The following is a 60,948-nucleotide window of genomic DNA, read 5'->3' as shown; positions in this document are numbered from 1 at the left end:
CAGGGGCCTCCAGAGGTGTCTACACTCTTGCCACCACCGCCCACAGGATGACCCTTCGCGCGGCCCCCAACGCTCCTCTCTGGGGGGCGCGGCGGCGGCGCCGGCTTCTCTCCCCGCCCCTGGGTTTGGTCAACCCCAGCGGGGGAGACATCCGCTCGGCTCGGGCCCCCACCCCCAAGCTGCGCTGCGTCGCTCTCTAGCGACCAAGATGCCCAAGTCCCTCGGGCGGCGGGCAGCGGCGATCGCCTCTCAAACCTCCAGCCGCGCCCGCCCCGCCGGCCGCACGTTGCGGCGGGCGCGCCTCCTGCCCGGCTCCCAGCCTGCGGGCTCCGGGAGCGCCCCGCGTCCGCCGCCCGACCAGCACGAACTCGAGCAGGGGCCACCCCGGGCCCGCCCCGCGCTCGGCACCGCCCCGCGCCGTGCGCACTGGGCGTGCGCAGAGCCAGGGGCCGCGCCAGCGCGCCGCCATGGAGCGCGTCGAGGGGGCGGCCGTGAGCCGCTGCGCAGCCTCGCCGTACCTGCTGCCGCTCACGCTGCACTACCGCCAGGTGAGCGCACCTTCCGCGCCCTCCGCTCCCCGCGCGGCCGGACACCGCCCCGGGACCCCTCCCGCCTTCGGCCCGGAGCCCCGCCCACCCTCGAGCCCGGAGCCCCGCCCCCAGTCTGCGGCCCCGCAGCCCCGCCCCCTCCCGGAGCCGGGCTCCGGGCCCAGGAGCCAAGCCCCGAGTCTCGTGGTCCCGCCCCGCAGGCCTCGCCTCCCGGCGGAGCGCTTTGCCCGAGTCCAGGTTCACACGCCGGTTGAACGTCGGGGTCGGGGAGGGTCTGGGCAGGGACACCTCGAGGGACCACTCATTCCTCCGAAAAGACTTTGCTGAGCCCCGGCTCTTTTTGTGCTGGGACATTTTGGGCGCCCCGAGGGTCGGGGCAAGCTTCCTGGAGGTGGTGTTCTCCATTCTGGGTAGAAGAAGGCGAATTGAGTGAGGACGGGGGTGTGCACTGGAGAGCCTCTCCAGGTGGGCTCCCCAGGCTGCCTCCTCCGTGTCTCCACCTGCCGTCCTTGCAGGCTCTGCCCCAGGGCATCACCTCCTCCTGCCGTTCCCCAGGAGGCAGTGCGGTACCACGGCTGCCTCCCTTGGTGCCGTGCATGGAGTAGGTTCACAGGAAACACATGTTTGTCCAGTTTGGGCCCCCACCCTTTGCGTGCAGCTCCCCTGGAGTCCACTGTGCCATCCAGGTGAGGACCGCACCCCATAGCGAGGTCTGTGGGCCCCTCGCTGCCCCTCAGTCAGGACAGGTGGTGCAGGTCTTTGGTGACCCTCTCTCTGCCTGACCACCCTTGGCCTGCAGCAGCCTGTTCCCCCTGGCCCAGGCCCCTTCCTCTCTCCAAACTATGACGCCCTCTTGACCCCCAGCCTGACAGAGGCTTCACCCCCCTCCACCCTCGTTGCTGTTGTCCCGTTGGCCCTAGGGGACAGGGAGTCCTGTCCCCAGGCTGGACCCAGGCTGGCAGCACTGGCCTGGGGCAGAAGCCGGGGCGGTGTGAGGGCAGAGTACAGGGACGTGGAGGTTGCCGCCCTGTCCCTGGTGCTGGCCTGGGGCCAGGATGCCTGATTGTGGCCACACAGTTCCCAGGGGCCAGGGCTCTGGGGGCAGCAGGTGGGCACAGGGTGGTCCAGGTACCTGACCGCTGTGGCCTCTGGCTGTGGCACCCTCCTCCACTTCCTGTGAAAGGTGGATGGGTGCTGGTAACCAAAGCTGAGCCCATGTGGGTGGCGGGCTGCAGTGGGCACAGGCAGGGGGCCGTGGGACACGGCTGGGTGGTGAATGTCAGCAAGGGGCTTCTGCAACTTTGCTCAGTAGCCGCTATGCCAGGGGAGATCTGATGGATGGATAGATTGGTCATTGAGGCAGGGCACCCCCATGGCTCTGAAGGGGAGGGGGCTGTGTTTATACTCCAGTCCTGTTCTCCCTCCCAGTGCCATGAAGATGAGCCAGGCCTGGGTCCGGACCACCTGGGTGGGGGTCCTGCAGGAGGGGCTACCTGGGCCTCAGTGGACCTCTCTGGACCCTCCCCTCCACCTTGCCTGGACCTCAGGTTTGACTGATGTTGTGATCTTGATCCCAGAGGGTACCTGAAACCAATGCAGGGTGACACGTACCCTGAGGGAGGCAGGGGACAGCCCGGCACTTAGCAGACTTGGGGACAGGCCTTCCCTGGAACCCCTCCTGGTGGGAGGCCGGCCCTGGGGTGGCCAGGCTGCAGGCAGGCCCAGGCCTGCCTCTCGGGGGTGGTGCCTCACAACGGCCTCCCGGGCAGTCCGTCCGGCACAGCACAGGACGTCAGCTCTCCTTCCCCCCGGAAACCAAAGCTGCTGCCCCCCCAGGACGCTCCTGCCTCCAGGCCAAGCTCAGCCCAGTTTCCCCATCTCCCCTGAGACCAGCGTGTGGGCCTCTGCCTGTCAGGTTCCCCTGCCGGGAAGGCCCTTTCTGCTCTGAGTCCTGGTGCAGTGTCACCTCCTCCAGGAAGTCCTCACAGAGGCTGTTGCTCACTGTCTTCTCTTCTGCAGCCCCGGCTGCACTTTCTGTCTCTGGTGCTCAGGTTCATGTCCACTTGGTGGCTTGGACAGGGCACCATGTGTCGGGCCAGCAGCTCACCAGGGCAGAGGGTTGGACCAGAGGCTGAAGGGCACTGGGCTAAGCAAGCTGGTGATTCGTATCCATGGGGTTGAGCTCTCGGGCTCCAGGGCCAGCCTCATCCTCAGAGACCTCTTTGAGGAGGGCTCAGGGCCAGGGAGAACGGCCCAGCTGGCAGGGTCCTAGCCCCTCACGCCTCCTGCCGCCTGGAACCGCGTTAGCTTCGGTTCTGGCTGCCCCCGGCGGCCTGGGCCCCCACTCCGCGCTGCCTTCTGTTCACCGGATGCTGCCCGGAGCCCTGGGAGGCACTGGGGCAGGGTGCCCAGGGCAGGGGAGCAGGGTGGTGGAAGGAAGGGACAGAGCAACAGGACCATGGGCCGCGGGAGAGACAACCCAGGGCCGGAACCGGGCTGGGGAGAGGGTGGTCCCCGTCCAGTCACGCCCCTGACGTCCGATGCGCGGGGCGAGCTCCTGCGGGGCGCTGGCACAACCCCAACTACTCCTGTGACCCACCCCCCCCACCAGCCCTCCCGTAGCCCTTTGTCCAGGCGCCCAAGGGAGCTTCAGCCGTGAAGACCTGATCTCTGCTCTACTCACTCGGGACACCCCCTGCCTGGGGCCCTCCACACCCCGTGGTCCTTCCCAGCCTGGGTGACAGCGAGCGTCTCCGCAGCTCCCCACCACTTGCTCCAGTTTTCTCGTCACTCCTGGGGAGCACCCGGCTGTCCTGGACGCCCCCTGCCCACCCGCTGCACCTCTTGGGTCCCAGGGGCCCTGGGCCACGGCTGGTTTCCCTGGGAGGAGACACTGCAGTGGGTCCCCGGGGCCTTCTCACTCCCTAGAGCACTCCCCAGCCGCTGCCCTGTCTCTTCTAGAATGGCGCCCAGAAGTCGTGGGACTTCATGAAGACTCACGATAGGTGAGGGCCTGGCCTGGCTGGCACCAGGGAAGCCCCAGGCTGGCAGGGACACGGGACCCAAGGGCATGGAGCGCAGCCCCCTCTGCGTTTCTGAGCAGCCCCGCTCTCCCTGCCTCTCACCGAGGGGCCCCGTGCGGGCCGCCCAGGTGCCCTTAGCCTGGAACACCGGGAGCATGGGCTGGGGGCAGCGTGGCTTCAGGTGTGTGGCTGCGGCAGCTGGCCTGCAGGGCCCACGTGTCCCGTCATCCCCACGCCCTCAGCTGCTGCGACCCCCAGCCTGTCCAGCTGCCCAGCGTGTCCTTCCCACTCCTGCCACCTGGCACACATACGAGGCCTGGGTCCTCACCTGGCATTGTGACCCTGGCGAGCTCTGACCTGGCCTGGGCCTCAGCCTGCCCATCTGAGCAAGGGACCCAACCCTCCAGGGCTGTGGAGGAGGGCAGCGAGGTGAGGGCGTGCTTCTATGCTGAGCTCCGTCCCTCCCCACCCCACTCCCTCCTGTCCCCAGCGTGACCATCCTCCTGTTCAACTCTTCCCGGAGGAGCCTGGTGTTGGTGAAGCAGTTCCGGCCAGGTGAGGTTGGGGGCGGGGAGGCCAGCGGGCTCACATTCAGTCCCCTGGGGTCCTGGGGTCAGCGTGCAGACCTGGGAGGGGGCTCTGGAAGAAACAGCTCTGGCAGGGGGGTCTGGCCAGAGCAGGTCACGTGGAGCCGGCCACCACAGGCAGTGACGCGGTCGCCTCCCCCCGCCAGCCGTGTACGCTGGCGAGGTGGAGCGTCTCTTCCCAGGGTCCCTGGCTGCTGCGGAGCTGGATGGGCCCCGGGCGCTGCCCGCGGTGCTGCCTGGCTCGGCAGGGGTCACCTACGAACTGTGCGCCGGCCTCCTGGACCAGCCCGGGCTCTCGCCAGAGGAGGTGGCCTGCAAGGAGGCCTGGGAGGAGTGCGGCTACCGCCTGGCGCCCTCTGACCTTCGCCGGGTGGCCTCGTACAAGTGAGTGGGGCTGGGAGGGCGGCCCGCGGTCAGACGGCCCTGGAGGCGGGCTGGGACAGGCCGCCGGGGGGGTGCGGTGAGCGCTTCGTCCCCAGGGCTGTGCAAGCAGGGAGATTCTGCCTTGTTCTGCAGCTCGGGGTTGGGAGAAGGTTGGCTGGAACCTGAGGCCCCCAGCCCCACTGTGGCCCCCGAGGCCCCGCCCAGGCCCCCTGCCCCCCCCCGCCCCCCCGCCCCGTGTGGCTGGCTCCGGTGGCAGCTGCTGCTCACAGATGCCCCTGCTTCCTGTGGGATTAGGCACAGGGGCTGAGGGTGGGGGCGAGTCACAGAGGGCTCTGACAGCGGCTCAGGAGGGAGGGCAGGGCCGAGTCCTGGGCGAGGGTTGGAGCTCTGCACTCCCGGGGAGGGGTCGCCGTGCGGCCTGCCCCTACCAGAGCCCGGGTGTCTGCCAGCCACTCCACTCCCCCTGGGGACACCTTCCGGGACGGGATGTGAGGTGAAGCCCACCCTTGCCCTGGGGGTGTGGCGATGGGTCCCCAGCCCTGGCGAAGTCCCGAGCAGAAGGAGGGTCTCCAGCGGAGCCCCAACCCCCAGCAGCCTGCTCCAGAGGGGTGGAGCCTCAGCTCTGCCCCCCAGGCCAGCCCAGGGCCGCCTCAGCGACATCCTGGCCTGGCCAGGCGTCCATGGCCTTCAGTCTTGGGAAGGAGATGGGGCAGGGCTTGGCACCTCCACGCTCCAGGCGGGGTTTCTGCACCCCAGGGTCAGACACCTGGTGTGATGCCTCAGTTATCTGCAGGCATCCTCCGTGTACCTGGCCAGTGGCCACTGGTCTCTGAGCCTTTGGGCTGGCGGTCCGGGGGCTGAGAGAATCCAGGGGCCCTGACTTCAGGTAGGGCTTGAAGCAGTGGGCAGGCCAGGAGGAAGGCACGTGGACGTGCCCTGGGCAGGTGGGGTCCCTGGAAGGGGTGAGTCTGCGTGGAGGCCTGGCAGGGGTGCTTTGTGGAAAAGGCTCAGGTCGAGGGGATGAGCAGCCCCTGCCTCTGGGCCATGATCCGGAGGGTACTGGGGACCCACGGAGGGTTCTGGACAGCAGGTGGTCAGCTCAGACTGCATTTTAGGGACGAGGGGAGGCAGGCCTGGGAGGGGGAGAGGAGACCAGTGCAGCTCCTCGCCTTGGGAGCTGGACGGCAGCCGGACGAGCCAGAGCTAAGCTCGCACAGCCCCGTGGCCGGGCCCATGGCTTCCTTCTGGGGCCCCGGCCGCTTCCCGGCCTGTCCCAGGTGACACGGCCCTGCGCTTGCCTGAGGTCTCGCGGCTGGGGGCGTGATTGAGCGAGCAGGGGGAGGCCGTGCCGGCCTGGCAGGGCACACTCTTCTTGGCGCCGGTCTCCTTCACACACCGGCGGAAACGGGGCCTGGAAACCCCGCAGACAGCGACTTCCATCAAAGCCCAGGCTGTGGCCGCCGGCGGAAATGGGCTTCAGGAAGGGTCCGGGGGAGATAAGGGGCCGGAGGGCGGAGGAAGCAGCTGGGTGAGGTCAGTCTGGGCGTGGCCCCACCGAGGGTAGGACAGCTGGGAAGGGGTCAGACGCCCCTCTGCTCCTTGCCCCAGTATCCCGGGAGCTCTTCCACCCCGCAGGCCTCAGCTGGCCTCAGCTAGCCTCAGCAAGACCCAGGTGCCCCTTATCCCCTGGACTTCGCAGACACCCCGTGGTTTCCCTCTCCCCTGTACACTGTTCTGGGCCCTTCCCCTCTGGAGTCCAGACCAGCCTGTCTGTCACCTTGTTCTCAAGGCCAGCAGTCACCATGGCTACCCACTGCTGACCTCCGCCGGCCCAGTCTGCTCCCCTGCCTTCTGCCTGGCCCATCCCCCTCCCTGAGGCCAGCAACCCACTCCTGGCCGCCATCCAGGAAGGAAGGGGAGTCCTTGACGCCCACCCCCCCCAGCCTATGAGCCCTGGTCCTGGGGATCTCACCCCCCACCCCCGCTGTGAGCCCCGGCCTGGAGTGGGTACCCTACCCTACAAGTGCTCACAGACGCAGGCTGCACGGCCGGAGCCCTGGGCATGGACAGGCTCTGCCCGGTGGGGCGAGGACTGGCTTGGCCCAGCCTGGGCAGAGCGGCAGGGCCCACGGGAGAGCGGGGGCCGCCTGTCAGCCACCCACGTTCTCACTGCGTGGTTGCTGGGGACCTGGCCCACCACTCGAGGGCTTGACGAGCTGCGGCCAGGCGTCAGCTGGGTTCTGGGTCCTCTTGAAGCTCCTCGTGGCCGTGCCTGTGGGCTGTCTCCTGGCTGGCCCTCGGCTTCTTAGAGGCCCTCCACACCCTGGCCCGTGGCCCTCCGGCAGCAGCAAGGCAGCTTGCTTTGTCTTCAGGCATCTCCCTGAGTTTTCCCGTCACTGATCTCTAAACTCTCTTGATTAGGTCACACCCACCCAGGATCATCCCCCTTTTGATGAACTTAAATTCCGCTCATTAGGTCCCTTAATTACATCTGCAGAATCCCTCATCACCTGACCTAATGTAACCAGTTGCAAGTCACAAGCCTGGTCACAGCCTTGTCACATCCAGCATGTTCCCAGGTCTCCCCCACACTCGAGGGGATACTGTGTGGGGATCTGGGGGCCCCGGAACCTCCTGGAACCCTGCCTGCCAGGGGCTGGAAGGGTGGACAGGAGAGGACTGTGGAAGGGCCAGGGGTGGCCGGCGGGGCCTGTGTAGACCCCTCAGCACATGCTGTCTCGACCTGCAGGTCTGGTGTGGGACTGACCAGCTCCAGCCAGACCATGTTCTATGCGGAGGTGACGAATGCCCAGCGGGGAGGCCCAGGCGGGGGCCTGGCTGAGGAGGGAGAGCTCATCGAGGTGGTGCACCTGCCCCTGGACGGCGCCCGGGCCTTTGCGGACGATCCGGATGTTCCCAAGACCCTCGGCGTGATCTTTGGTATCTCGTGGTTCTTCAGCTGTGTGGCCCCTGGCCTGGGTCCCCAGTGAGAGTCCCGCAGACCCAATAAAGCCTGGCATCACTCTCGCCTGTGCCCACTGACTCTGAGCTGTGACCGGGCTGGGCTGGGGGCAGGGCAGAGCGAGGACTCCATGAAAGCCCCTCAGCTCCCCCTGAGCAGAGGCGCCTGCTGCAGGCTGTGCTGGGGGGCTGTTGGGAGCTAACCGCTGGCAGAGGGCTAGCCCAGGCCTGGGCAGCGCCACTGGCTGGCGGGGGAGAGGCAGGAAGATGGTGTCGGGTCAGGTCATCCCTGGGGGCGGTGGCTGAGCCAGTCACGGCAGGAGAGGGCGTGGACAGGCTCAGAGGCGCATGCTCCCTGCTCCTGGATCCTCCCTGCCCAGGGCTGGGCCGATGCCCCCCTCAGTAGCCCTGTGGCCCTGGACACTGGTGATGAGTCTCGCTCTACCTGCTGACCTGTGTGCAGGCTGGCCTGCAAGCCCCACAAAACCCCCACCTGAGGGGTCAGGGATGACGTGAGCTGCCCTCTGCAAACCCTTGAGCACATGGGGTCCCAGGAGGGCTGGACGTCTGCTCCGCCAGGCACCCAGCGGGACCTCCAGCGTGCGCCGGAGCCCTCTGCGAGGAGGGTGCGGGTCATCATGGGCGTGGGCGTCTGTGGGCGCGGCAGGGCCGTCAGTTGGGGATGAAGGCTGGGGAGGTTTCTTGGAGGGAAGGCTGGCTTGCCCCTCTGTGAGGGTGGTGGCCTGGCCTGGCCCTTTCCCAGAGGCCCCCAAATCCTCTGGTCAGCCCCTAGGGTGATGCCCTAGGACAGGACGGGGGCAGCCTGGGTTGTGGTCCACTGACCCTGCAGAGGGCAGAGTGTCCAGGAGATCCTGCTGGACAGACAGGTCGGGACTGGGGGCCCGGGCGACCAGGAGCTTCTGCTGTGGACCTGCGTGCCCTGGGCCCTGGCTGGAATGGAAGAGGATGCTGAGCGAGGACACGCTGCCTCTGGCTTCTGCTGAGACCCTGCTGTCAGGAGGGGACAGCTGCCCAGGCTGAGGTGCCCCTGCCCTCCCGGGCCTGCCCCGGGCTGGCAGGAACTTTCCTTCCTGCTGGCCTGGGGGTCATGTGTGGCTGAGTCCCTCCAGCAGTGGCTCGGAGCCTGTGGCCCCCAAGTCTGGCCCTCGGGGCTGGCCTAGGGTGGCTGCACCCAGGAGGCCCACGCAGGCAGCACCACCTGTATGCAAATGACGGCCGTGACCCAGGTGGGGTCTCCCGGGAGCCCAGCCCAGCAGTGGGGTGCTGTTGGGGGGGGGGTGCTTGGGCCTGGGTGTGGGGCCGGCAGGGTGGTGCCGTGCTGGGGTCCCGAGCGCCAGCTCCACCCTGTCAGAGGGGCCCTGAGGGTGGCCCTGGGCCAGGACGTCTGGAGAGTCTGAGGCAGGGGCTCTGCCCAGTTTGGGGCTGCCCCACCCTGCCTGCACCTTCCGGCTGCCGCTGCCCACCTCCTGAGCTCCACTGCCTGCACGCTCAGAGGGGCCTCTGCTGGGCCCCGGGGGGAGCTGGGGGCCCTCTGCCCTGGGGAGCACTCAGGCTTCGGCCTGGCAGGACAGGGCCCTGGTCTTGGGTGCGGTCCAGCCCCGCACTCTGCTCGGCAGCCCGTTGGGGCAGGTCAGCAGGCACCGCCGGGCCTAATGGAGCTGGCATCGATTTCCCGGCAGTGGGGGGGGGGGGCTGTAACCGGAAACTCCCCTCCCTGGTCGCTATATTTAGCACCGCAAAACACAGGCGGAAGTACCTCACTCAGCCCCACCGGCTCTGTCCACATGCCCGGCAGCCGGTGCCCAGCAGCCGGTGCCCAGCTGGTCCTGAGCAGCCCGACCGGCTGAGCCGTGCCCCCTCCTCGGGTGCCTTGTCTGGCGCAGAGTGACACCCACCCCAGGGTCTGCCTGGAGGGCCCCTGGGGCAGGGGACTTGAAGGGGGAGCCCTTGGGCTAGGGGGCAGGTGCGGCTGGGACACTGAGCAGAGTGTGACCCAGGGAGCCCCAAACTATGCTGGGGTCTTCCTGGAAGAGGCGGGAGCCTGTCTGTCTCTGGGTCTCAGCCCTCTGGCTACCCCCCCCATAGGAGGGGACCCCTATAGGAGGATCGCCTGCCTCGCAGCCCTAGTCCCGGCTCCTTCCCTCAAGCGGCCAACATCCTGCCTTCTCCTGGGTCAATTATGTCCAGGCTGTGGCTCCTGGGAGGCAGGGGGTGGGGGGAAGGGGACCATGAGGGGCATCTGTGGCCTGCAGGGGGCACCCTGGGCAGGGAGGCAGGGAGCCCGCTTTGCTCCCAAAGGGCCTGGATGGAAGCAGAGGGGGCCAGATGGGTGCGGTCTCCCTGGGCCCCGGGGTGGCCCCGCCCCCAGCAGGTTGAGCTGGAATCTGGAGGTGGGCTGAGCGTCCCTCACTGCCACCTTTGCCTTCGAGCAAAGACAGCCTCGAGCAGGGCAGGGCCTCCGCCCAGAGCAGCAGCTCCTGGACCCGCAGCCTGGCCATCAGGGTCAGCCATGGCGCCCTGTGGCGCATCCCGGCCGTCCGCCTCTTCTGCAGCTGACTGCCGGCAGGAAGCTTCGAGGTGGACAAGGGAGGGGCATAGAGTGCGGGGGGCGGGGGTGGGGGGCCGGTGCTGTTCTCCGGATTCCACCTCTCACTTGTGCCGGAATTGCCCCCTCGGCCCCTCCATGGCCAGGCCCCGGCCAGGCCTCCGGCTCCTCTCGTTTGCATTTGGCCTCCCTGTCTGACCTCACCCCGTGTTGCCCTTCCCCCCTACAGCCAGGGATCTCTGTGACAATGTAAGTCACAAATGTGCAGCCCAACCCAGCTCAGCTGCTTTCTGTGACTTCCCGTCAGTCTTCGCAGGAAGGCTCGCCAGGCCAGCCCAGCACAGCCGGTGCTCGCCACCCCTTCCAGCCTCCCCAGACCCGTCACCTGCTCTGCCGGGGCCCCGAGTCCTCCTCCTCAGCCCCAGGGCCTTTGCATGTGCTGTGTGCAGCAGCTTTACCTGGCCGACCCTGGCCTGTCCACTGGGTCTGAGCAGGCCTCCCGGGTAGGGTACCCCCACGTGCCTCACTCAGTACAGTTTGCTGTTCGTGTTACTAAGTTCTCTGCCCACTCCGCCACCCCCACTGGGAACCACTCATGGGTGGGTGGGCGGGCAGGGGCTGTGTCCACCTTGCTTGAGTGAGTGCTGGAGGGCAGTGGGTGGTAAGGCAGCGGACAAGGGCCAGGATGGAGCTCTGCCCCCGGAATGGTACAGGGGTTCGCTCGTCCCTGTTGGGGCCTGCAGGACTTCATCCCTGCCCCTGGACCAGAGCGGGGGAGGGGGGGCTCTCTCCGTGAACCCCCTGCCCCCAGAGATGGTAACCGCTACCCAGGAAGCAACTGGAAGGCTGTGAACAGCGCTCACATCCCCTCATTTGGTGGGGGTCGCCGTGCATGGCGGGTCCTGGCCTGTGTCCTGCCCCCTCCCAGCCTAGAGCAGGGCTCAGGTCGGGATGGGTGTTTGGAGGGAGCAGTCAGGCCCAGGTCTTTAGGCTCCTGGGGGCTGGACCCCCTGGCTGGTCAGTGAAACCAGGGCCGCGGGCAAATTTGTGGGAGGAGCCAGGGATGGAAGAAAGCCCAGCTGCTACCCGGGGTTGGGCGGGAAAACCCCTTTGGACCAAAGCGGTATCCCTAACGACCAAGGCGATCTCTAGCCTTGGAAGGGACCCTGTTTGGCAGAGAGGAGGCGGTGTTTGGAGACCCGGAGCCTCGGCATGACTCCGTGGAGGTGAGGCGAGGTTACTCCAGCAGAGGGCAATAAGGCGATGACAGGGGTGGGATAAGGGGGCCTGGCGACCAGGACAGCAGCCGTAGCCTCTCTGGGCGGACCTCACTCTGTCCTCTGGGGCGTGCACCACCGTCCTTTATTTGCACCCTCCTCATGTGCGCCTAAACCACGACCTCCATCCCGGACGTTCCTGGAAAGTACGGCCTGGCGACTCCCGACACCAGAGTAGAGATGGACGTGGGCTGCGCAGAAGGCCGTTAGTTCCGTGGCTTCCGACCTGCGGGCAGACCTGCAGGCGGGGGGCGGGGGGGCGGGCGTCCGAGGGGAGCAGCGCCCCCTGCGGCGGGAGCGGCGGGGGGAGGTATTCCCGGGGGCGGGGGCGCGTAGTAGGGCCGCGCCCGCCCCAAGTAGGGTAGAGCCCTGATTTGTGCAGAAGGCAGCCTCTCCCCTGGGACTGCGAGGAGCGCGGCGGCGGCGCACCGGTGGGAGGGGGCCGCGGCGGTGACCTCAGGGGGCGCCCCACCCCCTGGCTCCGGAGACCCGGCAGGGCTCCGGCGAGCTGCGGCCGCGTTGCGGCGCCGGGTCCCGCTCTCCTGGCTCCGACCGAGGCGCTAGCGGAGCCCCCGCCGCCCGGCAGCCGGCCGCCCAGCGAGGCGCGCGCCGGGCCAGGGCGCTGACAGGAGGCGCCCTCCGCCGCCTTTAAATCCCGGGCGCCCCCGGCCCCCCCGCCCCACCCCGGGGAGCGGCCCCGCCCCCTCATGCATATGCAGGTGAGCGGGTGACGAATGGGCGAGCGAGCTGTCAGTCTCGGCCCGAACTTGTCGGCTGCGGGCGAGCGCAGCGCGGGCGCGCAGAGCCGAGGCCCGGAGCGCCGCTGCCGCTGCCTCCGCTGCCGCCGCCGCCGCCGCCGGGAGGGAGCCGGATCGGGCCCGAGCGCCGCCGCCTGCGAGCCCGAGCGCCGCCGCCCCTGCGCGCCCGCCGCCCCCGCGCGCCCGCCGCCCGCGCCCGCGCGGCGCCGCCTCGACCCCGCCCGCCGCCGCCGCCGCCGCCGCCGCCTCTGCTGCTGCCGCTGCCGCCGGCGCTCGGAGGGCGGGCGGGCGCGCGGGCGCTGGGAGGCCGGGGCCCGGCGCGCAGGGGCGGCGGCGGCGGCGGGCCGGCGGGCGGGGTCGCGGCGGCTATGCGGGCGCGGGGCCGGGGGCGCCTGCCCCGGCGGCTGCTGCTGCTACTGGCGCTCTGCGTGCAGGTGAGCAGGGGCGCGGACCGGGCGCCTCGCGCCGCCCTCGGGGCCGGCGGCACCGCCCGCGGGCGCCGCGGTTCGGAAGCCCTCGGGGCGGCGCGGCGGGCGGGGGCGGGGCGCGCGGCGGGCGACCCCGGCCCGCGCCTCCCCACGCTGTTCCTCCGCCTTATTTTTAGGCGGCGCGGCCCATGGGCTATTTCGAGCTGCAGCTGAGCGCGCTGCGGAACGCCAACGGGGAGCTGCTGAGCGGCGCCTGCTGCGACGGCGGCGGCCGGACGACGCGCGCGGGGGGCTGCGGCCACGACGAGTGCGACACGTACGTGCGCGTGTGCCTCAAGGAGTACCAGGCCAAGGTGACGCCCACGGGGCCCTGCAGCTACGGTCACGGCGCCACGCCCGTGCTGGGCGGCAACTCCTTCTACCTGCCGCCGGCGGGCGCCGCTGGGGACCGGGCGCGGGCACGGGCCCGGGCCGGCGGCGACCAGGACCCCGGGCTCGTCGTCATCCCGTTCCAGTTCGCCTGGCCGGTAGGTGCTGCTTCTCCCGCGCTGCCCTCTCCGGGTGCCCGGTCCCCGGCCTCGCCCTGCCCGCCACCCCCCGGGCCTCCAGGCCCCCCCGGCCCCCCGGCACCTGCGGCCCCGGCTTCGCGGGCGAGCCGCGCGCGCCCGGGCCCGGCGGGGCGGGGCCGGCAGGGGGCGCCTGCTCCGGGGTCCGCGCCCGGCCACGTGGGCGCGCGGGGGGTCGCGGCGCCGCGGGGTGGCCGCGGCCCGCGTGCGGGGCGGCCCGCGGCGTGTGCCTGCATCGCCCTGCGCGTGTCTGTCTGGGTGCGGAGGCGCGGCCGGGAGCCTCGGGCCCGGGCAGGCCGCGCAGGCATGTGCGCCGCGCGTGCTGGGGCTGGTCCGGGGCAGGCCCCGGCGGAGTCGCCCGGGCCCGTGGCCAGCCTGCGCCCGCCCTGCCGTTTCCTGGATGCCCGGGGGTGGGGGTGGGGGGCTGCTCGGGCGGGGGGCCGAGGGATCTCATGCTTGTGGGTTGGTGGCAGCCTTTGCCGCTGGTCCAGACCCGGGGGGCAAGACTCTAGGGGCCTTGGTGCGGTGATTCTCTGTTAAGCACCTTCCTGTCTTGCGTTTGGCGTTTTGTTTGTTCTTTCTGGAGAAGGGGCTTGAGGCCCGCCTGTCAGACAGGAGCTGTGGGCCTGGGAATGCTGGCAGGGATGCGGTCCATCTCAGTGGGCTGTCCAGGGTCCCAGTGGGTGGGGACTGCGGCGGGCCAGGCCTCCTGCTGCCCAATGTGGCCCGAAGCCTGGCCTCCCGGGTCTTTGTGCTGCGGGCGGGGAAGTGGGTGGGGGCAGGGAGGAGAGCGGCTCCCGCTAGGTGGGGTCTCAGGGTGCAGGGGCAGGTCCGGACAGCTGGGGTGTGTCTGTGTGTGGACAGTGCCCAGAGCAGGATGCCAGGCTGTGACTGAGGGACTGTTCTTCTGACCAAGGACCTTTGGCTGGATCAGCCACTGGGAGGCCACAAGAGCATGTCCACCTGGGGCTGTGGTTCTGAAAGAGACTGGGGGTGGAGGCCAGGCTGAGGTTGGGCCCCCCCGCCCCGCCCCCCAGCTCTGAGCCCTGAGCTGGCATCTTCTCCGTATCCTGGGCCAGGAGGCCTCACCTGCTACCCCCTCCCCCTGCTTCCTGACCCCTGGCCACAGCCCTGCCCCTGTGTGCCTGGGGCCTCTGCAGTCTCCCTGGACCCCCAGGCCGCAGGTGGGGAGTGTGTCCCTGGGGTGGAACAGGCGGGAGGCAGGGGCAGGCTGGGAGGCCCCGGGCGCTGGGATGAGCCCAGCCCCCTCGCCCCCGCAGCGGGCGGCAGGCAGGTCTGAGCAGGGCCCACAGCCTGTCATCTGCGCTTGGGCCCGGGCCAGCGCGGTTCGAAATCGCTACCTGAGGATGTGTTTTCTGCTCGAGTTGGCAGCCGTGGGCGTGGGGGCAGGGAGGCCTTGCAGGAATGTGGCGGGCTGACACGTGTCCCTCGTGCTATCGGTCCCACCGGCCGGCCAGGCGTGGAATGGGACGGGGCAGGCCCGGGTCTCCCAGGCAGGGGCCTGCAGACCGGGGGCGGGTGCTGGGCGCACCCGGGAGGGGCGGGTGGCCTAGCCCCTGGTGGGGTTGGGGCAGTGGGGTGGCTGTGTGTTTGGAGGGCCGCTCCTATCTCCCCCTCCCCACGGATAGCGTGGCCTGGCTGCCGGGCCCGTGGCCCGTGCGGTGATGCCAGTGCCCTGGTATTTCCGCTCGGCCGGCAGCGCCTCTGTGGCTCCACCACCTCTGCCCCCTGCAAGTCCAGCTCCATCCCGTGAGCTGGGGCGAGTTTGGAACGCGGTGCGCCCACTATGCCCCTGGGGACCGCGAAGGGGGCTGAGCCCTGCCTCAGCGGCGTCATGGGAGAGGGCGGGGCGTGGGGGCTTCTGTCCAGGACCCTGGAGCAGGTCGTGTGAGCAGGGCCTTGGAGACGGCTGGGGGGCCCAGGAGTGTGGGGAGCCGGCCTGCACCTCTCCCTGGCTTTGGAGAGGGCGGACGGGGAGCTACTTTGGGCTCTGCACTCTCCAGCCCTTCCAGTGACCCTCAGCCAGCCCTGACCCCCGCCCCCCGACTGCCTTCTCACTCTATCCCGGTGGCCCAGGCAAGGCTGGGTGACCCTCTGCGCCCGTCCCTGGCCTCACGGGCTCTGGAGTGCCCGTGCTGTCTGCTCTCCGTGGTTTCAGGTTGGACTTAGGCTCGGCTTTCTGGAGAGGGGTGTGTCCAGGGTCTTGGGTGAGGGGAGGTGGGGGCAGTCTTGGTGTAGGGCTTCCCCTCCTCTCCTGATCCCCCAACGGATGCCCCCAGGTGTCCTACTGGTCCCTCAGGAGATGGATGATACCCTGTTGGCCCTGGCGGCTGGCCCATAGCCAGCAGGGTGGAGGCCATGTTTGATCACGTGTGTGTGTGCCCTCCCTGGTTGTGTCAGTGGCTAGTGGGGGTTCATAGGGGCCTGGGGGGGCCTGGCTGATGGAGGCGTGGCGTGGCCCTGGGGGCCTCCCGCTGATTGAGGGCCTGCTGCCCGGCCGGAGGCCGTGCCTGCCTCCTTGGCTCACATTCTGGTTCCGACACCCCAGGACCTGGCCCCATCCTGGTGTGTGCAGTGTGGGTTTGCGGAGTGACTGCTGGCTCGGGTGGGCTGGAATGTGAGGAGAACCAGGAGCCGGAGCCCCTTGGGGGTGCGCGGTGCTCAGGGGCGTGGGGGGGGCTTGGGCCAGTCAAAGGCCTGCATGTCCGAGGGTGAGGCCTGGTGGGATGCGAACACTGGCATGAGCCCCCTTCCCAGGTGGGCTGGGCCAGGGTCTACCCCTGGAGGCTGCCTTTGACAGTGTGAGACGGCGTCTTCCATGTGCTCCCTGCCCCCCGAGGAGCTGCGGCTGGTGTGGGGTGAAGGCGGGCCCCGGCCCCTTCCCCACGCGGTTCCTTGGGCTGCTGCCTCTTTTGTACGCATGTGAGGGCTCACCTTCCCTTCCCTCCTGTGCCAGGGGCCAGGGGTCCTGCTCAGGGGGGTGCTCACCTGCCTCGGATGTCAGGGGTCTTGGCCCAGGCGTTGGTAGTGGGGCTGTAGGGTGGGGCTCTTGGGCAAAGAGGGGCCCTAGACGGGCAGTGCCAGCCAGTGGGCACTCAGAGACGGGCTGGAGCTTTGTCCCTGGGCCCCAAGGGGGCGAGGCTGAGAGCAAGGCTTCACTGTGGGGAGGGGGAGGTTGTTGGGGGGTCTGGGCAGGGGCTTCTGGAGGGGTTGTGGCTTCCAGGAACCCTCTCAAGGGGTCGTATCTGGGTTAGGGCAGCCTGGGCCAGTGAGGGGCTCCTTGGTGGAGACAAATGCTTGTAATCCTCAGGCCTGAGCTGAGCCAGAGTTCGCGGCCCCAGGCCCCATCACACACCCTACTGTGACCAGGGTCCGTCTGATCTTCGACTTTGTGGTCCTCCCCGGTGTGTGTGACGAGGTGCTGGCAGGCCGTGGGCTGCTGGCTGCGGTGGGCTGGTTGGGCACGCTCAGGCACGGCCTGGCTGGTCCCCGGTGTGGAGCGTGGGCGTCCGGGTTCCCGTGGGGAAGGCTTGCGGTCTAGTCCTCCTGCCGTGCCCCCCCGACCCGGGCCCAGCAGCTTGGGGGGAGGTGACCCCCCCCAAGTCCTCCACGGGGACAATGGAGGCAGAGACCTGGGCCTCTGCAAAGCTCAGGTTTCAGGAAACGTATCTTCACTGAGAGCTCCTGGCGCCAGCGTCCCGCTCTGCTTCACAGGGGGCCGGGCTCGGATGCAGGGTCTGCGGGAGAGGAAGCAGGTGGGACCCGCCGACCTGGGCTCCGCAGTCAGTGCTGCCTCCTGGGCCTGGGGTGCCCTGGGCCGGGCTGCCTCGGGCCCCGTGTTTGCCCTGTGCCATTGGGGCTGGCCCGTCGTCCTTTCTGGGGGTCAGACCGCAGGCTGGGACCTGGCCTTGGGGGTGGGCCAGGAGGAGCCACGGTCGGGATGGGGTTCTGGTGCAGGCAGGTCGGGGTGGGCTTTCTGGAAGAGGGACGGGGGCCAGCAGGCTGGGGGGGCCTCTCAAGGTCGGCAGGCTGGCAGCCCAGCTGCGCCTGGCCAGGGGGCTTCCTGTTCTGTAGGGACAGGCCCAGACGGCCCGCAGTCCACGAGGCTCGGCCCTGGGACGGAAGGCTGGTCTTTGCAGAGAGGAGACTGAGTCCTGGAGGCCAGCCGGGAGGAGGCAGAGGCCCAGCCCGGCGCCCCACCCCCCAGCTCAGGTTCTCCCCGGGTGCCTCCCTGCCGCCCAGGTGCAGGAGCCCAGCTGGCGGGCGGCGGGGCCCTTGTGGGTGGGCGGGCGGGCGGGCGCATGTCCCCGCGGGGGCAGGTAACCGGAGCCCTGGGTGCTGGCGAAGGTGGTGGTAACCCTACCTGGGTGGCTGGCGTGGGGTTTCCTGGGAGCTATGAGGAGCTCCTTGCTTCCCGAAGCGCAGGTGCTGGGAGGTGGGCTTTGACGCCCCATGGGCTGGGCACCCTGGGGCCGGGGCACTCCTCTGCCTGCCCTGCGCCCCACCCTGCCCCCTCCCACACTCTCACACCCACCTGGCAGCTACCCACTCTGCTCAGCGCTGGCACCATGGTTGGCACAGGGGCCAGTGGCCCCGCAGTCTGACCCTGAGGCCTGTTCCCCTCATCGCTGCTCTTCCAGCCGAAGGCCTTGCCTTGTGGTCTGCCTGTCTGGGACGCTTCCTCCCAAGGACCCTCCCCAAAGCCTGCCCTAACCCCCTTTACCGCTTCACCATCCACCGGGAGAGGTTCTTGTCTTTAGGGGCAGGCCTATGCCTGGATGGGTGGGTGGATGGATGGGTGGATGTTGGATGAATGGGTGAATGGGTGGATGGATGGATGGATGGATGGATGGGTGGGTGGATGGGTGGGTGAGTGGATGGATGGATGGATGGGTGGGTGAGTGGATGGATGGGTGGATGGGTGGGTGAGTGGATGGATGGGTGGATGGATGGATGGGTGGGTGGATGGGTGGATGGATGGATGGGTGGGTGAGTGGATGGATGGATGGATGGATGGATGGGTGGGTGAGTGGATGGATAGATGGATGGGTGGGTGAGTGGATGGGTGGATGGATGGGTGGGTGAGTGGATGGATGGATGGATGGGTGGGTGAGTGGATGGATGGATGGATGGATGGATGGATGGATGGTGGGTGGATGTTGGATGGATGGATGGTGGGTGGATGTTGGATGGATGGGTGGATGGATGGATGGATGGATGAATGGATGGATGGGTGGGTGAGTTGATGGATGGAAGGATGGGTGGGTGAGTGGATGGATGGATGGATGGATGGGTGGATGTTGGATGGATGGATGGTGGGTGGATGTTGGATGGATGGATGGTGGGTGGATGTTGGATGAATGGATGGATGGGTGGGTGGGTGGGTGGATGAGTGAAGTGAGTGCTTGCTGGGGAGGAGCTGGGTGCTACAGCCGCACCGGGAGTGGACTGACGTCGGGAAGGCTGGCCCGAGGGGTCATTCCAGGCAGAGGGAGGGCGTCATGTGTGCAAGGGCTCAGTGCCTGTGGGGAGCGCGGGAGCTGTGGGCAGCCCCAGGAAGGCTCTGAGCAGTGGAGGAGACGTGGACAGAGCTCTGAGGTTCTTTGGGGCTCCTGTGGATGGGGGAGTGGAGGCCCTGGTGGCTGCTGGGGACCCTTGAAGGAGGCGGGCAGCCTGGGCCGGGCCTGCTGGCCTGGCGGCGGGCACTGACAGCAGGGGGCAGGGGTTTCGGGGTCCCTCGGGGGTGGGATTCAGAACCTGGGGTTGGCACCCTGGGGGTGGGGTTTAGAAGGCTGGACGATGGCGTCCTCTTTCCTGCCCGTCTTTTCTGGTGGAGGTGAGGTGCTGGGGTCACCCAGGGGTGCTGGGAGGCAGCTGCCGGGGTGGGGGGGCTCTGGGCAGCGTCAGCCGCGGAGGTGAGGGTGGGCACGTGTGCCTTGGGCCCTGAGGCTGGTCACTGGGGGGCAGGAAGTGACCACAGCTGGAAGCGTGGGCCAGGGTGGGAGGAGGGTCCCTGAGGGGCCGTGCGTGGACAGTGGGGCTCTGGGGGGCCTGGGCGTGCCTTGGGGGGCAGGCGGGGTGGGTGCTGGGCTCGGGCGCCGGCAGGAGGCCACGGGGCTCGGGAGGTGGGGCGCTGAGGCTGCGAGGGGGGCCCCGGGCGGCTGTGGCTTGGGCTGAGGCTGGTGGTCAGCGCGCTCGGAGCTGGTCCTGTGTGGTGAGGGTGCAGAGCCACGGTGGGGGGCCGGGACGAGGGTTGGCAGGGAGACCTGGGCAGGGTAGGGGAGGACAGAGGGTGGTCCTGGGCTGCCCTGGGATGTCACCCTGTCACTCACCGCATCCCTTGCCTGGGGCACTGGGCTAGACGGTAGGGGCAGCGAGTGCTGAGGCCGCCTCCGGCAGTCCCTGGGCCTCAGTTTCCCCATCTGTGAAGTGGGGCCGCTTTTCCTGAACCTTCACTGGGGGCTTCCCTGGTGGCTCAGCTGGTAAAGAATCCGCCCGCAGTGTGGGAGACCTGGGTTCGATCCCTGTGTTGGGAAGATCCCCTGGAGAAGGGAATGGCTATTCACTCCAGGATTCTGGCCTGGAGACTTCCACGGACCGTCTAGTCCACGGGGTCACAAAGAGTCGGACACACCTGAGCGACGTTCCCTTTAGCTGTGAGCTCGCCGTATGGGTGGGTGGATGCCGACCCCAGGTTCTGAATCCCACCCCCGAGGGACCCCGCGGGCAGCTCAAATGCTTGGGCCACCCAGGTCGCCCCTGTGGCCTGGTGACTGGGCATTGACCCTCCCGGCGGGCTCGGAGGACCCTGGGCTCCCATGTGACCTCCTCTGGCCCAGCCCCCCCGGGGACCTCAGGCTGAGGCCGCTCAGCTGTGTCCGCCCTCTGCCGGCTGCCCCGTGCGGCTCGCTGTGTCTCCTTTGCACACTGACCTCCATCCTGACCCGGTCTGGCTGGCCAGCGGGCTGCAGGAGCCAGGAGTCCTGGTCCCTGAGCCTCTGTGACCTGGAGGGGCAGCATCCCTCCTCCGGGGGTCATCTCGAGGTCTGGGCCGGGCTGGGGTGGGCGGGGAAGCCTGACCCACCCTCCCCGCGTCCACAGCGCTCCTTCACCCTCATCGTGGAGGCCTGGGACTGGGACAACGACACCACCCCGGATGGTGAGTCAGCCCCTGGGGGTCCCCGGGGGGCTGCCTGCAGGCACGTGCGTAGCCGGGCTCCTGGGGCGGAGGGCACACAGCAGGGAGCCGCCTCCGCCCTGCAGGGCTCTGCAGTCCCCTCTTGGCCGTGGCCGCCAGGACGCTCCGCTGCGCTCGGAACGTACTTGTGCTGCCCGTGTTCTGACGGGGGGCCTGCGTCCCCGCCGAGGGCCCGCACCTGGGCCGTCCCCAGCTCTCCTCTGACCTCCTGCTGATACCCAGACCCCGGGCCGGTCTTCTGGGGCCCGGCCGTGGCTCAGTGGGGTGGGTCACCGCTGAGAGCGCTCTGGCTGCGTGGGCCCCTCTCTGCCCTGGCAAAAGCCTTGGTGGGCCTCCCTGGAGGCTCTGCTGCTGGCTGGCCCGCCTTGCACGGAGTCCGCAGGGCCTGTGGTGATGGGCAGAGGTTCCCCGCGGACAGGTAGGGAGCAGCAAGTGCCAACAGCCCGGGGTCCGTGGGCAGGGGAGGGGTAGCCATGAGGTCAGTGGGCCAGGGTCAGCTCGTGGAGGCCGCGTGGCCCCTGTGAGGACACCAGCATCTTCTCCGAGGCGGATTGCTCAGCCTGCCGCGTGGAGGGCGGGTTGCAGGGCCAGGGTGGAGACAGGTGGGGAGCTTTGGGTGGCAGTCGGGGTGCTGAGACCAGGGGTGGCCTGTGGGGTGGGCGGGGTTCTCATCACCCTGAAGGTCGAGGCCCGGGGCCCGCTGACCAGGTAGCCACGGGGCAGAGAGGCCATCGTGGGGATGGGCTGGAGCGCGGGCTGGACGCGCTGCGTCTGGGCCGCGTCAGATGGGCAGTGGATGCTGGGTTAGACCGAGCCGGGTCCCAGCGGTGGAGATGCCGTGGGAACGCAGGAGGGGCAGCTGGGGAGCCGGGTGGGCCCGGGCCCAGGCTGCCTGGGGCGGCAGGTTCCCCAAAGGAGAGCGAGACCCTGCAGAGGGGCCTGGCCGCACCTGCAGCTGCGGGGTGAAGGTCCTTAGCCTTTTATTGCACCGTCTCCTGAACCGGCACACGTGTGTAGGGAGACCCCCGTGACCTGGTTGCCAGCTCCAGCCACGCAGCAGCTTGGCTTGAAGGGAGGCCCAGCCCTCGGGTTGCGGGGTCCGTGGTCTCGGGTTCAGGGAGGCCGTGACCACAGCGGGAAAGGCACTCGGAGCCGGGGCGGGACGGGCCGTGGGGGGCGGGACGGGCTGCGGGGAGCAGGCGGCAGGCCCCGGCCCTGTGCTTCCTGCAGGGCCGGCTGGGGCCCTGCTGGCCCCGGCTCTGGCCCCCAGCCGCAGGGCCGGCTGTCTCCTCGGGCTGCGTGCCTCTGGGGGGCGGTGGCCCTGCTGGCTGACTGACTGCCGCCCCCCCTCCCAGAGGAGCTGCTGATCGATCGGGTGTCACACGCGGGCATGATCAACCCCGAGGACCGCTGGAAGAGCCTGCGCTTCAGCGGCCACGTGGCGCACCTGGAGCTGCAGATCCGCGTGCGCTGCGACGAGAACTACTACAGCGCCGGCTGCAACAAGTTCTGCCGGCCCCGCAACGACTTCTTCGGCCACTACACCTGCGACCAGTATGGGAACAAGGCCTGCATGGACGGCTGGATGGGCACGGAGTGCAAGGAGGGTGAGTGGGGCGCGGGGGGCCTCGTGGAGGCCGGGTGGGGGGCCCGGGAGGGCCTCGTGGAGGACGCGGGGGGCCCCGGGGGGCATCGTGGAGGATGCGGGGGGCCTCGTGGAGGATGCGGGGGGCCTCGTGGAGGACGCAGGGGTCCCGGGGGGCCTCGTGGAGGATGCGGGGGTCCCGGGGGGCCTCGTGGAGGACGCGGGGGGCCCGGGGGGCCTCGTGGAGGATGCGGGGGGCCTCGTGGAGGACGCGGGGGGCCCCGGGGGGCATCGTGGAGGACACGGGGGCCCCGGGGGGCATCATGGAGGACGCAGGGGGCCTCGTGGAGGATGCGGGGGGCCCCAGGGGCATCGTGGAGGACGGGTGTGGGTGTCGTGGACGTGGGGGGCCTGGGAGGGCCGGGTGTGGCTGTCGTGGATGCGGGGTTCCTGGGAGGGCCGGGTGTGGCTGTCGTGGACTCAAGGGGCCGTGCAGAGGGCGGGGGACCACACGGGGGCCCGGGAGGGCCGGGTGTGGCTGTCGTGGATACGGGGGCCCGGGAGGGCCGGGTGTGGGTGTCGTGGCCGCGGGGGGCCGCCCCGAGGGCCTGTGTCACTCCCGCGGGGTGCGGTGTGGCCGCTGCAGGGTGTCTTTGCTCTCTCCGTTTGCAGCCGTGTGTAAACAAGGATGCAACCTGCTCCATGGGGGCTGCTCCGTGCCTGGGGAGTGCAGGTGAGTGCCCGGCGCCAGCTCCTCTCTGCCTCCCGAGCGCCCACTCTCGCTCCCGCGCCAGGCTGGCTGCACATAGCAGACGTGAGTGGGACGGGCCCTGCTCCTGTGCGGCTCGCCGTGGGTGCAGGCCGCACGTGCCCTTAGTGTGCCCCGTGGCGCGGGGCAGGGCTGCTTCACGTCACGCACCTCGGGTGGGTTGGTCTGGGCTGAGCCGCCCCAGGGCAGGAGTGCGCGGCCCAGGCGGTGCAGGGTGGTGCTCGCCACGGGTGGGGGGCGGGAGAGGCCCAGGGGCCAGGGGGAGCCTCGGGAAGAGAAGAGCGCTGCTGTGAGCTTTGGAGCTGAGCAAAGTGGAGTGCAAAGACCGGAGCAACGGCCGCGTGGGGGAGCCAGGAGGCCGCGCAGGGATGGGCCGGGAGGCAGAGGCTGCTGTCCAGTGGGGGTGGGGGTGTGAGGGCCACCCCTGCGGGCGTCCCAGGGTAGGAGAGTGGGGCTCAAGCGCCCTGAGCCTTCGGTACCCTGAGCCACTGACACAGGGCGGCCCCAGGCGCAGCGGGCGGGAGAGAGCGGCTGCTGACCTGGAGGTGACGTCCACCCTACCTGGGTTTGTGGGGGGAAGCCTGGCCCGAGATACACGTGGGCCCTGTGGGTGCAGGCGGGGTGGGCGGGTCCGGGGGGCGCCGGTCGGGGCTCTTACTGCTGCAGGTGGACAATGAGGAGCTGGCGGGGGCTCAGAGGGAACCAGAGAGCCAGGGCTCCGGGCACCGGACCTTGGTTGAGGGGGCAGTGGAATCGCTGCTGCCTTGGGCAGGGTCGGGGTGGGAGGGAAGGAGCGGGGGCCAGAAGGAGTGGGGGGCGGCTGAGGGGACGGCTAGGGGGTGGGGGACAGCTATAGAGAGGCTGTCTACAGGGCGGGAGCCAAGTGGGCGCTGGGTGCTTGCCGATGGCCTGGGAGCTGGGCCCCGGGGACCAGGCGGACGCCCTCAGGGCCAAAGCCCTTTGGCGGGGGCTGCCAGTTGACAGAGGAGCAGGGCATGAGGGAAGCCTCCTCCCCACTTTGGGTATGACTCGTCACGTTCCCCCCTGGGGGGTGGGGTGCATTTTCCGATAAGGACGCCGGGCAGGGAAGTTCGGTAGCTGCCCCGCTGACTCTGGCCGGGAGGGCGGTGCTTGGGAGCCAGGATGGGGGGACCCTCTGCTCATCCAGCAGTGGTGGTGGCTTGGGAGGGGGTGAGTGGAGCGAACCCTCCAGTCCCGGGCAGGGAAGCGGGCAGGTTGCCCGGGGGCCTGGCATTGGGAGGGGGAGGTGTGTCTAGGGCTTCACCTGCCCGGCCATCCCATCTGCTGGGTTTGAGCTGAGCTGAGTGGCTGTCTCAGAGCAGCGGTGCTGAGAGGTGCCTGGGGCCCTGGCCCAGGGCGGGCTCCCATCTTGAGGGGCAGGCGCCCCAGGAGCACCCTCCGTGTGGGAGAAGGGGTGCAGGGCTGCTCTCCACCTGGGGCAGGCCTCTCCTGCAGCCTTGCCCTCTGACCCGGGCACGAGCCCCGGAGTCTGGCAGACGTGCCCCTGCCGGGTTGTGAGTGGCGGGGCTGGGGCCCGGCCCGGCCCTGGACACGGAGATCTTGGTGCTGAGCCGTTGGCCCTGGGTGGGTGGGAGGCTGGTGTTCCTCTGCTTGCGTGGGCCCTGCGGGGAGGCGGTGGGGGACGCAGGGCTCCCCGGACAGGGCCCTAGGTGAGCCCCGCTCGCCTCCCTCTGGCCCCGTGGGTGAGGCCCAGCTGCTGCCCGTGGCTCTGGGCTCAGGTTTCAGGACAACCCCCACCGGATGCCGCGGAGATGGCCGTGCCTTCCTGCCGCCTCCTCCCCGAGCTGCTGGAGCCGCAGGCCAGGAAAGCCAGGGCCGTGGGGGCCTGCAGAGGTGGCCCCACCCAGGGCTGAGAGCACGCCCGGGGGACCCCTCTCACCTGGAGGGGGGCCTGGGTGGGGGTGTGGGGCCCGGGTCGGTGCCCCCTGCTCTGTGCGTGTGTCCGGCCAGCTGAATCCCTCTCGGCAGCCTCGGTCCCCTGTCCTGCACCGCTGGCGTCCCTTCTGGGTGCTGGGGGGTCGGCGGCAGCCCAGGAAGGGCCGTGCCTTTTCCCTTTTACAAAAATAAATCCATGTGACGGATGATGGTGTGGACGTCACCCCTTGAGTGCTCTGAGGGGTCCCCTGCGGGCCCTGTCCAGGTGGGCCCCAGGGCATTTAGCACAGGGTGCCGGCCTCTCTCCCTGGGGCTCTGGGCCCTCGGAGGGGCTGTGCTGATGGCCGGGGAGTCCCTCTGCGCCTCCTCCTGAAGGACTTCCTGGAGAGGATGCTGGCCCACAGCGCGGGCAGGGCCGGCTCCCGGGGTCACGGCCTGAGAGCCCAGAGGTCTCTCGAGGCCAGGGAGTGGGTGACTCCTCCCGGGTCAGGAAGTGCCCTGGATCTGGCCTCTCACGGGGCTGGCCTGGGACAGCCCATGGGCCTCAGCGTCCCCGTCTGTGAGATGCACCCCTACTGGGGCCTCGTAGAGAGAGAGTGACTGCCCCTGAGTCGCAGGTGAGGTCGTGGGCTGTGCCCAGCGTTCCCGGCAGCAGGAGGCCTGTGCCCGCTGGCCTGCCGGCCCTGGCAGCACCTGGCCCTCTCATTCCCGGGGTCCCAACAGAGCCTTCCTTGCCTGGCGCCTTCTCTGGGGGCCCTGCTCCGGCTGTGTCCCAAAATAGCTCCCGGAGGAGTGACTGGACAGCTGCGGCCGACTGTGTGCGGCCAGCGGCCGGGACTGCCCGTGACGTGCGGGCGGGGCTGCTCCAGTTCAAAGGCTGCGGCCGCTGGCCCCGGGGGCCACGTGACGCTGCGCCATGTCCCCGCGCCACCCTGGGCGTGGCCCCCGCTTGCGGGGTGTGCGGTCACCTGTGGGGTCTCCCAGCTCTCTGCCTCCCGCAGGTGCAGCTACGGCTGGCAGGGGAGGTTCTGTGACGAGTGCGTCCCGTACCCGGGCTGCGTGCACGGCAGCTGCGTGGAGCCCTGGCAATGCACCTGTGAGACCAACTGGGGCGGCCTGCTGTGCAACAAAGGTGCGCCTGGCCGGGGCCGGGGCCCGCCAAGGGCGGGTGGGCGTGAGGGCCGCAGCCTGTCCCCTGAGCACCCCGTCTGCCCCCAGACCTGAACTACTGCGGCAGCCACCACCCCTGCACCAACGGGGGCACGTGCATCAATGCGGAGCCCGACCAGTACCGCTGCGCCTGCCCTGATGGCTACTCGGGCAAGAACTGTGAGCGGGGTACGTCGGGGCGGCCGTGGCTGGGCCCACTCCTCTGGCCTGAGTGCGGCGGGGACTGGGGTGGGGGAGCCCTTGTAGAAGGTGGGGGCCTGGCAGCCACACCCACCCCTGTGGTTCTCCACGCAGCCGAGCACGCCTGCGCCTCCAACCCGTGTGCCAACGGGGGCTCCTGCCACGAGGTTCCCTCGGGCTTCGAGTGCCACTGCCCATCGGGCTGGAGCGGGCCCACCTGTGCGCTGGGTGAGAGCCTGCTCCGGGGCATCTGGGGGCTCCAGCCTGCATCCCGGGGCTCAGGGGGGCAGGGGCGAGGCGGCCCATCCCCGAGGGAGGGGAAGACCCAGGCGCGCACACTCCTTCCTGAGGGCTGGCTGCCCCCTCCTCCCCGCCGTGATCACCCCCGCTCCTCCCCCTGGACTCTCCGCAGACATCGACGAGTGTGCCTCCAACCCGTGTGCGGCGGGGGGCACGTGTGTGGACCAGGTGGACGGCTTTGAGTGCTTGTGTCCGGAGCAGTGGGTGGGGGCCACCTGCCAGCTGGGTAAGGGGTCCCGCGGGCCGGGGCACGTGTGCATGGCTGTGTGCTGCGCTTGTGGTGGCTGCTGCGTGTGCTGCCGGGGCTGCGGGCCCATCGCCTCCCCTGTCTCGTTCACAGACGCCAATGAGTGTGAAGGGAAGCCGTGCCTTAATGCTTTTTCTTGCAAAAACCTGATTGGTGGCTATTACTGTGACTGCCTCCCGGGCTGGAAGGGCGCCAACTGCCACATCAGTCAGTATGGGTGGGCGGGCCACAGGGGGCAGGGCTGGGCGGCAGGGCGGGCCCGATGTGACCCGCGCCTCTGCCCGCAGATGTCAACGACTGTCGGGGCCAGTGTCAGCACGGCGGCACCTGCAAGGTGAGGGCCTGCACGCTCGGGGCGCGGTGGGGGGGGGGGGGGGGGGGCGGGCATTGGACTGCAGGTGCCTGAGGGCGGCTGCGGGGGGCTCACCCCCTGCCCTGCTCCCCCCCAGGACCTGGTGAACGGCTACCAGTGCGTGTGTCCGCGGGGCTTTGGGGGCCGGCACTGCGAGCACCAGCTGGACGAGTGTGCCAGCAACCCCTGCCACGGCGGCCTCTGCGAGGACCTGATCGACGGTTTCCGCTGCCACTGCCCCCAGGGCTTCTCAGGGCCACTCTGCGAGGTGAGGTCCGCGCGTGCTGCCTGCCCCTCAGTCCCAGCGACTGCCACGGGTGGCCCATTGAGTGCCCAGGAGGGGCCACAGTGGGGGTTGGCCCTGCAGCTTTTCACAGGCTCCATACTAGACCGAGATCCCGGCCCCAGAGTCCTGGCTGCTTGGCTGGGCAGGGCCTGGAGAGAGGCCCAGGGTCCCAGCTTGTCAGGACCAGTCCCTCCTGGTAGGGTTGCTGGGAGGCCTGGCAGGTCCGCTGGCTACCCTCTGCCTTGGTTAATTCTCACTGCGGATGCAGGGCAGGTGGCCTTGATGGGGTGGAGTCTGCGGGCCCCTGAAAGAGGGTCCCTGGGGTGGGCTGGGGGTGTCACACTCGGGTCCGACGAGGAGAGGCTCACGCTTCCAACCTCGCTGGCCTGCTCTGTCTTTACCCGGGAGATGAGTGGGCTGCGGGGTGTGAGCACCAGGATCTGTCTTGTAACCTGGAGCCTGGGATGGTTCTTCAGAAGGACCCACAGCTGGACCGTGAGCCGGCCTTCCTGCCAGTGGGAGGGGCGAAGGCCGGATGCCGCCCTGGGAGGCCGCGGAAGAGGGCTGCCCCGGGGCGGGGCGGGGGCGGGGCCTGGCCCGCCCAGGTGTTTCCGTCTAGCCAGGGGTCCGGACAGACTGGGCTGAGCCGGGCTGTCCTCCAGGCTCCGGCTGCAGAGGCCTGGTTGTCTGGTCTGAGTGGGGCCTGGGTCTCGGGGACAGCTCGTAGGGACATGAGCCCTGGCCCATCGTCCGGTGCCAGCAGCACCCTCATGGCTGCCCCCACCCCACAGGTGGACATCGACTTCTGCGAGCCAAGCCCCTGCCAGAACGGGGCCAGGTGCTACAACCTGGAGGGGGACTACTACTGCGCCTGCCCAGACGACCTGGGTGGCAAGAATTGCTCCGAGCCCCGGGCGCCCTGTCCTGGAGGGGCCTGCAGGGGTGGGTGTGGTGGGCGTGGCCTGCAGGAGCAGGTGCAAGGGGGGGCTTGTGGGCGGGGCCTGCAGGAGTGTGTGCAGTGGGCGGGGCTGTAGAGGTGAGTGTTGTGGGCGGGGTCAGCGAGGGTGGGTACGGTAGGCGGGGCCTGCAGGGGTCGCGGCCTAAAGGGATGGGTGCGGTGTGGGCTGGGCCTGAAGGAGTGAGGTTGCGGCGAGAGGTGGGGCGAGAGTGGCCGCGTTCTGCAGAGGTAGGGCTGACCCCTGTTGTCTCTGTGGCAGTGGTCGATGGCTGCGGGTTCGAGGCGGGGACCAGGGTGGCCGGCATGGGCCCCTCTGGCGTGTGCGGCCCCCACGGACATTGCATCAGCCAGCCCGGGGGCAACTTCTCCTGTGTCTGCGACAGCGGCTTTACGGGCACCTACTGCCACGAGAGTGAGTGGCCGTGGAACAGGGCCGGGAGGGGGCTGGGCCGCCCCGGGCCGCAGCTCACGCTCGCCTCCCGCAGACATCGATGACTGCCTGGGCCAGCCGTGCCGCAACGGGGGCACCTGCATCGACGAGGTGGACGCCTTCCGCTGCTTCTGCCCCAGCGGCTGGGAGGGCGAGCTCTGTGACACCAGTGAGTGGGCCGCGCTGCCCCGCCCTTGGCCGTAGGGCCTGTACCTCCCAGCGCTGAGCGCGCCACGCGCCACACCCTGCCTGGGCGCAGGCCCGGGCGCGGCCCGGCCGGCGGCTCCAGTGTTGAGCCGCTGACTGGGACAACATGTGGGGGGTGGGGGGCAGAGGAGTACACACTCTCCCTCCCCGCCCGTCTGTCTCTCTCTGGCCCACCCTCCTCCTCCGGGCAGCCCTCCCTGAACGCCGGGGACCCCCCCGCTGACCGGCGTCCTCGCCCCCAGATCCCAACGACTGCCTCCCCGATCCCTGCCACAGCCGCGGTCGCTGCTTCGACTTGGTCAACGACTTCTACTGTGTGTGTGATGACGGCTGGAAGGGCAAGACATGCCACTCACGTGAGTGCCTGCCACGCCCTGCCCCCCGGGGCTGCACGGGGACTGCACTGCCTGCTGGGGCGCCGCCCGCAGCTCTGGGCACCCCCTGAGCGGCCGTGTGCCTGCAGGTGAGTTCCAGTGTGATGCCTACACCTGCAGCAACGGCGGCACGTGCTACGACAGTGGGGACACCTTCCGCTGTGCCTGCCCCCCGGGCTGGAAGGGCAGCACCTGCACTGTCGGTGAGGAGGCCCCGGGGCCGCCCCGCTGTCTGAGCCGAGGTGTGGGGTGGGGCCCCGGGGCTGCCCCGCTGTCTGAGCTGAGGTGTGGGGATCCCGGGTCTGCCCCGCTGTCTGAGCTGAGGTGTGGGGATCCCGGGTCTGCCCCGCTGTCTGAGCCGAGGTGTGGGGATCCCGGGGCTGCCCCGCTGTCTGAGCCGAGGTGTGGGGTGGGGCCCCGGGGCTGCCCCGCTGTCTGAGCTGAGGTGTGGGGATCCCGGGGCCGCCCCGCTGTCTGAGCCGAGCTGTGGGGCCCCGGGGCTGCCCCGCTGTCTGAGCCGAGCTGTGGGGCCCCAGGGCTGCCCCGTTGTCTGAGCCGAGCTGTGGGGCCCTGGGGCTGCCCCGCTGTCTAAGCCAATGTGTGGGGATCCCGGGTCTGCCCCGCTGTCTGAGCCGAGGTGTGGGGATCCCGGGGCCGCCCCGCTGTCTGAGCCGAGCTGTGGGGCCCCGGGGCTGCCCCGCTGTCTGAGCCGAGCTGTGGGGCCCCAGGGCTGCCCCGTTGTCTGAGCCGAGCTGTGGGGCCCCAGGGCTGCCCCGCTGTCTAAGCCAATGTGTGGGGATCCCGGGTCTGCCCCGCTGTCTGAGCCGAGGTGTGGGGACCCCGAGTCTGCCCCACTGTCTGGGCTGAGCTGTGGGGTGGGGACCCTGGGTCTGCCTGGCTCGGGTGAGAGCGCTTCCTTCTCTTCTTGCTACCTGACCTCTGACCCCTTTGCAGCCAAGAACAGCAGCTGCCTGCCCAACCCCTGCGTGAACGGGGGCACCTGCGTGGGCAGTGGGGACTCCTTCTCCTGCATCTGCCGGGACGGCTGGGAGGGCCGCACCTGCACCCACAGTGAGCTCGGGGGGGAGGGGGCCACCAGGGTGGGGCTGTGGACATGGGCTGGTGTGCGCCCACCCTGTCCCTTGCTTCCTGGTCCTGTCCCCCGCCAACTCTGCCCCATTGACCCACCCCTTGCGCTTAACTGCGGAAGCCCAGCTGAAGCCCTCTGACTTCTCCGAGCTTCCTCCCGCCGGTGCTGGCTCTGGCTCGTCTCCTGCCAGCCACTGTCCTCACACACCCCACTTTCCGAGCGGACCTCCAGGATGGGCTGTCCTCCCAGAGCCGCCCTGGCCCCGCAGCCTCCAGCCTGGGCGCAGTGGGCTGGTGTAGACATGGCAGAGTCCGCCTGCCCTCCCTGCCACCTGGGGCACCCCCGACCCAGCACGGACAGGTGCCCAGGTGGGAAATGCCAGGCTCACCGTCCTCTCTCTCCTCAAACACAGATACCAACGACTGCAACCCCCTGCCCTGGTGAGTGGTGGTGGTGGGCTGGCCTGCCCCAGGCGCCCTGACCCCTGGTCGTGGGCTGGCTGAGGGGCTGGCCTGCCCCGGGCCCCCTGACCCTCGCCCTCTCCCCTGCAGCTACAACGGTGGCGTCTGCGTGGATGGCGTCAACTGGTTCCGCTGCGAGTGTGCGCCTGGCTTTGCGGGTCCTGACTGCCGCATCAGTGAGGGGCTGGGGGCCCCCACCCCGGGTGGGAGGGGCTGCAGAGTCCCCGCTCTGGGAGCTGTTGGGGTCATTTGCGTTTGCGGACCTCAGGGCACAGTGTGGTCACAGCCACGTCCCGCCTCAGTCTGAGCCTCAGTTCTCCTGTCTGCATCCTGCCAGCATTGGCTGGGGGGCACCCCGCCAGGGGCAGACCCAGGTTGGGTTGGCCGTTGGCTCCCAGAGGCAGACGGTGACAGTGAGGCGGCCTCAGGCCCAGCTGAGAGGCCCCACGGGGCCCCCCAAGGCCAGGGCTGCTCTTCCCGCTTGGGCCCTGCTGCCCAAACCGTCGCCTCGCTGACCCTGCGCCCGGCTCCTCTCCCACAGACATCGACGAGTGCCAGTCCTCGCCCTGTGCCTACGGGGCCACGTGTGTGGACGAAATCAACGGCTACCGCTGCAGCTGCCCACCTGGCCGATCCGGCCTGCGGTGCCAGGAGGGTAGGTGGGGGATGCCGCCGGCAAGGCCACGCCTGGGCTGGGGGCGTCCGGGGGAGCCTGGCCTTCACAGTGCCCCACCTCTCTTGCCCACAGTGATCGTGTTCGGGAGGTCCTGCTGGTCGCAGGGCGTGCCCTTCCCTCACGGGAGCTCCTGGGTGGAGGACTGCAACAGCTGCCGCTGCCTGGATGGCCGCCGGGACTGCAGCAAGGTGTGGGGTCTGTCCGCCCACCCTGCCGGGTCTGATGCCTCTGAGCCCTGGGTCTGGGGTCCCCGTCATTCACCCTCAACCCTGTTGCTCACCCTGGGAGGGTACAGGAGGGGAGGGGAATGGGTGAGCCTGGCCCCAGAAGATGTGGGCCACCCTGCTCTGCTGGGGGTCCTTCACTGGGGGGACCCTGGGGGGGTAGGGGGTGCCCTACCCGTGGACTCATGATCAGCAGTGTGTTTCTCCCCGCATGGTGCGTGTGTCTGCGGGTCCCGTCCGTGTGCCCCCCAGGTGTGGTGCGGCCAGAAGCCCTGCCTGCTGGCTGGCCGGCCGGACGCCCTGAGCGCCCAGTGCCCGCCGGGGCAGCGGTGCCTGGAGAAGGCCCCGGGCCAGTGCCTGCAGCCACCCTGCGCGGCCTGGGGGGCGTGTGGAGCGGAGGAGCCTGTGCTGCCCAGCACCCCGTGCCAGCCGCGCTCCGGCCACCTGGACAACAACTGTGCCCGTCTCACCCTGCGCTTCAACCGTGACCAGGTGCCCCAGGTGAGCGGCCCGCCCCAGTGGACACGCCGGGGCAGGGCCCTGACCCCTGGCCTCCTTCCTGCGGCCGCTCAGACGCCTCGAGAGCCCTGCTGGCCGCCCGGCCCCATGGGCTCAGGGAGGCTGGGAGCCTGTCTGCATGTGGCCGCATGAGATGAAGCGTTGGGCTCGGGGGTGGCCAGGAGGGGCTGGCCCGGGCCGAGATGCCCGCTTTTCCAGTTGTTCCCGGGGCCTGGGCTGTAGGGGGCCTTCCTGGGAGGCCGGGGCCAGCCCGCGGCTCCGTGCACATTCTCACCCCACCCTCATCTCTGCCCGTAAGGCCTTCTAGTTTCGGTACCGGCCCTGCCAACGGAGGCCGTCTGGGTTCTGGGTGGGGCTGAGGACCGCCGTGGGAAGCCAGGGTCCCTGCTCCCCCAGACAGGCCATCGGGGGTGTCCCGCCACACGCTGAGGGGTGGACACCCTCAGGGCCCCGGTTACTGCCCCCTGCTCACCCTGCCTGTCTGTCAGGGCACCACTGTGGGCGCCATCTGCTCCGGGATCCGTGCTCTGCCGGCCACGAGGGCCGTGGCCCGGGACCGCCTGCTTGTGCTGCTCTGTGATCGGCCGCTCTCGGAGGCCAGCGCAGTGGAGGTGGCCATGGTGAGTGTGGCCGGTGGGCGGCCGCCTTTGTTCTGCACCTCCCCCGCACCCCCCAGGGTCCGATTGTGAACGTGCTCCTAGATGGGCTGTCAGTCGGCACCTCGGGGGTCGGGTGGGGCTATGGCTCAGGATGTGCGGGGAGGGAAGGGGGACGGGCAGGGTGGTTTCTCAGGGAGCTGGTGCTGGTGTGGCAGGGGCTGCCTGCTGGAGGCGAGTTGGGCCAGCATCAGGGCAGCGGAGGGTTTGTGGCCCCCTCAGGACTCCGGGCGTGGCCGGCTGGGGCTGGGACCCCCCTGAAGGGCCGAGGGGCAGCGGGTCTGTGGGAGTGCAGACTGGGCCATGGCCACCTCCCCATGGCCTGCCCAGCGTAGGGCGCCCCCAGCCTCTGCCAGAGTCGTCCTTCAGGCCCCCCAGGGCCCCGGTCCCCCAGCCCCTGGCGCTGTTCCGGGACTGCGAGCGGTGAGGCCGCGGCGCCTCCGCCCCCCTCGCCGCTGTCGGGGACCTGCTGGCCGGGGCAGGAGTCTTGCACTCCCTGGGGCTGCAGGCAGGGCCAGGCCCACTGTCCCAGCTGCCGCAGGCCCCCCACTGCCAGCTGCGTGCTCAGGCGGCCGCTCACCACTGTTCTCTGCCGCAGTCCTTCAGCCCGGCCCGAGACCTGCCGGACAGCAGCCTGATCCAGAGCGCGGCGCACGCCATCGTGGCCGCCATCACGCAGCGGGGGAACAGCTCTCTGCTGCTGGCCGTCACTGAGGTCAAGGTGGAGACGGTCGTCGTGGGCAGGTCCTCCACCGGTGAGTGGGAGAGGCTGAGCGGAAGAGGCTGAGCGGGAGAGGCGTGCCGCCTGGGCCCAGGGCCAGCGGGTGTGGTTCCTTCAGGCTCACAGGGGCGGGGCTGTGGCATCTGGCACTTGCCGGCGAAGGTTTCCCAGCCCTCCCCACCGCCCAGCCCCAATCCTGGGGCCCTGCCCGTCCCCGCGGGCCGAAGGACCAGGCGTCCGGCCCCCTGACGGTGCCCCCGCCCCAGGTCTGCTGGTGATGGTGCTGTGCGGCGTATTCAGCGTGCTGTGTCTGGCGTGCGTGGTCGTCTGCGTGTGGTGGACCCGCAAGCGCAGGAAAGAGCGGGAGAGGAGCCGCCTGCCGCGGGAGGAGGGCCCCAACAACCAGTGGGCCCCGCTCAACCCCATCCGCAACCCCATCGAGCGGCCGGGCGGCCCCGGCGGCCCCAAGGACACGCTGTTCCCCTGCAAGAACTTCACGCCGCCCCCACGCAGGGTGGGCGAGGCGCTGCCTGGGCCGGCGGGCGGCGGGGATGAGGAGGAGGACGAGGAGCCGGGCCGTGGGGAGGACGAGTCTCCCGAGGCGGAGAAGTTCCTCGCGCACAAGTTCACCAAAGACCCCGGCCGCTCGCCTGGGCGGCCGGCCCGCTGGGCCTCGGGCCCCAAGGTGGACAACCGCGCGGTTGGGGGCGTCAGCGCTGCCCGCCGCGCCAGCCGGGAGTAGGACAGTGGCCACCCGCCGGGCCGGGGCTCGGGACCCCTCGCTGGGCGCCAGGCCGCCCACCGGACCACAGGAGGCCGCGGCCGTGTGCATAGTTTCTTTATTTTGTGTAAAAAAGAAAAAACACCAAAAGCAAAAAAACAAATGTTTATTTTCTACGTTTCTTTAGCCTTGTATAAATTATTCGATAACTGTCAGGCGGAAAACAACGGAGTATTCTTGGAGAGTTGCTATTTTTGTAACGTTCCCGGGTGCTGCACATGTGCGTGTGGCAGGAGACAGTGAGGGGGTGTGTCCTCCCCAGGTCCGTAGACGTTCGTCCCAGAGGTGGTGCGCTGTTTACAGAATCTTCCTTTATTCCTCATCTGGGTTGGCCGTGGCTCTAGGCCAAAGAGCCAGTGGGACCCACGGCGTCCGGCGTGGCCTGCAGCTGGCGGTGGGACCCACAGTGTCCAGCGTGGCCCATGGTTGTCGGGGGGCGCCTGCGGTTGTAGTGGGGCTGGAGGTCGCCAGTGGGGCCCATGGCGGTCGGTGTGGCCTGAGACCGCGGGCAAACCCACCCCTCCGGCCCGCCAGCCTCGCCCGCTCTGCCCGCAACGCTCGCTCCAGAGATCTCTCAACTGTGCTTTCAGAAGTGCCCTTCCTGACTGCTCCGTCCCCCGGGGCGGCGGCAGTGCTGACGCTTGTGACAAGTGCCTTCTCACGGACTCTCCCTTGCGACTGGCAACGTCCGCCACGGGCACTGGCTGCTGCCCACCTGCCGGCCCCGGCCGCCCCTCCTCGTGAAAGTGCATTTCTGTACATATGTACATATTAAATGAATCACTCTGTATATTTGATTTAATAACTTAAATGTTTTGGCCTCCCTTGTTCTTCAGGTGCTGTTCCTTTGTTATGCAGAGCGGGACAGGGACCGGGAAGCGGGGGGCGGGGTGTGGGCCACGCGGGGGACCCTTACCTCGGGGTCCCCTGGGGTCCCCCATGTCTGTGAACACATGGGTATCCGGCGGTTGACAGCTGCCTTCTTGGAAATGGGGCGATGGAGGCACTTTGCCTCCGGTCTGAGCTGAGAACACGTGGAAAGAGCTTTGTCAGTGGTGTAAAGTCGCTTAGCAATGAGGAGCTGTCAGGATTTCAAGGAATGAGATCCAAGCTTGACAGCCCAAGGGCGAGGATGTGCGTGGCTCCTGGCTCCTGGCTCCAAAGGCTGGGCAAATCGGGCCTCAGCCCGGTGGCCTCGGGGCGGTGGGCCGGGCTGGCTCTGTGCCCGTCGGTGAGGCTGCTCACTGTCACGGTTTACGCCAGCTCATGCTTGTGGAGCGCTCACCGCCACCAGAAAGATCGCCAGCTTCCAGCCTCCTTTTCCACTGTGTTTATGTAAGTCAGGACTCCAGGTGCCTGGGAGAAACCACGTGAGCGCCTTTTGTCCTGGAGCTCTCTACTCCTTGTGAGTGATTGCCCAAGCTGGCCGGCGGACAGACCGCAGTCCAGACCCTGGCCCATGGGGGCCCCAGCCCCCGGAGCAGAGCCGTCAGGGGCCTGGCGGGCTGCAGGCTCCCCTCGGACGCCCAGACCCAGAGCACAAATCCTGTTTGCTGGGTATGCTCAAGCAAGACCTCTCGCCCTGCTAAGCAGATTTGAAGAGAAACGAGCGGAGTTTCTAGAAATGACAAAGTGCTGCTTCCAAACTGAAAACTGAATGCCACTCTGACGCTGCTGAAGAAAGAAGAGGTCAGAGGAGAAGCCTCTTGTGCTGTGAAGAGGTCGGGGAAGAATGGTCCCGAAGCACCTAGACGGGAGGGCAGGGCAGGGCAGGGCTGGTGGTCAGAGCCCAGCAGGGTGTCCCTGGAGGTGGGCGTGCAGATAGGGGCCGGCGGCGGAGATAGCCGGCCCCTCCTGGCCATCAGGACGTGGCCCCGGGCAGTGCCAGTGGCCCCCCACATTCTGGGGGGACCCTGTGACCTTGTTGGGTCTGGGGGGCTCACAGGACACTGCTGGCTTTGGGGAGGCTGCACGCCCGCGTGTGCACATGCAGCCTGCCCACCCTCCCCGCCTGCTGCCAGCTCCCTTCCCCACTCAGGCCTGGCCTGGGTGGCCTGATGCCCGGTCGGGTAGGGACAGGCCTGTCCACGTGCCTCTCCAGGCCCAGCTCAGACCGCCAGCCACACGGGCACCCCCTCCTGGATGGTGGGGCTCGTTCTCACCCGCAGCGTGGCCTCCACCGCTCCCAATCGGGCTGTGAACGGCAGCCCGGATGGCACGGCCCTTGCCCCCAGGGAGGCCCGTGCCCTGCCGGCCCTGCCCTCTGCTTCACCAGGCCCCTCCGCCTGCCTCTGCCAGCACCCAGTCCTCTCCTGGGTGTGGAGGCAGGCCGTCGGGTCAGCAGCGCAGTGAGGAAGCTCAGACGAAGGAAGGCTCACGGGGGCCGCAGCTGGGCCCCACATCTCCCGAGACCGGCTGGGCCCCTGTAGCGCCTCCGCCAGCCTGGGTGTGGAGCAGCGTCATGCCGTGGCCAGTGGGGAGTGGACGTGGAGTCCAGGAGCAGCCCAGGGCACCCTGGCCCTGCAGCAGCCTTGCACGAGCCTCCTCTCTCACGAGGCTGTGGCCCCTCCTAGTGCCCCTCAACGCCTGCTCCCCGCCCAGCCTGACGGCGCCTGGGGAGCCTCTTCACCAAACAGGATCTGGGCCTCCCGGGGCCTGCAGGGCTGTGGGCTTGAAAGCAGCACAGGGCTCGGGGTGTGGGCCTGGAGGCGGGGGTCTCCCTGAGAAGACAGCGGGCGGCACCTTTGGACTGGCTCCAGCTGGGATCTGCAGACGCTGCGGGTCTGGCCAGGTCCCCGCTGCTGTGCAGCTGAGAGAGGATGGTGGGGGGTGGAGGTAGGCATCGAGGTGTGCTGAGGTGCCAGCCGGGGGAGGGGCAGGCCTGGGTGGGGGCCTGAGGCCGCAAGCAGGCGCCTGGTGGGGCTATGCTGGCGGACGTGCAGGGTCTGGCTCATCCTGGGCAGCCGGCACTCTCTCCATAGGCCAGGCACCCAGGGAGCCCTGTGTCCAGCAGGTGAAGAGTGGCCAGCCCACAGTGGCTGTCCCTGTAGGTCCGCAGCTTGGCTGGAGTGGCCCCTCTTTCCAGCTGGGCTCAGACAGGCCTCCCCCACCTCCTCATCCCCAGAGGGTCAGAGCCGGGAGCAGGGCCCCGTTGGTGCTGACCCCTGTCCCGGCAGCCCACCTGCCGCGGGTGCAGAGAGGCTCCGGGGCCAGGATCCGGGCCTCCCGCAGCCGCCCCCTGGGGCTGCCTGCTGCTTCCTCGGCGCCGGGCCCCGGGGACTGGCTCTGCTTGGTGACAGCTCTGCCTGCCGAGTCTCCGAAGAAACCAGGCCCCGGGGAGCGGGGAGGAGATTCCACATCTATCCCCTGGGTGGCCGGGCCGTTAACCCCTGCGGGCTGGGCTGTGGGCCTGTGGCCTTGGCCTCGCGCAGCCGACTCCAGCTCTCTCTGACCCAGCCCTCTGGCCCTTCCTCATCAGACCCCAGACCCAGGTCTTCAAGGAGCTGGGCTGTCCGGGATCCATGAGGGTCTCCAGGGAGCAGGGGCCTGGAGGCCACTAGGAAAGAGAAACAGTCGGTGCCACACACACCCCCCACCCCCACCCCTGGACCTGGAAGATTCCGGAAGCCCGCCATCCGGCCAGGGAGGACCCACTGGAGCCCTGGGGACACTCGGCCAGACCCAGGGCCAGCAGCGAGGCCAGGCTGGTGCCTGAGCGTCGGCTAGGATGGGGCTGGTGACGGATTCTGGGTGCGGGTGGGCACGAGGTGGGTGGGGCAGATGTCCCCTCGCATGGGTGGGACCGTTCACTGAGCCGCGGGTCCCGTGCAGACAGCGTTTCCCACACACGGCTCCCCAGGAGGCGGCCCTTCTGCTTCCTGAGCCCCCAAATGTTGCCCTCCTCATGGTTAGGGTCACCCTGGGGGATGGTGGGCGCTGGGTATCCAGAGGGAGGCCTGGTCAGGACGCCGCAGCACCTGCTGCAGGGAGACAGGCCACAGAGCCGGTGATCAGAGAGGGGCGGGGCGGGGCAGCGCATCGCAGGTCAACGCTGGCCCAGGATGACTCTGGACCTCAGACTCGAGGTCCCGTCGAGCGCAGGCGGTCAGCACGGAGACCTGCAGGACAGTCTTGAAGGTCACAGGGGAGAAGACGAGATGCTTGGGTAGAGATTCAGGGGAGGTAACAGGAGCTCCAAACGGAGAGAAAGGAGGAGGCGGAGAGGCAGCCACCAAGCGAGGGACCCCCAGCTCGCAGCGGGGAGCCCGGGTCCCCGCGCTGCCTGGCTGGCCCCCGGAAAGTTCTCCAGCTTGTGGAAGAGATGGAGGCTTGTAAGGACCCAGGGAGATGAGCCAGATCCACAAAGTGGGGTGGGCGGACTGCACTGGTGCCTGGGCAGGTGACATGCATGAGTGTCCTGTCACTCTGGGTCTCCACCTTCCGGCCCTGCCAAGCCCCGCAATGAGAAGGACTCAGTGAGACCTGAGCACCAAGCCAGCCACTGGGGCAGAGAGGTCTCGCGTGCGGTGACCCCCAAGATTGGGCGCTGGGTCTTCCCTGCACGCCCCCTCGCAGTCCCCTTGTGTGCAGCCCTGGGCTTCCTGTCTGTGTTCAAACCCTCGCTTCACTGCACTCTGCCGACGCTGCATTTTTTGCAGATTGAAGGTTTGTGGCAAGCCTTTGTCAAGGAATCCCACCACTGCTATTCTTCCAACAGCATGATTTTAAAATTAAGGTCTGTACGTTGATTTTAGACATCACGCTATTGCACCCTTCACAGACTACAGTAGAGTGTGAACGTGACTTTCATATGCCCCGGGAAACAAAAAAAGTTCACGTGACTCTCTTGCAATATTTGCTCTATCGCGGTGGTTGGGACCCAAACCTGCAATACCACCAGGGTCTGTCTGTTCTAGGACTGCTTATCTGCTGTTGTGTGACAAGTCACCCGAGACATAGTCACCCCAAAGGGCTTAAAATGACAAGCCTTTATCATCTCACAGCTTCTGTGGGTCTGGGGTCTGGGAGGGGCTTCACAGGACGGTTCTGGCCCGGGGTCTCCAGAGACTGCGGTCACAGTTTGGGCCAGGGCTTGTCCTCTGAAGACTGGGCTGGACTGGGGAGGGGGGTCTGCCTCCAAGCTCCCTCATGTGACCCTTGGTGGGGCCTGGGCCTCCCCCAGGGGCCCTGCAGTGTCCTCACCAGGGGGCAGGTGGCTTCCCCAATGCCCAGGGGCCGGGAACCGCAGGACAGAAGCTGCGAAGTTTTGATGACTGACCCACCATCACTGCACCAGCTCCACCTGGGCTTCAAGCCCACATCCTAGGGGAGAGGACTTGGGACATGTTTAAAAGCACACCCAGAAAATAAATAAATAAATAAATAAAAGCACACCCAGCTGGCCCCCTGCCCCTCCCTGACACACGCACGGGGCCCAGAGGCCCGGGCTGGCCCTGAACTCCAAGCTTGCTGCAGGCTTCTGAGGGAGGGCACTGGCATGGGGACCCCAAGGGAGCCGGTGAGAGAGAGACCTGGGGTCGGGGGCACTGAGAGCACCTCCCACCCCTCACAGCAGAGAAGAGGGTCCCAGGACAGAGAGCCAGGCCAGCCCCAGAGCAGCAGCTGCACAGGACGCTGGACGCTGGACGGCTGTCTCCCTCCTGCACCTGTCACTGGGTAGAGAGGGGAGAGGCTGCCCAGGGAACGGGGTGGGGCCCCCCGCCCAGCTGGGCCCGGAGTCAGAGCAGAGGTCTCCCAGCCCCTACCCAGAGCCAGGCTGGACCGGCCCCTCCCTCCCGCAGCCGAGGCCATGGGTGCAGATGTACCCTGGGGGTTGGGGGTAGAGGGGACGGGGGCTGAAGAGACACCTGCCTTCCTGCAGGGAGTCCCGGGGGGCAGGAGGCTTCTCTCCTCCCCATCCAGTGGGCAGAGGGGCAGGGGTCGTCCCTGGACCTCACGAGGGGAGATGGGGTCCTGGAGGAGGGAGTCTGCCCCTCCCCCTGGCTGGAGGCCTGCCCAGTTGCAGGACTCCACGTGTCGTGTGTGGACTCCGGAGGTGGGGACCGGGGCGGGGCTTGATGAGTGTCTGGAAGCGTGGGGCGCTCGAGGGACCCTGCGTCCTGGCCGCTGCCCTCGGTGGTGTCCAGGGCACAAGTAGGAGCAGCCCAGCGGCCGGAGGGCGGACAGGACACGTGGGAGGGGTCAGCACTGCAGAGTGAGGATGGGGAACGTGTCGTGAAGGGAAGCTCAGGCCAGAGTTCAGAGGGTAAGACCTCGCCGAAGTTCTCATGGGGAGACGAGGGTCAGTGAGCATCTCCACCCCTCATCCTGGAGGGAAGGGGAGGGGGCAGTGGGCGTGTCCACTCATCCTGGAGGGGAGGGGCAGTGGGCGTGTCCACACCTCATCCTGGAGGGGAGGGGATGTGGGCGTGTCCAACCTCATCCTGGAGGGGAGGGGAAGTGGGCGTGTCCACACCTCATCCTGGAGGGGAGGGGGCAGTGGGCGTGTCCACTCATCCTGGAGGGGAGGGGAAGTGGGCGTGTCCACTCATCCTGGAGGGGAGGGGCAGTGGGCGTGTCCACCCCCGGTCCTGGACCGATGGGGGTAATGCTCCCCCACAGGCTCCTCCGTGGAGTGTGGGGCGGTGGGAAGCAGCTCGGGCACAGGCGTTCGGCCGCCTGCCCGCCCGCAGCTGGAGAGTCGTTGTGTCTGAACAGGACAGGTGAGTCCCGACCCACGAAGAGCAAACGTGCCCCGGGACAGGGGAGTAAGGCGTGAAGGCCAGCGGCCTCGCAGCAGGAGGAAGAGGACTGGGAGGGCAGGGCTGGGCGGACAGAGGCTCGGGACCGGCCAGCACAGCCGCAGCGCCGGGGTTAGGACCCGGGACCTGGGACACGCGCTCGCCGAGGAGTCTACAGTTGGAGGCCAAGACGCGCAGAACCACGCGACCCGCTGGTCCGACGGCTCATGCGGTAAGCGGTGTTCGCACACGGGCTCCACCTCTTCATAACAACACTCACGAGGACGAACTACAGCGTTGACAACTAACTATTCAGAGAGCTTCTACAAACTGACAAGAGGAAAACTGTCCCCAACAGAAAACTAAGGGACGCATTCCAGGAAAGCGTTCTCCCAAGAGCCAATCAAGCGTCAAGGAAGGAAGAGGACAGCTGGTGGGTGGTTCTGTGCACTACTCCCTGGAGCCGTGGAGATGGGAGGGCTCCCGCGGACGGGCTCGGTGGATGTAACCAAGTGGGGCCTGAGCCGGGAGTGGGCCCTGCGTCACCCGCGTGTGGCCGAGGGCTTCTCGGGAGCGCTTAGAAAATTCACACAGAAAAGCCCGTCCAATTTCATGACCACTCGAGAAGTTCCAGTTAAGGTCAGCGTGAAGCAGCTCCTTGACTGTGTTGGTGGAGGGAAGCTGGGGTGGGGTGGGGGCGGGGACCGGGGGCGAGGAGGTGCGCCGCTGCAAGCAGGGCGGCGCCTGACAGCCGGACGCTTGTCCAGTGCTCCACCCTTTGCCTCCGCCTGGGAGCACCGAGCGTTAGGGTCCTAAGGCTGGGCTGGTCGTGGCCACCTGGCCAACAGTGGGCAGTAACCAGATCCCAAACCGTGCCATCTGTCGGGGAGGGTCACCTACGCTCCGGCAGCCCAGGAGACAGGACGCGGCGAGCTTTACAAAGGGCGCCCGGAACGCTATCCACAGGCCGACGGTCGGTTGAGCTGGGAAGGCAGGATCCGTGAAAGGAGTCATGGAACCTGTCACCTGTGTTCTTTCTTTCATTTCTTTTTAAAATTTAATTAATGGATAAATTTTTGGTTGCGCTGGGTCTTTCTTGCTGCATGTGATGGTCTTTTTCTGGTTGTGGTGAGCAGAGGGTTCTCTCCAGGGCGGTGCATGGGCTTCTCCTTGCAGTGTCTCCTCTGGTTGGGGAGCACGGGCTCTGGACGTGCAGGCCTCAGTAATTGCAGCTCTTGGGCTTTAGTTGCTCCGTGGCACATGGAATCCTCCTGGACCTGGTTTGGCAGGCAGATCCTCATCCACTGCACCACCAGGGAAGTCAGAGTTTTGCATGGGTCTATGTATTCCTTTCCGGGTGTCAAAGACTCCTGCCCACTCTCAACTGGTGTTCTGTGAGATCTTCTGTATCTGAAGATGTATTCCTGGTGCATCTGTGGAGAGAGATGGACTCCACGTCCACTTACCCCTCCGCCATCTTGTCACCTCTCATTCCGCTTTTTTAAAGAAAATTAATTTAATTTCTTTTATTGTTTTTGGCTGCCCTGGGTCTTTGCTGCTGCGTTCTGGCTTTCTCTAGTTGCGGTGAGCAGGGGCTACTCCTGGTCGCAGTGAGCTTCTCTAGTTACAAAGCACAAGCTCTGGGGTGCGCTGGCTTCAGTAGCTGTGGTTCACAGGCTTCGCTGTGGAATCTTCCTGGACCAGAGACTTAACGTGTGTCCCCTGCGTTAGCAGGCAGAGTCTTAACCACTGGCCCAGCAGGAGGTCCAGTCCCTTTGTAAATTCCATTTTAGGAGCCTGTGGTAAAATAGACATAAAACACTTGGCCGCCTGAGCCGTTTACAGTGTGAAGCTCAGAGGCCTTGGCACATTCACACTACAGTGACCATCATGGTGTATTTACAGTTTTCAATTGTCGCAAAACCCACAGAAGGTAAAGCTTCCGTCCTAGCCGTTTTTGAGCGCACAGTTCAGTAATGTTAATTAAAGCACGTTCACAGTGTCCTGAAATACCACCCCAGAGCTTCCTCACCTCGCAGAGCTGAGCCTCCATCCCCGTTAAACAAGAGCTGTGCATTTTCTCTGCCCTGGAGCCTCTGGCTGCAGATCCTAGGAATCGGACTACTTAAGGTTCTTCTTATCAGTGGAGTCAGCAGTATTTCTCTTTTTGTGACTGATTTATTTCACTCAGTGTGATGACCTTGAGGCCCGGCATCAGAACTCCCTTCCTTTCTAGTTCTGAGTGACGTTTCCTTGTCTGGATGGATCACATCTTGTCCACCCCTTTGTCTTGGAGCCCAGATTGCATCCAGCTCTCAGCTGTGCTCAACAAGGGTGCAGGTCTCCTTCTGGGATCCTACTTTCAGTTCATTTGGATAAATACCCATGCTGGGATTGCTGGATCATATGGTAGTTCTATTTTTTATTTTTTGGAGGAAGCATCATGCTGTTCTCCATAGCAAATGCACCGTTTTACATTCCTACCAACACTGCACGAAGATTCCAGTTTCTCTGCATCCTCACCGACACTCAATATTTTATGTTTTTTAGATATAGTAGCCATCCTAATGGTGTGATATGGTGTCTCAAGGTGGGTTTGATTTGTAACTCTTTAATGATTATTGATGTTGGATGATCTGTGTTCTTTTAAAAGAAATTGTGGCTGTGTCATGATTTACATGGGTATACGTGGGTATGTCATGATACCCACATACCATCTATGTGTATCTTGTGTGAATAGTAGGACCTCACGGACATTCCCCAAATGGGGACGGGGCCCAGATGCAGCTGTGTTGAAAACAGGATGACAGTGACCTTAGAGTTCAGGTACACAGACTCCCTGGATGCTTTCCACCTGCAAATTCCTGCTGTAGGAACCATGGCCCCTCCCAAGAAACAGAATCTGTGCCCAACTGTGGAAGAAACCTGCAGTTACCTCCACACATTCCTCACTGTCAACGACAGCTCTACTGAAGTGTACTTGACATACAATAAATGGCACATACTTAAAATACACACTTGATAAGTTCTCATGTGAGTGTACACCTGCAAAACCATGGCAACAATCAAGACAGTGAACATAGCTGTCATCTCCAAAGTGTCCCCATGTCCCTCTATGACCCCTCAACCCCAGACAACCTCTCATCAGCTTTCTTTCATGATGGGTTAGTTTGCATTGCCCGGAATTTCATATAAATGGAATCATACAGGATGTACCTCCTTCATGGATCACAACCTTGTCATGGTGAAGGGGCTTGTCTAACTCGATGAAGCTAAGAGCCATGCCGTGCAGGGCCACCCAAGACGGACGGGTCGTACTGAAGAGTTCTGACAAAACGTGGTCCACTGGAGAAGGGAATGGTAAGCCACTGCAGTATTTTTGCCTGGAAAACCCCATGGACAGTATGAAAAAGCAAAAAGATATGATGCCAGAAGATGGGTGCCCCAGGTTGGAAGGTGTCCAGTACGCTACTGGGGAAGAGCAGAGGGAAGTTACTAAAAGCTTGAGAAATGATGAAGCAGCTGGGCCAGAGTGGGAAAGATGTTCAGCTGGGGATGCAGAGATCATCATAAGAAATGCCAGGCTGGATGAATCACAAGCTGGAATCAAGACTGTTGGGAGAAGTATCAACAACCTCAGATACGCAGATGATACCACTGTAATGACAGAAAGCAAAGAGGAACTAAAGGACCTCTTGATGAGGGTGAAAGAGGAGAGTGGAAAAGCTAATTTGAAACTCAACATTCAGAAAACTAAAATCCTGTCATCCAGGCCCATGGCTTCATGGCAAACAGAAGGGGAAAAAGTGGAAGCAGTGACAGATTTTATTTTCTTGGGTTCCAAAATCACTGCAGGACAGCTCCTGCAGCTATGAAATCAACAGATGCTTGCTCCTGGAAAGGAAAGCTATGACAAAATTAGACAGCATGTTTAAAAATAGAGACATTGCTTTGCTGACAATGGATCCGTATAGTCAAAGCTATGGTTTTTCCAGCAGTCATGTACAGATGTGAGTGTTGGACCATAAAGAAGGCTGAGCATCAAAGAATTGATGCTTTTGAACCGTGGTGCTGGAGAAGACTCTTGTGGGTCCCTTTGACAGCAAGGAGATCAAACTAGTCAATCCTAAATGAAATCAGCCCTGAATATTCATTGGAAGGACTGATGCTGAAACTGTAGCTCCCATACATTGGCCACCTGATGCAAAGAACTGACTCATTGGAAAAGATGTTGATGCTGGGAAAGACTGAGGGCAGGAGGAGAAGGGGGTGACAGAGGATGAGATGGTTGGATGGCATCATCAACTTGATGGGTGTGAATCTGAGCAAACTTTGGGAGATAGTGAAGGTCAGGGAAGCCTGGTGTGCAGGGGTTTCAAAGAGTGGGACAAGACTTAGTGACTACACAGTCAAAGCAGGCTCTGGTAACCAGCCCACAGACCCTCCTTGGCCATCGCGCGTTTCTTCAGACGCTCCTGTTGTGCCTCTGTGTGTCGGTCCTTGACACTTTACCACGGCGTAGATTCCCACACCCACCGCCAGGTTAGATGCAGCTAGGATCAGCAGCACCGTGAGGACCCCGGCCTGCTGCCCCTTCCCAGCCGCCGCTTCCCCCGCCCACAGCCACTAATCTGCACCACCTCCCTGCAGGCTTGCCACTTCAGGAAAAGCGTGTCGATTGAACTACACAACCTGCAGCATTTGAGATGGTTCTGTGCCCACAGCATCGCCTCCTCTGAATCCTTCCAGCTGGTGACGCGTAGTCTGTTCCTGCATGTCGCTGAGCCCTGCCCCACCGCGTAGATGCCTGAGATCTGTCCAGCTGTTTACCCATCGAAGGACGTTGTTTCCAGTCTAGGCTGTAGAGCTCCGTAGACACTAGTGACCAGGCACTGGTGTGAGCAGAAGCTTCGGTTTCTCTGGGCTAAACACCCAATAGTGAGAATGCTGGGCTGTAGGGTAAGTGTGTTTTTAGCTTCTAAAAAATATTTATTTATTTGGCTGCCCTGGGTCTTCATTGTGGTACATGGGCTCTAGTTCCCTGAGCAGGGGTTGAACCCAGACCCCCTGCATTGGGAGCATGGAGTCTGCCCCTGTACCACCAGGGAAGTCCCTATTTTAGCTTTTTAAGAAACTGATTAAAATCTGACTGATTTAAGGAATGGCCCTACCACTCCTGCTGGAATTCTGATTGGAACTTGGAGAGATTTGGCGTCTTAACAAAACTGGGTCTTCTCACCCTGCAGGCTGTGTACCTTTCTATTGATTCATTTCTTGGTGAATTTCTCTTGGCAGTGCTTAGCAGTTTCTTTTTTTTATTATTTAAAAGTTAATTTTACTTTTCTCCAATTATAAGCGATCCTTGTTGATTAGAGGAAATGTGGACAGTACAGGACAACACAGAAATGAAGGGGAAACATTCACAATCTCACTCCCCAGAAAACAGCCACTGTTAATATTGGGGGCCTTTTTTGGTTTTCTGTCCTTTTATTATAATAACTGTGGTAAAATACACACACCATGTAATTTGCCATCGTAACTACTTTTTTTTGGCTGTGCCGTGTAGCCTGAGGGAACTTAGTTCCCCAACAAGGGATTAAACCCGAGCCCCTTGCCTTGGGAGTGCAGTCTTAACCACTGGACCACCAGGGAAGTCTCCATCTTAACCATTTTTCAGCATGCCGTTCTCATTCCGTAGTTTTCTCTTTACAGCTCTGACCCTATTTATAAAACAGATTTATCCTATTTCCCATTAAGTGGTACTTTTCTAAATGGTATTTTTAAGTTTCCATTTCCCATTGTTTCTTGGTAGTGTGTGAAAGTATGATTGAGTTTTGTTTAGGGACCGTGTGTCCTGCAGCTTTGACCAATTTGCTTATCGGTCTCAGTTGTACCCCTCTACCCCTAGGAAGCTGACATGGCTCCAAAACAACCCAGAATTTCCAGATGTTAAGCCGCGGGATTCTGGAGCAGGTGGGGTTCTGAAGAAGGGCTGCTGATGGTCACATGTGCACAGGGCGGGAGGGGGCTGAGCCGCTGCACTGCGGGGGGAGCTGCCCCTGCCTGACTCCCTGTGGGCCTCCGACCAAGGCTGCACATGTGTTTGACCCGGTCTCTGAACCCGAGCACTGGGGCTGTGTGCTCTCGGGGCTGCAGGGAGAGATCACAGGGCAACCCCACCCCATGTACTCAGCACTGCAGGGAGCACGTCTGTCCTCCCCCAGCCGAGCTCCATCGAAGATGGGGTGTGATGCCCACATCTCTGCCGCATCACAGTCATCATCTGCGGCCGTCTGGCATCAAGTGCTGCGACCGTCAGGGTGTGTATCAGTCGGCTGGTGCCGCGTAACAAACTGCCCAGCTCGAGGTAAAGCAGGAGAGTCCGTGATTGCTGATGAAGGCACGGCCCCGCTGGGTGGTTCTGCTGATCTGGGCTGACCTTGCTGTGGCCTGTGGGCACCTGGCTGGTCACCTGAGGCTGACTAGGACAGTGTCCTGGCCCATCCGGGAGCTGCCTGTCAGCTGGGGAGGGGGCAGTGGATGTCTGAACCACACGTCTCATCAGTAGCAGATGATGGCAGCCAAGCGGGGAGACAGAGACAGCACGGTACTCGAGGCTTCTCGTCCGTTCTTTCTGTTTAACAGTCTTACTGAGTTATATTTTATAAATTATAAAATTTGCTTAAGTGTCACAATTCAATTTTTTAAAAATAAATTTGGAATTATGCTGTGACTACCACAGTCTCACTGTACAACGTCTTCACCACCCACAAAGCAACCTCGGGGCGCAGCCCCTGACAGCCACTGATGTACTTCCTGTGTCCTCAGATTTACCTTTTCTGGACCTTTTGCATTAATAGAATCACACCATCTGAGATCGTCTCTCATTTGGCGTAACGTCGTGTTATCCATGAGTCAGAACTTCGTTCTTTCTTATCGCCAGCTGATCCTCCACGGTGAGGACCCACCCTGTCTTGTTTCCCGCTTGCCAATTGATAGGCGTTTGGTTTGTTTCCAGTCCTGGTCTGTAGAAATGAAGCTGCTGTGAATATTCATGCACAAGTTTCCGTGCGGGCATACATTTTCATTTCTCCTGGGTAGATGAGAGGAGTGGAATTGCTGGGCCATATGGTAAATTTATGTTTAACATTTTAAGAAACAGCTGAGCTGCTTTCCAGATGGTGGCACCATGCCACATTTCTACTGCTAATATACGAAGGTTCCAGTTTCTCCCTGGAGGAGGAAATGGCAACCCACTCCAGTATTCTTGCCTGGGAGATGCCACAGAGGATCCTGAAGAGCTGCAGTCCATGGGGTCGTGAAAGAGTTGGACATGACTTAGCAACTAAACAATAGCCAGTCTCTCCAGCAACTGACTGTTCTTTTGATGACAGCCATCCTCGCGTGTCTTATTGTGGTTTAAATTTGCATTTCTCTACTTACTAATGTTGCCAAGTGTTTCTTCAAGTTCTTACAGGCTGTCTGTGTCCTTTGGTCAACTATCTAAAATTTTTGGTCACTTAAAACTTGGATTATTTGTCATGCTCTTGAGTGATAAGACACATTCTCGATACAAGTCCTTGATCAAGGATGTGATGTGTAACTCCTCCCGTTCTGGGGTTGGCATCCCTGTTGAAAATCAATTGACTATAAATGTACTGGATTATTCTCGGACTCTCAGTTCTACTCCATTGGTTTGGATGTCTGTCCTTTTGCTCATATGGTACTATCTTGATTATGACAGCTTTGGAGTAAGTTTTGAAGTCAGGAAATGTTGAGTCCTCCAACTTTGTTCTTTTTTAGACTATTTTGGCTCTTCCGGGGACTTTACATTTACATGTGAATTTTAAGATCAGTGTACCAATTTCTGTAAAAACTAAGAAGCCAGCTGGGATTTTGATAGGGGTTGCTGTGGGTCCGTGGATGAATTCAGGGAGGGTGGCCATCACAGAGGTGCTGAGTCATTCAGTCCGTGAACAGTGATATCTGTTCATTTAGAGCCTTCGTCTCTGCCAGCAGTGTTTGTAATCTCTGGTGCATAAGTTTCCCCCTTGCCCAAGGCGTCTCGAGGCGCAGGCGTGGAATTGGCATGTGGCACTTCCTGTTGGACCCAGGAAACCCTGAAGTCCAGTCCCTGGATTCCGGAAGTGGGAGGTGGACTCCGCTGGGGGTGGGAAGACTTGCCAAGCCACGCTGCTGGGAGCCCGTATGCCTTCGGTGGGGCTGGAAATGAGGGTGGGCTGGCTGCTTACACCTTCCCGGGGTGCGGAGGGGCAGGGGTGGTCAGTCATGGTCACTGAGAGCTTGGACTTTATTTCTTCGCTTATGATGTGGTCAGCTTCTACAATAACTCTAAAACAGTTGTCAAAGCCTCAGCATTGACTTAGTTCAAAGCCAGGTTGAGTTCAGCGCCTCCGCAGGGGGTTTCTGTGATGGTCAGCATTGCCGCAGAGGATGGGGTGGGGGCATGAGGTGGGCTCAAATACATCCAATGGCCCCCTTGGCCGGCTGGTCCTAGGAAGAGCCGCTCCCCGGCCCGTGCGGACTGGTCTCTTCCTCTGCTTGAAAGGCATGGACTACAGAGACCACCTGGCCCTCAGCTCCTGAGAGGTGATCTCTAGGCCTCTGGGGTGTCCTGCCTGGCAAAAGGGTCTCTGGTGTCTGCTGGCCTGTGGGTCAGTGTGATGGCCACGGGTCAGCCTGCCCCCCAGAGAGGTGGTCGGGTGTGGCGCTCCAGTGAGGACCCTGGACTCCAAGTGGCAACACCCCATGGGGAGGTCACACATTAGGACTCCAGGGGGAGATGACATCTGGAGGCTGGTGCCCAGCCCTCCTGAGCCCCGCCCAGGCCCTCCCCACCTTGAGACTTTCATTTGTGCCCTGTCGGGGTCGCGGCCACAGCTGGGCGCATGGGCACGCTCAGTGAGTTCTGGTGAATGCTCACATGGACAGTGGTCTTGAGGACCCCGGGCTCCCAGCTGGGGTCGGCAGTGCAGGGGCTGGTGGGCCGTGCCCCTGCCGTCGTGACTGCCTCGGGAGGACCTCTCCTGGACAGTGGTTTGCAAAGGCAGGGAGCCACTACCTCCTCACGGCCCCAGCTCCCCAGCTCCCAGACCCGGGACTGGACTCAGAGCCTGGCGCTCAGGGACGGCTGCCCAGGGTGGTCGCCGAGAAGGAAGACATGTGCTGGGTCAGCCACGTGGGTCAACGTCAGGCTCCTGGTCGGAGGCTCCCGCTGGGCGAGGCGGCTCTGCGCGGTGATGAGACAGAAGCTGGAGCCCCCAGCGGCCAGCACAGTTGAGGTCAGGGTGTCAGAGCACCTCCGTGTGGACGAGAGACGCCAGGGGGGATTGGACGCAGAGAGAAGACCCGCCTCAGCCTCTCCTGCACTCCGTGCCTCGTGGGCATCTTTCCAGGCTGGACTCAGTTCCCTGCCCCGGGTGAGGGCTGGCACAGAGCCCACCGTTCGCAAATGCTTCACGGCATTCTCTGTACTCCAGGCCTCGCCACTTCACAGAAGTAACTCCTGTGCCCGGGGCCCAGCTTACGGGAGGGCTGGGCTGAGGATGCGGTTTTCACTCCTGGAGGCGCCGGGAGGTTGCAGAAGTGCCCAAGGGCCCACGGCCATCGCAGCTCTGACCGGGTGTCCCGAGCCCCAGGGCCTGCTCTCTGCACCCGAAGGACACCCCAGAGCAGGCAGCGCCCCAGGGACGCCGTGCTGTGCCGGTGAGGACCCTGCGCACCTCTGCCTTCCCTCGGACCCTCCGGGGGGGCAGACCCCCAGGGTCGGCTTTGAGGGCACCGCAGCCCCAGCACCTCCCAGACGCGTTGGGCGCCACTGCCCTGCCCCCAAGGGTTCAACACCTACCGATCCTCTCTCACCCCGTCCCTCCTGGCTTTTCAGCTTCGCCACACATTTTATTATCGTTCTTAACGTCCAATGCCTCTCTGTGTTAGGGATGTGGACAGAGTCCCCAAGCCACTTGCTCAGGAGGAGCCAGCCTCTGGTTGTCATCCTAGAGTTCACTCCAGTCCTTCTGATGTGGGCAGCATCCCGGGCGGGAACGCATCGATGGCGTCCCAGCAACCGGAGCCCCTGTGCTGCCGTGGGCACCGCCCGCACACAGGTGTCCCGGGGGCAGCGTGTCACCGGGGGCGGGGTGCACCGATGTCAAAAGCAAACATGCCTGAGGTGATGGGGGGCTGAGCTGCCATGGAAAGCGTCCCGGCCATGTGAGCGGGCAGGGTGCCGTGAAGAACAGAAATATGTGACCTTATTTGTACCCTGAGCTGGAGGAGCAGCTTGGACCAGCTATGTTTGCCTATGGTATCTTTTGCTCTGAGATATTTTTAATTTTTACATGGTTATATCTGTCAGTTTTTCCATTATGTAGGTTGCAAGTTTTTTTTTTTTCTTTTCCCAGTTCGGAAGCAACTGTGGTCTCTTCTGCCAAATAGGACCTTTAAACCACGTGGTCCAACCTGTCCGCTGTCAGAGAGCTGCGTTGCAGAAACTTTTTACCAGTTTGGGCTTCCTGTGCTGACCAGGAGGTTTTTTCATTATTAATTTATTTTTTATTGAAGGATGACTGCTTTACAGGATTCTGTTGGCTTCTGTCAACCCTCACCCTGAATCAGCCGTAGGAGTGCATATACCCCGTCCCGTTTGAAGCTCCCTCCCCTCTCCCGCCCCATCCCACCCCTCAACAGAGCCCCTGTTTGAGCTTCCTGAGTTATACAGTAAATGATCAGAAGTTTTAAAGTCACGTAAAGTTGAGTCTTGTCGGTCTTTCTCTTTATGAATTCTGAGTCTGGGGGGCTTGGGGAGTCCTGCAAATAATGTCTTTTTTTTCCTCCGAAGTTTGGACTGAATGTGACCCACAAGTCAACCCGGTAGAAATGACAGTGTGGGTCCAGTCCAGTCAAGGCTGGACAAGGATGTGGGTCAGATAAGAAACCCCAGTGGGCTCCCTGGAACCGCCTTCGACTGCCCCCCGGGCGAGAGCTGGGGGAAAAGCCAGGTGGACCTGCTGCTGCTGTTTCCATCTGTCCGCTGGCGAGCCCAGCTGGGCGATCAGTGGGACGTCCTGCCACAGGCCACTGTCCTCAGTGAGGTCCAGGGCGAATGCGGGGGCACGTCTTCTGGTTTCCTTGGCCTCTCAGCCGCAGCAGGGGCAGCGACCCCGCTGGAAGGTGCATGTGTAACAGACCGCCCCGAAGCGCGGCTTCTCAAAACTGCAGCTGCTCCAGGGCTCAGGTTCAGCGGCAGGCTGGGCGGCGGGACCAGCCGGGCACCTCTTCTGCGGGTCTGGGCGGGGCTGCCCGGCCTCCTTGGACACCTAACCCGGCCCGCAGATGCTTCCTTCTGGTCAGAGCTAGTTGCAACCTGGGCTCCCATCAGCGAGACACAGATCGCTGTGTCCAGGCCACCCTCCACCCTGCAGAAGCCTCGGAGAGCCCAGGGTCAGCCTGGACTCCTGCCTGTTTTCCACAGCCAAATCCTGCCTCCCACCGCGCGGGCACCCACGGCCGCTGCAGCCCACAGGCCGACCAGGGGGACATCTCAGATAGTCCACACGCCCTACGAGGTTGGAGGCTGTGAGGACCCAGTGATGGGACCGTGGGACATTTGGAGCCATGGTAACTGGAGAAATATCAACAACCTCAGATATGCAGATGATACCACTCTGATGGCCGAAAGTGAAGAAGACCTAAAGAGCCTTTTGATGAGGGTGAGTGAAAAAGCTGCCTTAAAACTCAACATTCAAAAAACTAAGGTCATGGTCCCATCACTTCATGGCAAATAAAAAGGGAAAAAATGGAAACAGTGACAGATTTTATTTTCCTGAGCTCCAAAATCACTGCAGACAGTGACTGTAGCCACGAAATTAAAAGATGCCTGCTCCTTGGAAGAAAAGCTATGAAAAACCTAGACAGCATATTAAAAAGCAAAGACATCACTTTGCTGACAAAGGTCTGTATAGTCAAAGCTATGGTTTTTCCAGTGGTCGTGTACAAGTATTTGATTTGGACCATGAAGACTGAGCCCCAAAGAATTGATGTTTTGAGCTGTGCTGCTGGAGAAGACCCTTGAGAGACCCTTGGACAGCAAAGAGATCAAACCAGTCCATCCTAAAGGAAATCAACCCTGAATATTCATTAGAAGGACTGATGCTGAAGCCAAAGCCCCAATACTTTGGCCACCTGATGCAGAATTGACTCATTGGAAAAGACCCTGATGCTGGGAAAGATTGAAGGCAAGAGAAGAAGCGGGTGGCAGAGGAAGAGATGGTTGGATGGCACCACTGGCTCAATCGACACGAATTTGAGCAAACTCTGGGAGATGGTGAAGGACAGGGAAGCCTGTTTTGCTGCAGTTCATGGGGTCACAAAGAGATGGACACAACTGAGCGACTGAACATAACAGCACGCGGTACACTGTGGTGAAACGGTTACTTGCACAACCAGTGATGGGGGTGGGCAGAGCTCAGGACAGTGGGAGGGGCCGCTGGAGGAACTGCACCAGGGTCTAAGGAAATAAAGTGACATGGTCGGGAGGTTGAATCCTGAGCTCAAGGCAGGTCAGAGAGCAAGAGTGTTCCTTCCATCACTGAAAGGGTCTCTGCTCCCCCAAGCCTGCAGAGTGGATGTGCTCCCAAGGCGGCCCCAGCAAGATCCAGAGGGTTCAGAATCCCAAGACAGGCTGAGCTGACCTCCCTCTGCAGGTCCCCTGAACGTCAGGGCTCTGATGGAGGCAGAGTTGGACGCTGGATTTGGGGCAGATCTAGATGCCAGAATCCCACAGTAACCAGTGACCATGCTGAGGGGGGCCCGCCCCCTCCCATGGGTCCAGTCCTGCCTCCTCTGCAGGCCCAGCAGTGACCTCTTCTGATGTGGTTACTTTGCAAGCAGGTGCCGATTTCCACTTTGCTCCAATTCCACCGCCCCTCACCACCCCAAACCTACAATTAGAGTCAGATTCCAGCATGTCCAAGGAGGTTAAGTACAAGCCTAATTTGGGAAAAGAGGGTTTACACATCAAAAGGTTTGCCGGATTTGTCATTTATACTGTCAGGAGCCTGGGGGTGTGTGGGTTGGTGTCTGCAAGTCCTAGTGAGGGAGGGAAGAGCATACTGTGGATTGGATTAAATCTTCCAAGATGTGTGCAGTTACAAGGGATTTGGGATTTGATATTTTCAGCGCTCCCTTCATGGATCACAGCCTTGTTGAGGCAAACAGGCTTGCATAACTCGGTGTAGCCATGCCGTGCAGGGCCACCCCTAGTCACAGTGGAGAGTTCTGATAAAACGTGGTCCAGTGGAGAAGGGAATGGCAAACCACTTCAGTATTCTTGCCTCGAGAACCCCATGAACTATATGAAAAGGCGAAAAGATAGGACACTGAAAGATGAACTCCCCAGGTTGGTAGGTGCCCAGTATGCTATTGGAGAAGGGTGGAGAAATAGCTCCAGAAGGATTCAAGTGGCTGGGCCAAAGCAGAAGCGACGCTCAGTTATGGATGTGTCTGGTAGTGAAACTTAAAGTCTAATGCTGTAAATAACAGTATTGCACAGGAACCTGGAATGTTATGTCCATGAGTCAAGATAAATTGGACGTGGTCAAGCAGGAGATGGCAAGGGTGAACATTAACATCTTAGGAATCAGTGAACTAACTTGGACTGGAATGGGTGAATTTAATTCAGATGACCATTATATCTACTGCTGTGGGCAAAAATCCCTTAGAAGAAATGGAGTAGCCCTCATAGTCAACAAAAGAGTCCGAAATGCAGTACTTGGATGCAATCTCCAAAACAACAGAATGATCTCTGTTCGTTTCCAAGGTAAACCATTCAATATCACGGTAATCCAAGTCTATGCCCTGACGAGTTAACACTGAAGAAGCTGAAGTCAAACAGTTCTATGAAGACGTTCAATACTTTCTAGAACTAACACCCAAAAAAGACGTCCCTTTCATTATAGGGGACCGGAAAGCAAAAGTTGGAAGTCAAGAGTCACCTGGAGTAACAGGCAGGTTTGACCTTGGAGCAGAGTGAAGCAGGGCAAAGGCGGACAGCTTTGCCAAGAGAACGCACCGGTCATAGCAGGCACCCTTTCACAGCAACAGAAGAGACGACTCTACACATGGACATCACTGATGATCAAAATAGAAATCAGATTGATTGTTGTTTGCAGCTGAACACGGAGAAGCTCTATACAGTCAGCGAAAACAAGACCTGGAGCTGACTGTGGTTCAGATCATGAACTCCTTATTGCCAAATTCATACTTAAACTGAAGAAAGTAAGGAAAATCACTAGTCCATTCAGGTATGACCTAAATCAAATCCCTTATGACTATATAGTGGAAGTGATGAACAGAGTCAAGGGATTGGATCTGGTGAACAGAGGGCCTGAAGAACCATGGACAGAGGTTTGTAACACTGTACAGGAGTCAGTGATGAAAACCATCCCAAGGGAAAAGAAATGCAAGAAGGCAAAGTGGTTGTCTGAGGAGCCTTTACAAATAGCCAAGGAAAGAAGAGCATTGAAAAGTCAGGGAGAAACGGATATTCCCAACTGAATGCAGAACTCCAGAGAACAGCAGGGAGAGAGAAAGCCTTCAGTGATCAGCGCAAAGAAGTGGAGGAAAACAATAGAGTGGGAAGGACTAGACACCTCTTCAAGAAAATTGGAGATATCAAGGGACATTTCATGCAAGGATGGGCACGATAAAGGACAGAAAATGTATGGACCTAACAGAAGCAGAAGAGATTAAGAAGAGATGGAAAGAACACACAGAAGAGCTTTCGGCTTGGAGGAGGCAAAAGTGCAAATTTGTTATCCCAAATCCGGGTTCTTCCGACACCAACCGCCTCCACCATGCCACCTAAGTTCGACCCCAATGAGATCAAAGTCATATACCTGAGGTGCACCGGTGGGGAATTTGGTGCCACGTCTGCCCTGGTCCCCAAGACTGGCCCTCTGGGTCTGTCTCCAAAAAAGGTATGTGATAACATCGCCAGGGCAACTGGTGATTGGAAAGGTCTAAGGATTACAGTGAAACTGATCATCCAGAAGAGACAGGCCCGGATTGAGATGGCACCTTCTGCTTCTGCCCTGATCATCAAAGCCCTCAAAGAACCACCAAGAAATAGAAAGAAGCAGAAAAACATTAAACACAGTGGAAACATCACTTTTGATGAGATTGTCGATATTGCCCAGCAGGTGCGGCATTGATCTCTAGCTAGAGAATGCTCTGGAACCATTAAAAAGATCCTAGAAAGCACCCCATCTGGGGGCTGCAGTGTTGATGGCCGCCACCCTCATGACATCGTAGATGACATCATCAGTGGTGCGATGGAATGACCAGTTAGTTAAGAACTGCAAAGGGAAAAGAAAAATGAAGGAATATTTGACAGCCAAAAAAAAAAAAAAAAAAAAAGAGGAATACACAGAAGAACTGTACAATAAAGATCTTAATGACTTGAATAACCACAATGGTGTGATCACTCACCTAAAGCCAGACATCCTGAAGTGTGAAGTCAAATGGGCCCTAGGAAGCATTACTACAAACAATGCTAGCGGAAGTGACCGAATTCCAGCTGAGGTATTTCAAATCCTAAAAGATGATGCTGTTAAAGTGCTGGCACTCAATGTGCCAGCAAATTTGGAAAACTCAGCAATGGCCACAGGACTGGAAAATGTCAGTTCTCATTCCAGTCCCAAAGACGGGCGATGCCGAAGAAAGTTCAAACTACTATACAGTCGTGCTCATTTCACAAGCTAGTAGGGTCATGCTCAAAGTCCTTCAAGCTAGCCCTCAGCAGTACATGAACAGAGAGCTTTCAGATGTTCAAACTGGATTTAGAAAAGACAGAAGAGGTAGGGAGCAGAGGGGGAAAAAGGGCAGAGGGACCAGAGATCAAACTACCAACATCTGTTGGATCATCAAAAAAGCAAGAGAGTTCCAGAAAAAAGTTCAAGTTGTTGGTTTTCCAGATAGTGTGAAATACTTTTCATCCACTTTAGAAAGGATCCAGCCCATTGAGAAAGAATAACTTTGGTTAACAGACATTATCTTCCAAAGATCACATAGAGGTCTTCAATGAGATTACAATTTATCTTCAGAGGCTTCTTCCAAGTGGAGATCTGTCTGTGATAGTAAGGAAGGATTCCCATGTAGCAAGGCACAGGTTCCATCGTCCATGGGATTTTCCAGGCAAGAATACTGGAGTGGGTTGCCATTTCCTTCTCCATGGAAAATTCTTAAAGAGACGGGAATACCATTTTCTATGCAGAGTACATCATGCAAAATGCTGGGCTGGATCAATCTCAAGCTGGAATCCAGATTGCTGGGAAAAATATCAATAACCTTAGATATGCAGGTGACACCACACTTATGGCAGAAAGGGAAGAGAAATTAAAGAGCCTCTTGATGAGGGTGAAAGAGGAGAATGAGAAAGCTGGTTGAAAACTCAGCATTGAAAAAACTAAGATCCTGGCATCTGGTCCCATCACTTCATGGCAAATAGATGGGGAAAAACTTGAAAAAATGGCACATTTTATTTTCTTGGCCTCCAAAATCACTGTGGACGGTGACTGCCGCCATGAAATTAAAAGACGTTTGCTCCTTGGAAGGAAAGCTATGACAAACCTAGATAGCGTATTAAAAAGCAGAGACATCACTTTGCTGACAAAGGTCCTTATAGTCAAAGCTATGGGTTCTCCTGCAGTCACGTACGGATGTGAGAGTTGGGCCATAAAGAAGGCTAGCACTGAAGAATTTATTTTGAACTGTGGTGTTGGAGAAGACTCTTGAGAGCCCCTTGGACAGCAAAGAGGGCAACCAGTCAATCCTAAAGGAAATCAACCCTGAATTTTCATTGGAAGGACTGATGCTGAAGCTGAAGCTCCAATACTTTGGACACCTGATGTGAAGAACTGACTCATTGGAAAAGACCCTGATGCTGGGAAAGACTGAAGGCAGGAGGACGCCAGAGGATGAGATGGTTGGATGGCATCACCGACTCAGTGGATATGAATTTGAGCAAGCTCCACGAAGGACAGGGAAGCCTGGCACACTACAGTCCATGGGCTTGCAAAGAGTTGGACACAACTTAGCGATTAAACAACAATAATGATTTTTCAGCTCAAGAAGCTGGAAGTGTCCCTCACTTTACTCTTGGTTGGTTGACCGAAACTGGGGCACAGTGGTCGCCCAGTGGTGGAGGTTGAAATGCTGGGAAGGCTGTGGTATGATGGGGAGGGAGGTTTCCGAAATAAGAACCAGGAACGTCTCATCTCCTGACCGTGGTCCCAAGAAGACCCTCCCCCATCACCACAGCCCTGAGGGATACAGAGGAGGAACGTGCTGGGGTCCTGTGACCGTGGACCACTCAGGGGCTGTCCTCTTTGTGGGGAGGAGGGAGGAGGATGCTGCTGCTGAAACGTGTGCCTTGACTGCAGTGAGGCTGATGGACCAGCTTTTCTAAAGGGTCAGGGTGAAGATACAGGCAAAATAAACAGATCTGGAAACCAAAAGATGCTTAGGATGAAAGAATAATTCCAAGAGCTAATTTTGGAGGGACAAAAATCCCCAAAAATAGAGAGAGAATTAGAAAACCAAATCAAGAAGAAATTTAAAATATACGGAAGAGCAAGTGAAAGAAATCATCACAGATATAAAAAATTGTTTTTAAATACAAGAGGCTACTTTGATGCACACTAGGCAAATAAATAAAACCTTATTGAAACAGATGGTTTTTCTAAGAAAATATTATTATTCATATAACTAATGTTTATAATTTTAATGAAACAGATCCCTGAATAGATTTGAAAATCTAAGCACAGCAGGTGATGCAGAGCTATCCCTGGAAAAGTCATGAGGCCAAGACAATCTCCTAAGTGAAGAAGAATCCACCTGCCAATGCAGGAGACACGGGTTCGATCCCTGGTCCAGGAAGATCCCACATTCCGCGGAGCCGCAACTACTGAGCCTGTGCCCTGGAGCCCGTGCTCCAAAAGGAGAGAGCAGCCTCTCCTTTCACAACTAGAGGAAAGCCACGCGGCAGTGAAGACCCAGCACCGCCATAAATAAATAAAGAAATAAAAATTTTAAAAAGAATGATATTTTTTAAAAAGCCAATACTATAATGTATTCCAGGATATAGGAAACTAACGAAATTTTCCCATTTAAAAATATTCCTTCAATAATATGGATATCAAAACCCTAAGTATACAGCACAAGAGTGTAAAATTACAGACTGAGCTCATTAATATCAATGTTAAAATATTAATGTTAGTATACAGAATCAAAAAGCACATTAAAAGGCTCACACTCTAAAACCAAGTGAGGTTTGCTTGCAGATAATTAACAGAAAATGTCTAATGCAATTCATCATATCAATAAAGCAGAAGAGAGAAATTGTGTTCATTTCAAAGAGGCATTTGATAGGATTCATCGTAGATTTGCTTTTGTTGAGGTAAAACTTCCATTCAGTCAAGTGGACAGCTCTTTAAAATATTTTAAAGAATCTTAAACCCGAGGGACTTCCCTAGAGGTCTGTGGTTAAGACTCAGCACATCCACTGCAAGGGGCGCAGCTTCGATCCCTGTCGGGAAACTAGGATCCCGCCCGCCGCGCGGCAGGGCCCCCGGCACAAACAACCCAGCCAAACGCCGTGTTAAGCCCGCGGAAAGGTTCCCGCCACCCTTCCTGCGCCGGCGGGAGTGAACTGCCAACCTCTGGCGCCCCGCCGCCCCCGCACGCTTCGCCGCAGGAAGGGCGCTCTTCTCCGCAACCGCAGCGCCGCGGAAATCCGCACGCGCGCCCCTGGTCTCATCCTCGGACGCCGCCCCTCCCTGCTTCCAGCGCTTCCCCGTCCTGGCAAAGGCGGGGTCCCAGGCCCACCTCACCCTGTCCTGGGCTGACGCAGCAATCAGCCATTTCCGCAAGAATCCTTGGTTCCTTCCAGGACGAAGGATGAGTCAGTGCACAGACCTGAAGCAAACGGTTCAGTGAGTTTTGACAAATGCATGTATCCGGTAACCAGTCCCTACAATCAGAGTATCGGGCTCTGGGGGATTTCCCTGGTGGGCCAGTGGCTCAGACTCCATGCTTCCCATGCAGGGAGCCCAGGTTCAATCCCTGGAACTAGATCCCGCCTGCGGCAGCTAAGAGTTCACACGCTGCCACTAAAGATCCTGCGTGTCTCAACAAAGATGGACGATCACAGGTGCTGCAGCTAAGGCCAGGCACAGCCGAATAAAGAAAGAATTCTGAAAAAGGAATATCAGGCCTTTCAATCACCCATAGAGTTACTCTGCCCCTTGAAGACTACTCCCACCTCCCAGGCAACTGCTGTTCTTATTTCTGTCCTTGCGCTTCATGTAAATAGAATGATAAAGTATACACATTTTTGTCTGGTATTTTTTACCATTTGATCTAATATATCGGAGATTCATCCATGTTGCAGCATAGATCAGTTATTCGTTCTCCTTTGTGCTGAGGAGCATTTCCTGGTATGACTCTGTCACGATTTGTTTATCAAATCTCCTGTTGATCAGCAAATAGATTCTTTCCAGATTTTGGCTGCAATGAACAAAATTACGGTAATGATTCTTGTATAAGTTGCTTGAGGTCAGAGGTCTTCTTTTCTCTTGGAAAGGTATGAGAGTGGAATTGCTGGGTCCTGGGGTAGGTATATAGCTGCAAAATTGTTTCACAAAATTGTACCATTTTACATTCTTGGCAGCCATGTATGAGTTCTATTCGCTCTGTAATTTCACCAGCAGTTGGTGTTGACACTCTTTCCACTTTAGTTAAATGGGCATATAAGTGGTGTCTCACTGGGGTTTAAATTGCCGTTTCCATATCTTTGGTTTTCAGGTGTTTGACTGTGAAGGGTCTAGATGTGGGCCTCTTGAGTTAGGGTACACTAAACTTTTTGCATCTGTACACTTGTGTTTTTTATCAAATTTGGAGAATTTTCA

At 62.6% G+C, this 60,948-nt stretch overlaps 2 protein-coding genes and 1 pseudogene across 2 annotated transcripts; all 3 read left to right on the top strand.

Moving 5' to 3' along the window:
* Nucleotides 1-429: 429 nt before the first annotated feature.
* On the top strand, nucleotides 430-7,569 carry NUDT14 (nudix hydrolase 14). Its single transcript, XM_061159746.1, has 5 exons — nucleotides 430-548; nucleotides 3,510-3,553; nucleotides 4,062-4,126; nucleotides 4,305-4,542; nucleotides 7,292-7,569. The coding sequence occupies exons 1-5, from the start codon at nucleotides 468-470 to the stop codon at nucleotides 7,530-7,532; spliced, it is 669 nt and encodes a 222-aa protein (XP_061015729.1). The 5' UTR covers nucleotides 430-467; the 3' UTR covers nucleotides 7,533-7,569.
* Nucleotides 7,570-12,472: 4,903 nt separating this feature from the next.
* Nucleotides 12,473-35,050, top strand: JAG2 (jagged canonical Notch ligand 2). The gene is made up of 26 exons (XM_061159557.1): nucleotides 12,473-12,538; nucleotides 12,709-13,059; nucleotides 20,221-20,278; nucleotides 21,673-21,924; nucleotides 22,575-22,635; nucleotides 25,590-25,720; nucleotides 25,807-25,926; nucleotides 26,053-26,166; nucleotides 26,351-26,464; nucleotides 26,579-26,692; nucleotides 26,773-26,819; nucleotides 26,935-27,105; nucleotides 27,915-28,065; nucleotides 28,341-28,493; nucleotides 28,567-28,680; nucleotides 28,961-29,074; nucleotides 29,182-29,295; nucleotides 30,047-30,163; nucleotides 30,595-30,622; nucleotides 30,734-30,819; nucleotides 31,185-31,298; nucleotides 31,392-31,507; nucleotides 31,796-32,044; nucleotides 32,551-32,682; nucleotides 33,317-33,473; nucleotides 33,706-35,050. The coding sequence occupies exons 1-26, from the start codon at nucleotides 12,473-12,475 to the stop codon at nucleotides 34,179-34,181; spliced, it is 3,720 nt and encodes a 1,239-aa protein (XP_061015540.1). The 3' UTR covers nucleotides 34,182-35,050.
* A 20,716-nt stretch (nucleotides 35,051-55,766) lies between these two features.
* Nucleotides 55,767-56,322, top strand: LOC133068529 (large ribosomal subunit protein uL11-like; annotated as a pseudogene).
* Nucleotides 56,323-60,948: the final 4,626 nt, after the last annotated feature.

This window comes from Dama dama, chromosome 13, assembly GCF_033118175.1.
Source record: "Dama dama isolate Ldn47 chromosome 13, ASM3311817v1, whole genome shotgun sequence".
Lineage (NCBI taxonomy): Eukaryota > Metazoa > Chordata > Mammalia > Artiodactyla > Cervidae > Dama > Dama dama.
This window is presented reverse-complemented; position numbering and strand designations above follow the sequence as displayed.

Coding starts and splice junctions, on each gene's coding strand:
- NUDT14 (XM_061159746.1), top strand. CDS start 468: ATGGAGCGCGTCGAGGGGGCGGCCGTGAGCCGCTGCGCAGCCTCGCCG. Junction 549..3,509: donor TCACGCTGCACTACCGCCAG/GTGAGCGCACCT, acceptor TGTCTCTTCTAG/AATGGCGCCCAGAAGTCGTG. Junction 4,127..4,304: donor GGTGAAGCAGTTCCGGCCAG/GTGAGGTTGGGG, acceptor TCCCCCCGCCAG/CCGTGTACGCTGGCGAGGTG.
- JAG2 (XM_061159557.1), top strand. CDS start 12,473: ATGCGGGCGCGGGGCCGGGGGCGCCTGCCCCGGCGGCTGCTGCTGCTA. Junction 21,925..22,574: donor GGGCACGGAGTGCAAGGAGG/GTGAGTGGGGCG, acceptor CTCCGTTTGCAG/CCGTGTGTAAACAAGGATGC. Junction 28,681..28,960: donor GGGCGAGCTCTGTGACACCA/GTGAGTGGGCCG, acceptor CCTCGCCCCCAG/ATCCCAACGACTGCCTCCCC.